This window comes from Larus michahellis, chromosome 2 (genome assembly GCF_964199755.1).
Source record: "Larus michahellis chromosome 2, bLarMic1.1, whole genome shotgun sequence".
NCBI classification, from domain to species: Eukaryota; Metazoa; Chordata; class Aves; order Charadriiformes; family Laridae; genus Larus; species Larus michahellis.
In genome coordinates, this window is record NC_133897.1 from 78,157,540 (window position 1) to 78,228,838 (window position 71,299).

General features: G+C 43.5%; 1 protein-coding gene and 1 long non-coding RNA gene across 3 annotated transcripts; both read left to right on the forward strand.

Moving 5' to 3' along the window:
* Positions 1-2,998: 2,998 nt before the first annotated feature.
* On the forward strand, positions 2,999-7,880 carry LOC141738309 (uncharacterized). Its single transcript, XR_012585368.1, has 3 exons — positions 2,999-4,453; positions 4,568-4,782; positions 7,633-7,880. It is a non-coding gene; the product is annotated as an uncharacterized LOC141738309 (long non-coding RNA).
* A 2,797-nt stretch (positions 7,881-10,677) lies between these two features.
* DUSP22 (dual specificity phosphatase 22) lies at positions 10,678-55,807 on the forward strand. Of its 2 annotated transcripts, none has more exons than XM_074576064.1 (7): positions 10,678-11,011; positions 17,062-17,095; positions 25,194-25,276; positions 41,776-41,825; positions 47,444-47,518; positions 48,949-49,120; positions 51,979-55,807. In XM_074576064.1, exons 1-7 carry the CDS (start codon positions 10,991-10,993, stop codon positions 52,162-52,164), a joined length of 621 nt encoding a protein of 206 aa, XP_074432165.1. In that variant the 5' UTR covers positions 10,678-10,990; the 3' UTR covers positions 52,165-55,807. The 2 variants fall into 2 exon arrangements, with proteins under 2 accessions (XP_074432165.1, XP_074432166.1); XM_074576065.1 differs by lacking the exon at positions 10,678-11,011 and adding an exon at positions 14,575-14,662.
* The last annotated feature ends 15,492 nt before the right edge of the window (positions 55,808-71,299 follow it).

Here is a 71,299-nt window from a genome sequence, read left to right on the forward strand (position 1 = left end):
TGCTGAAGACTCTTCTTTCAGAAAAGACAATATACAAAGTGACGCATGGAAATGTTAATTTGCTCATCTCTTTACGTTGGTTCTCTGTTTCCTGTATTGAAGAGGCCAACTTATTTGATTAATGTAGATGCTAGCCTTTTGCAAATACATCTGTCATAATCCTGTTGGCCCCAAGATGTGGAATGTAGGTGAATCTGGTGAAGGTGTTTAGATTCATGCATCAGGTTCATGAAGTTCTTCAGGTCTGGCAAATCTGTGGTTACTTTTAGCTCTGGCTTTTCAGGCATGATTTCTGGGCACTGAATCTCTGGAACCGCTTCCAGGAAAAGGGATCTTGTGGTCCAACTGCCCCAGCTCATTTTTGAAAGCAGTTTTGTTCTAGTACCTTTTGTCTTTGTTATTTCATTCCTACTGTGATATTTTATGTTCATCCCTGCAGACAACCTGGTGCCATTAAGCCACAGCCATCCTATTGTTCTGTGTTGCTTCCAATTTGCATGGAAAATTATTCATGTTAATAACTCTCCATTGTTCATGTCTTATCTTCCTAAGTCACGTCAGAGAGCTACACAATACAAGCCCTGCTGTCAAAAGGCTTGAAGTGATTTGCTTTTAGTGAATTCAAATGAATTCAAGGCTTTTAGGGACTTAGGTAAAATCAGGTAGAATTCTTAAGATTTTCTTAATTTCCCCTCAGGTCACGTGGTCCACCTTTGCCTCTGCTAGCAGTCTTTGACCCAAATACTTCTGCCTCTGCTACTGCTGAGCCTTGCCGTGTTTCAGAGGGAGACCGCTTGTCGCTCTGCCTGGCGATGGAAGGTGTTCGGCTCGCAGTGCAAAGGCAGAGGATGTTCTCAGCTGAGGTTGAGTTAAGATACTGATTACAGATATCACTCGAATTCAGCAAACACCATTTGGCCTACCCTTGCATTCTCTGCAAAGGGGTTTGCCTGTTCCTACAAACTGAGAGGGTAATTGCTAGTCATGTGAAGATACTGAGGCTTTTAGGTTCCCTGCCATTTTTCACCATTTGTATACATAAGACAATGCTCTGGAAAAACAACGAAAAAAAGGTTTTTAGCAGTTAGGTTCATTAACATGTTTTCCTAATCCTCAAAAACTGTTGACATGCTCATAGTACCAGAAAAAAATTAATGTTTGATGGGTATAAGCCAGACTACAGAAATAACACCAATATGAGATGCAATGTCTTGTACATAATTGCAGAAAACTGTAACATGTTTTTAGAGTGTAAGGGAGTGCTTAAAAAAACACCAAAGCATCTTTTCAGTTGCTGTTTAAAACCACTCTTGTTTCTCAGTTTTTAAGCACTATCACTCAGCACTGGTTTTGCTTCCTAATGTTGATTTGCTTTCAGATGAGCTTTTGTTTCACAAACTTTGTGAAACACACCTGCCTAAACACTTTGGCAATATGGAGCAAATCTGAAAATGGCTCAGTATCTATTATTTCATAACTGAAACCTAGTCAGGTTTCTTTTGTATTTTAGTATGATATTGTAAGCCACACAGGAAACCTACCTTCATTTCTATAGTGACTTATTCTAGAATATTTGGTCAGATATTATCAACTATATAATGTATTAAAATTACTCAGTGTTGGCACCACTCTGAAATACAAGCCCATCTACATGCATTATAGCTCTATTCGTATATTAAAAGAGTATAAAATGAGTTTCATTTTCTGCCAGACGACAAATAAAGTAACCATCAAAGCAGGTGAAATAATCATCAAATGAAAAAAGACACTGTGAAATTTCCTGAAATGTCTTATTTCTTTATTTAGAAAAGGATTAGGTCAAGTGAATCTTTTATGACAAATGGTGTTCCTGTTCCTACTGAAATCAATGACAAAGCTTCATTGACTTCACTGGCAGCATAAGCTGTTCCTCTTAGTAAAAATACAAACCCTGACGGTGCCTTCGTGGACTTCAGCGTAAATTTGCATTAACCCTACCCAAGTGTAACTAGAATTTGTCTGCTGCATTCCCTCCCGATGGATTTGATTCTGAACAAAGTACAGTTGTTCATAATGAAGAGACAAAAGTATTTTTGCTTACAGAACCAGGCTGAAAAACATGAGTTAATGAAACAAAACTTAGTAAGGCTACTGATAAGCAGAACTTTCAGCCTGTGTCATCAGCATTGCCAGAAGGAATTCAGTGGAAATATACTGTTTTTTCACAAGTAGTGCTCTGGCAGAGTACACGATTTTCTCAGGTTAAGGGGAAGCTTAGATATAAGGAAGACTAAAAACCTTCTGGTTTCAGAGACAAATACATCTCCTTGCTCCCCACCCTTCTCCCCATTCCAATTTCCCCCAGCGTTTGTATGATGGTATTTTTCAGAAATCTTTTCACAGGACTCCCCAAACCCCAGAAGGCTCATAAAAAGCCTTAGTTTGAAGGAAGGTCCTTTTGTGGATTAGTAACTGGTTAGAGGATGAAAAGCAAAGGTGGGAGCTACTGATCATTTTTCACAATTAAAGGAAGTTGCAAGAGGAAGGCAGGGGAAGGAGAGCGTGCCAGGTCCTGCATTGTCCAACACACTCACAAATGGGCTGGAAGAGATGGTGGATAGCCAAAGTGGCTGATGATACACAGTTGTTTTCCAACAGTCAAAAACAAAAGCTGCCTAAGAAAGTAGCGCAGGGATCTCACATTATTACTTGACTGGGTTGTAAAATGGCAGAGGAAATACAATGCTGATAAATACGAAACAATGCATATGGGAAACATACAGCCCTGATAAATGCAAACAGTTCTGAATGCACAGTTGCCACTCAAGAATGGGATCTTGGAGTCACTGTAAATGTTAACATAAAAACAGCAGCTTAACTTTCAGACCAGGCACTGGGTGTGCCCTTGGCTCACAGACCTGACCTGCTCGTTGCCAAAAACTGGAAGATATAAAAGGGGAAGGAACCCTCTGTACTCACCGTTTCTCATAGGTGTTCACTACTTGCCATTGAGAGAAGATGTGGAGCTATATGGATCTTTGCTGTGACCTAGAACAGCTGCTCTTATATCCTCATGTAAGATGAACCTTTCAAGAGAGTAGATGTAACCTGGAGTCACAAAGGAAAGTGAAACTATAGAGCAGTATACAACCTGAGAGCCAATGTCTCAAGTCTTGCATGTAATCAAGTTCCAGACAAAGGACCAAAGGATCAGAACAAACAAAAAAGCCTCAGAAGAGACCACAAGGAGACCCTGAATTAACCCTTGACAGGTTAGAAGCTTGCTGGGTGTTGCTGGTGCTTTAGCACAGGGGATGACCAAGGCTCCAAAATACCACAATAAAACATCACAGAAACACTTGAAGAGCTTAGAGACAGATGTGAGCAACGTGTCCTGCAACTGCAAGGTGTCCAGTAGGTGCAGAAAGAGACAGATATCAGCTTAGTTAACAGTGTATACAAGGAAGACAGTATCAGCAGTTCCAGTAGTTCTTCCCTTGGAAAAAGACACTGGTTGGAAAAGGATCAATGAGCTGTCAACCCAAAAGCAAACAGGAGCCATCCCAGACTAGTAATTCTTATCTTCTGTGACATAACTTTACTGATGACTGTGCCTGCTGTGCTGGAGAAGGCATACAGGATATCATGACTGAAAATGACTTTAGTGACCCTGAATTTACACCATGTGCAGTGGAGTACAGGTTTGTGTACTTAACTGGGCCACAACAGTGGAATAATTTGTCGGCAGTTGATACTTTGCTCAGCAGACACAGTGCACAGCAGGAGGTGATGTTAGAAGAATGTGGATTTGCAGAAGTATGGGGAGACAGATATAGAGGCAAACAGTAGAATTTGAAGTCCTGGCATTGTTACTGCTTCCTGAGCTTGACATGATTCACATCCCCAAAGATACTAACGAGTTGCTGAGAACAGTTGCAGTCATACTGACCCAGGGTCTCAGGTGACCATATACTTAGAGAGAAAACAGCTTTTTATTATAACTTGCAGAAGGCAGGCAGGCAAGGGGCACTCAGTCTGCTGCCTGACCTGAGAACACCTTAGCGGTTTACAGCTATACACCCAGAGAGGCATGTTTCTTGGCTGTAAGCGTGCTCTGTGTGCTGCTTCCCCCTCACCTCCCGTTCTCAGCTGCCCCACAGACGGCTCACAGACGTCCCACTGAAGTGTCCTGGACAGGCAGAATCCCAGATGCACTGCAGACACACTGCCAGACTTTCTAGGTAACCAGGTAGCTTGGAGGCAACTTTGGAGGGACTCTGTTGCCACGGTCAAATAGATAACTGCAACAGGTCAAAATAACCAAAGCAAGCGACAACTCTGCAAGAATAATCAAATAACTAACTCTGGATGATAACATTATTCTATCAAGAACAAGCCACCAGTACAAGCAACAGTGCAAAGGCCACAATAGTAATTGAACGTTCTTGGAGAATGTCGTGAATATATTAGAAATGTATTTGGATTGTGTTTTTCATAAGCAGTATTTAAGGGCTACTATCTTTGATTTTGGCTGAGAAAACAAAATAGAGAACTGTAGCTTTAACTGTTTTCAATTTTCCAAACACAGGAAATCTCTAAGACATATCCCATTGAGCAGAAGCTATACGGAAAATGTCATCAAAATAAAGATCTCTGCCCAGTGTTTTGGCTGGAGGCAGGCCGCGATTACTGAATACCACAGTCTACGCTGAGTCTCATGTGATGGTGGAGGGCTGGGGAACTACTTCCTGGCACTGACCACAGCTGCTTCTGTGGCTGGTTCAAAGATATCTGCTGACTTTGGTGAGTCACAACCCTAATGGCTCTCAACTGATGGCTGAACACCTCAATGATGTTCACCAAGTTCCAATGGGAACTTCAACACTGACTTCTTTCTACTTTGAAGAGTTTTCATGGACTCTATAAGAGAAGTCCAATAGATATTATGGTCTACTGGCTTCCTGCAGAGAGGTGTTGTGAAGGCTGTGTTCCCCTAGGATTACATGTATATGAACTAGAAGCAGAGGTTAGCTTATTATAACACTATTTTTCCATTTGAGGACACTTTGACATGCGCCCAGAGAAACAAATTCATACCTAGCTTATCAAGGGAACGCATTTGGATATTTTCACTCACACTCAGCAATGGGCTATTCTTAGTAACTAGTAACATACATGTGCCTTGCAGCACGCTTTTTGATAGCCTTGTTTCTATCCTTTAGGGATCTAATATTTTACCATATTTCCAAAGAATCCTGGATTAAAAGAAAATGTCTTACTCCTTTTATAACATGTCAGTTTCTCACAGTGAAAAATAAATGGAGCTGCTGCTAGGACCAATTTCTTTCTTATATACGCATTGGAGGTAAAAGTGTCAGGTTGACCTGGTAAATATGTGCAAGTCAAAGCAGTATAAATTACGGGTTAGAACTGGCCGCTATAAATGTTAAAGAAATTATGTATTTTTTTAATCACTTAGTGAAATCAGAATTTTCAAGGCCTATCATTTTTCTATCTGTATTTTCTAAACGTTTAAACGCAGCACCCAACAGCAATCCCAGTATCTGCACTTCACTTGCAATCCACCATAAATTTTAAGGTGGGTTTATTTTTTTTTAAAAGCCTGAAGTACATACAAACAAAAGTAGGTGCTGCCAGGTTTAGAGACACAGAAGTGCAGTAATTTGGTACACGGTTGTCATGGCAGCTAACCTACATCTAAATTATCCTATACGCTTTTCTCAGCCATTCTCTAGCATTGTTCCTCCTGCCTGAATTGTCAGTTCCTTTTTTCGGGGACCTGCCTTCCGCAAAGCCCTCCTTTGTGCTACTTGGGCCTCATCTGCTGGCTCAGCCCTTTCATTCTGGCGTACTCCATATTCTGTTGATATTATCCATTAATGGAAGGGGAAGCGAGAGGAGTACAAGGCAGGAGGAGACGATGGTCTTCCAGCTACTCTGCCTGTTGAGAGCAGCTTCTTGAAAGCTGATTTTTGCTGAAGTAAACCGCAGTGGTAACTCCCTTCAGTTTCAGGACTTAAAGCTTGCTGCAACGTCACGGATTTTGATGAAGTTACTGCAGATTCACAGTGACATAGTAAAAGCCAAATTTGGCCTTAAGACAGTGAATTTATCAAATGATGAATTAATTCTGCTCTGTGGATACATGGCAGTAAATCAGGGTGCTATCTCTTCTATCCAGAAAACAGGCTTTGAAATTCTTTAGCAGTGTTTATTACCAAGTAGAAACATTAAAAGAAAGGGTGGTAAGTGTCCAAGCTCTTTCCTTTCCATTGACCTCCCTCTCAGCACTGTTAGAAAACAAGCCCAGTGCTATTTACAAGTTTTAACGTTTTTGTTTTTATTTCTGGTGAAACAGTTCCTTTCTGTCAAATCACTCTATTTCAGCGGAAAACCACTCCACTGGCTATTTCTGACCAATCGCCCTTTTTATCTCCCTTCTTGCCACCTCTGAGAACTAAGTTGTGATGCCGCTTCAGGGGAACCCAGCCCAGGTCTTATCAGTTCCTGACAGATCATGGATAGCCGACATGCCTTCTGCCTATGGCTGAACGTGAGCTCGGGGCTTACAGAAAGTGAGATCAGAAGATAAGAAATAGAGAGTATTTACTTATTTATTTTTACCATAGTAAGCTCAATGTACTGTCAAAGCAGAAGTTTTGTCTAATTTTTTTAAGAAGGTTCAGTTTCGATATCAGTTTGCTTCAGGCAATTGCCTAGAAGACGATCGCTGCTGCTGAAGACTTGGCATTGCCAAATACATTTGCATGCAAAGTCAAGAAGTGGGGATTACTCCATTTATCATCCTCGTATCATAAAGAAGTAGAAAAATCCCTGGATTTGTAGGATTACAGGCTGTGCTAAAGTGATCTCTCTTTTCAGGGATACTGAAAGCTATGAGATTCAGCAAGAGATTTTTGCTCTTATTTTCTGAGTTAATTTATTCAGCCCAATCATCTCAGGATAGCTTGTTCTTTAAAATGGACTTTCAAAATATTAAAAACACTGCAGATACCAAGCACAAGGAATAAAATTTTGAGAAGTGACAATGAATAAACACTTTACGATGATTTAGGCTTGCTGAAGACCTGACCCCATAAATGCATTATGTTGTAGTTTATTAAAAAACAGATGAAGAACTAAAACAATCAGGTTTTGGAATAGGTGGCAGGAGAGACAGGTCTGGCAACAGTATCAGGATTCCCTCTCTACACTTCTGGGGAGGAAAAGGAGATACTATACATCACGGTAAATGTTCAAGAAGTGGATTTCCTCCCGCTGCTTTTTAATCTTGGTATGTTACTCTCTCCCACTCTAATTTTTTCTCTTTCGCTGTAAAAAGCTGCATGCAAGCGGTAAAATTCTAATAAGGGAAAACACTGCAGGCTGAAGGAGGCATCCCGAAGGGAGTCACGAAACTTGAAAATAAAACAGAGAACCACACTTCCCATTCAGAAGAATGGGAATGCGTGACACTTCCTATTCAAAAAAATGTCAGATGACTAAGTTATGTACATACTTGTATTCCATCTGTATTGTCTAAAATAACATAACAATTTCATGTGAATTGCTCATGCACTGTACTTTTCAGGGCTCTTTGCAAAGATCAGAAATATTATTTGCATTTTACAGATGGAGAAACCAAGTTATGGGGAACTGAGCTGACCAGCCCAGACTTGCAGCATATTGATAGCAAGGCCTTACAGTTACCATGGACTTCTTAGCGCAACACAGATCCCTGCAGTAATCAGCGATATTATTTATTGTTTATCCTTTTGTCTCACAAAAAGAAACTACTTGCCAGAGTTGCTGACAAGGAATTCTTTCATTTTGGGGGCAGAATGTGTTTAGCAGTTATTATGGCAAGCTATGATTCATACCTTTTGGACCTCAGTCGTATTTTGTACGGCATGAGAATAAAGTACATTACATTCTGGAGAGCTTTGCCAATGAAATATTAAAGCCAATATCTGTGATAAAGCTCACTGCTATGCTTTTCAGCAGTATTGAGGGGGAAGGGAGGGGAGAAGTGCAGTACATTAAGTCGGATGGCTGTCCTTCCTGGCCTTACAGAGAGACCGCCCTGATGTTTTTGTCGCCACTGATGACACGATACACACCCCAAACTCTGTCGAGCCTCAGGGAGGAGGAGGTTCAGGAATGGTTCAAAAAGCAAAAGCAGTGTCTCCCTCGTGTTCCCCTGTGAGCTGAGGCACGGCCAGCCGTACTGCTAAGTCCAAGAGGCTGGTGGGGGGTGTCGTGTGCTGAAGCCAAGGTCCTTATCCCAAACGATCCAGGTTGAAGCATGTGTTGGCTTCCTACTACCCCGCTGGCACGGTTCCATGGGGGAGACTCAGGTATGCAGAAGGCAGCAGGGACTGGCTTGCACGGAGCCTCCCCTAACATGGGTTGAGGTGTAGCAAAGCAGTGCTGCCAGGGCCACCCAATTCAAATGGAGCAGAGGTGGTCTAGCCTCAGTAGTTCATCCTCTTACAACCCCAGGGTAAGATGACTCGGGAAACCTCTTGCTAGCACCCTGCCTCCTCGCTGGTCATTCGTTGCACCATTGTCATGGAAGCTGGTGCTAAACCGCCTGCTGGCTGCAGACCGCTCGGGAGCCCGCCTGGCCTCAGCCGCCCTGGGGTGCGCTCCTGCAGCAGTGCTGCGCTCGGGCCTGCTCCCTTCCCCTGGAATTTAAGCATCTGTGGTGATGACATGGCTCTTTCAAGGCAAGAGCCTTCCAGCTTTTTAGGTAGTTAAACAGATGGCTTAACTTCTGTTGGCTTTCAAGCATGTCGTTGACTTCTGGGGGAACAGCACTGTTTTTTGAAGAGGTGGCAATCCAATGACAAGGCACTGCAGAGGCAGGCAGTCCTGCTCCCCGTCTTTGTGTGCGCTGGTCTGACCCCCCAGGGAGCGGGCTGTTCGGTGTTGGGCCAGACAAGTGTCGGGGTTGCTGAAGGAAAGGGTCACAGTTGTATTGTTGAGGGTAGTGTGGAAAACATGCGACTGCCTCTTTGGCAACAGCCGGCATTTGATTGCAACTGGAGGCTGGGAAATTGTTCCTATCGAGTTTGCTTGTACTGGCAACCACGGCCTCCACGTAACAGCCCCCATCACTCATCTGGCCATCATTTCAGAGTTCATCCATCAGTTATGTGATACCTGGCTGTGCTGCCTGTTGGCTTTACCCTGGTCTCCAATCTTTCACCTTTCCACTGCCTACCTTGGGCTGCAGATGCCCCTGACCTGCCCAGTCCTACCAAAGTATGCTCAAAAAATGACATCTTGGTATGACAGAGCTTCGAGTCACAGGTGACACATGAATACCTGTGTAGTTCTGTTTTGTTGATTTTTGAGGGTTTTTTTTCAGTATAGTATTTGTTTATATAACAACAACAGCTGAGAATAAAGATGCAGTTGTCTACAGTAGGATATTTTAAGTATTTCCATAAAATATTATACACGTTTCTCACTGATTCATGTATAAATGCATAGGGAACCTGAAGGTGGCTACAGAGCAGCATCTTGTCTTTGTTTTGCATTTGAGCCACTAAAGATTTCACTTTTTTGGGGGGTGTCATTGGGCTGGTTAATGGGAGAGATTTTATGTAGTAATGTCCTGTTCCCACATATTTAAACTGTGTGTGTCCCGTAAGTCCTTCCCTGCACTGCCTATTATGTTAACTCTTTGGAGTACATTTCCTTCAATAACCATCAAATCCCCAATCACCGCATTTCCCAAAACACATCCTTGAGGCTAGCAGGATATGGCTGTATCACGTCACGTTTAACTGCACATTAGGGAGCAAAAGCATGCCTTTGGAAAGACCGAGCGTGGCTTTGACGCCACGCCTGCCAAGACTCTGCTGTGAGCATCTTTCCCTGCCTGAAGAGGGGGAGTTGGACCAGATGGCCTCCGGAAGCCGCTTATCACCTCAGCCAGCCTGATTCTGCAAGGTTGGCCTCAAACCGTTTGCTTTCTCCTCTCCGTTCATCTCCGTGAAGGACATCAATGTCCTTCGGGTACCTGCTAGCCCGCTGTGGGCACAGATGGCTGAGCGAGGCCCAGCTCCCCGTTCAGCCCAGGCCTCATGCCTGCGGCCAAGCGCCTCTCCTCGGCCCAGCACCTGGTCACCGGCACGACGGAGGGGAACAGGCTGGTAGCCGGGAGGCTGCGGCGGCAGCCCTGGCGCCCGAGGCCCGATGCCCCCCGCCAAGCGAGCCACTGCGCCCGCCGCGGCCCGGCTCGGGCCGGAACCAAAGCGGCGTCGGCGCCGCAGAGGCCGGCAGGCAGCACCTGTGCCCGCAGCCCTGCCCTGCCCGCGCACCGGGGAGGGTCCTGCCGGGCAGCCACAGCACGGCTCTGCGGGGCGGCGCCCGCGGGAGACGATCCCGATCCCGATCCCGATCCCGGTCCTGATCCCGGTCCCGATCGCGATCCCGTTCCTGCCGGCGGCGACGCTTACTCATCCCCTCAGGAACGCGGCGAGGCCGGGCCGCGCCGGGTGCCGCCGGCCGCTACAGGTGGGGCAGGTCGGCGGCGCGGGGGCCGCCGGGAGCTGTAGTTCCGTGGGGCGGGCGGCGGGCGGGGCGAGGCGGCCGGGCGGACTACAAGCCCCAGGGGCGTCCCGCGGGCCGGCGCGGTCGGGGCTTTAATCGCACGTGGGGGGCGGTGGCGGCAGCGGGAGGCAGTTCCTGGTGGTGCGGCCCCGCGTCTCGCCGCTCCCGGGGGCGGCGGAGCGGAAACCCGCCTCCAGCCCGGAGAGAGCCCCGTCCAGGGCGGGGGGAGATGCGCCTCGCCCTTCCCGACAACGCCAAGCCGCGGCCGTCCTTAACTAGCAATTAGCTCGTCCCCAAGTCACTCACCACCCCCCCTCCCCGCACCGGCAAGCACTGTCCCATGCACGCTGACCCGCCACCGGCAGCAGCTCGCTAGCCGGCAGCCCACGGCTCCTCCCGCGGTGCTGGCGTGCGGGTCACTTAAGCCATGGGGAATGGGATGAACAAGGTAAACGCTGCTCGTCGTTGTTCCTGTGCGTGAGTGCATGTGGGCGGGCGAGGCGCAGCGGCGGCGGCCGGGGGTGGCGGTCGGTCCGTCCCTCGCTCCCCTTCTCTCTCCCTTCCTCCCTCCCCGCGGGCGGCCGCGGCACCCCCGCCTTTGTCTCGCCCTCGGGGCGGCGGGGCCCCGGTTGAAGAACAAAGGCCAGGGCAGGAGGGGCTTTTTCCCTTCAGCGTCGGGGGTCCTCCGCCCCGGGGCGAGGGGAGGGACGGAGACCGTGGCGGCGCCGCTCCCTCGGGGCGCGCCTCCTTCCCCGCCGCAGCGCGGGCAGGGAGGAGGAGGCGGCGGGCGGGGGGGTGGGGGGGGCTGGTTTCGGTGATGCTCGCCCGGGCTTCCCCTCCCCGGGCGAAGCACAGCCCGCGGGGCTGGGGGCGGCCCCGCGCCCCCAACGGCTCCCAACCGTCGCCAACGGTCGCTGGGGTCAGCCGCAGCGCCGGGCCCTGGCGGGCCGGAGCCGGCCCCCTCCGCGCCGGTGTCCCCCTGTATGGCGGCAGGGCCTGGGGCGTTGTGCTGCCAGCCCGGCCAAGCCAGCAGGATCGAAGGGTTTAACTTCTCCGTCGCTTGCCTCCTCCTCGTCCCCTTCCTCAGCCGGAATCCCTGGGGGTCTGCCAGCCCCGGGGGCGCAGAGCGGCCGTCGGGTAGGGGCTGCCCCCTGTGCCGGTGGGACAGGAAAGCGCTTGGCCCCGGTGGAGGTGGCAGCGAGGAAGGAAGATGGATCTGTTGTGCAGAGGGTGTTGGCTTTTTGGCAGTGGGGGCTTATTGTAAGCGCCGATTCCCCGGGCATGTCATGGTGGTTATCAAGGGACAACTGTGATTTTTCTCAATATCCCCACCTCTGTTTTAAACCCAGGTTTGAAAGTGCGGTGGTAACTAGCCTTTTATATATAGCTTACTATGAGGAACAGAAGTTGAGTCATCTCTTCTATCTAACATCCTGCTTTGAGTACTTTGGGAGTAGCTTTGCTGTGAGCGTGGCTTTCTACAAAGCGGAGAAGAAAAGCTAGAGATAGTTGTCCAAGTCTGGCATCCTTGCCCTTGGAAGTCAGATTGGTGAACATCCAGAGTGCTACCTGGGAGGTGAAGCCTTTTCATCCTATGGTTAGAGGCCCTGAAATAGCAACTTCAGGCAGGGGAAAGATCTGTCTGGTTAGCCCAACTGAGTTAGTGGGTAGGAAGTAGAGCCTCCCTTGGTCCTTCTTTCCATTTTTTTGATTTCAAAGTTTGGGGATAACGTGATACATACCTGCTCCTTGGAGGCACCTTTTAGGAGTAGCCACTTAGGAAGAAACACAGCTGGAGAGATTTATTTTATACTTCTGGTATGTTTGTAGTATTTTTCTGGGAATGTTTGGAATTATCAAAACACTTAGAGTGACAGGATATGGGATGCTAAAGTTGAGGCGGGGGGCAGGGAAGGAAAAGGACAATTTTCAGCCCTTTGAAGCTTAGTGTTCTGTTTGCATTACATCTTGCTATAGTACTGTGTGGGCAGGAATTAGCAGTCTGCGACTCCGGGCAATTTGGTCATTTGAATTCTGTTAAGTGTTGCCCTGATGTGTACCAACCAGTGCTTTTGGGACAAGCATAGCACTACTGTGCTTTTTCTTCTTCCCTTCTTATGGCTGTGAAATGTTCAGCCATGATCAGGAGGAACTGGCTCCTTTAAGGAGGCTACAACCATGTTGGGTACTGGCCATCAGGATTTATTTTTATAGGGGTCCTGCATGTAGGTCTGGTACTTGCCACCTTCAGAATGTGCCCCTGGATCATCTGTTCCTTTTGATCTTGTGAGTCAGTGAACGCCAGAGGGGCAAGGGGTGGCATGGAGTCACCAATGCTCACGTTAGGGGATATTTGCTTGACTCAGTGTAGTCTATCAATACAAATTGCCTTAGTTTCCAACTGAAGTGTGGTGGGCTTTTTTGTGGTAGAGCTATATACGGACAGTAGGACAAAACAAGCAGCTTATCCAATGGTGGATTATTTCATTTAGGGAATCTCTTTGTACTGATGCCAGGGGAAGAGGATTAGTGGTGACCTGTAATGGGTATGGTGAGAAAAAGCTCCAGAGATTGCTACAGCTGCTGTTGCTGCTCTTGGATGCTGAGCCTTTCTCAGTGGTATGGTCCCCTCCTATTTTTCTGTCACATGATATTGATGTATTTCATAGCAAATAGCAATTGCACCTGACGTGATGTAGCCATTAGTGCTGATCAAGGGCGGGAGGCCTGGCATTCTTTTTAGGTGGGGTTTGTCTTTTGTTGTTAGTTTTCTCTGTAAAATTAGCTGTGCTTAGTTCTTATTCCTTAAGTCCACCCAAGCCTCCTGACTTTTCCCAAATTAAACTGAAAGCATTGGTTCATAAATATCCTTCTTACTCTGCTCAGAGAAGGGAAATTGGCTAGTGAGTGTGCATTGACTTAGCTACTATTAATTTTCAGTGCTTTACTTTTTTTTTTTTAATGTCTTTTAAGTACAGAATGAGTAATGGGGTCTGACTTAGGAAATTGTCTGTGTGGCCTGAGTTGTCTTTACGCTTAATGTTTAACTTTGACTTGTATTCAAAGTTCAAGTTGAAGTCTGTGGTTGAAAATTACAAAGACGTTTTCCAGGAGCTGCAGTCTAGGGGCTGAGATGGTGACAAGAGATTGTAGTACTTAGATTTGATTATCTATGAACAGGATATGCTTAGTGAAGAGTTTTTCCTGGGTTTTAGTTTTTGTTTGTCCTGTTACAGTTAACTGCCTGTTATTCATGCAGACTCTTCTGAAGGGGCGAGTTGAGTGTTATCTCTACAAAAAGGGCAGATAAGCCGTGTTCGTTGTAGGAGTTGATTCATAAGAAATGTAAATCAGTGTGGATAGTTACAGCTGATGCAACCAGTTCTACGGAAGCCAGTGAAGCTGCACCAGTTGACATCAGAGGCAAATCCCTCTCCCTGACTCATGACGCTGTCCTGTACTGCTGGCCAAGATGGGCTCATCTGCTCCTACAGCATCTGGCTGCCTCCGCAGAAAGTGCCGTGAACTTGGCCAGAGCACCCATCAGTGCTAGTGCATATAGAAACGGTGTCAGGCAAGGAGTTAGATGCTTTATTATAAGCATGTGTCTATATAGGAAGAGGCAGCAAAGTAGCCCTTTAAGCTGTTTTCCAGAGAGGTGTATTTTCAGGGAGGACCAACGAGAAGACTTGGCTGTCCATTGCAGGACTCTGTGTGAGGTGGAGAACATGAGCTGTTCTCATGCAAGATAGGAACGAAGACAGGCGTTGCTGTCCTTATTGCTTGGTTGTGCACTCTTCTACATCTGTTATTTAGTCTGTGGTCATTTTCTCAATGTTTCGGATGATATAAGGAGGCTACTGTTTTTATTCATAAAGCAGTGGTTGAAAAGTTCACAAAAACAACCACCTTATTTTTCTTCTCTTCTGACTCCCACCCCTTCTCTCTCACACGCCCCTAGCAGCCATCGGCCTTCATTTTGCCCGTCCCGGAGTTGCAGTTACTGAAGGCAGTGTGAGATGACACAGCTGAAAGTTCCCAGCCGTAGTCTAGTGCCGAAGTATTAGTCAGCACAGCATGAAGATTCACTTCTTTCCAGGTAGCTTTCACCCATAGTAATGTTTCTTGCTTCTAGAATGACTAGGACAACAGGGGTAACATCTGTCCTTGGTTGCACGGTGTCCTAATTTCCTATCTAGCATACAACGTTGCTTCATGATGCATAAATGCAAACTTCTGGATTTTTCCTTCTTTGCTGACAACAATCTAACAAGCCTCATTTTTGCAAGCCCCAGTGTTTCTTGGTATCTTTAATTTATAATGTCTAATCTTAATGACCGTGACTGGAATTTAAGCTTTTATCCTCTCTTGAGAACATGTATTTGATGCAGAAATAATGTCCTGGAGTCTAAAACGCTGTAGCCTACGATAGTGATGGTGTGATTTGACGTTTGTGCTGCAGATAGGAAAACCCAGACAGCCATTTAAAAATATCAGAAAGGCTTTTTTAATTTTTTAAGCTTAAATTGAGGGAGCTGGCTGGGGTGATCTGGTTGGTGAAATTAGTTCATAACTTGACTCTATTTTGCTTTAGAGCATGTTTTTTATTTGCAGAATTTAGCCCTTAGCAATGGCCCTCAGGTGCTCTGCTCTCTGGAGCAGCTATGGGATTCTTATTCCTAGCCTGGGATGGTGGCTTTTGGGCTGCACTTCTAGCAAAGTCATCAAGTGTGCTTAAAATAATGAATCAGTCCATGAAACCATGAGTCTTGTGCATGCGGAAAGGGACAGCAGAATGTTGTAAGGGTTTTTTTCCTTACTTGATATCCTGGCTTTGGAAACTGCCCTGCTGATTTTTGCTGTCTTTGTAGGGATGTCGAATTTGTACAAATGAAGAGGGAAGGAAAGGGGAGAAAGCTTATCTGTGCAAAGCTTACAGGTGCCTGTTTGTACAAGACTAAAGGACCATCTTGTTTAGCTGGTGTTGTCAAGCAGCCCTTAATTTGTAAGCAGCTCAGGGTACAGCAAGGGTCCCAGCGAAGCCGTCTTTCAGTATCGGTGGCAGAATTGAGCCCCGTGGTTGGAGCTGATATGACACGGCAGGGAGAGAGGGATCCCCCAGCAAAGCTGAGAGGGAGGAATGTTTGCACAAACCAAAGCTGCGGGGAGAGTGAGAAGTGCTGCAGCCTTTCTGTTTTCTGTAAGGCTAGATCAATAACAGCGAACATGACGTTTTTATTGGATGAAAGCCCTGGAGTTAAGGCAGATCAGAAGCTATTTTGCAGGCCCTTCTGCCGGCCTTCTAACCTTTGCGTGGTAAGCTGGGTCGCCTTTCAACAGGAAGGCTGCAGTGAAGCAGAGGCTGGGGTGATAATCCCCGATGAAAAGTCCTTCATGACTTTCGGAACTTCGCGGCTGCCGGGCTGAGTGAAATGGGTGGAGTTTTCCCTTTAAATAGCTGCGCCCGAGAGACTGTTGCTGCTGTTGTGGTGACACTTGGGTGTTGCTAAGGCTTTAGGAAGTCAGCGCTGACATATCTGTATTGGTGGTATGCTCTGCATGCACCAAAGAAAAATGGATCGTATGGTCTCACTGCCACAGTTCTGGCCTCTTCAAAGGATGTGGGCGTGGGTCAGAGACTTCAGGTGGCAGAGAATGAAATTCTTGGCCGGAAAGTGTGTGTTCAGTTTGCCGGGGGTTTTTTCATGTCCTTATTGCTGTTCCCAAGTTGGGAGGGTTATGAGCGGGTGGGAGGGGTAGCACTGCAGTGTCACCCGCCTCTGTGTGTGTGTGTGCGCGCACGTGTCCTCAGACTGCACAGGCTGGTCCTCAGGCTGACCTTGAAACTCCCCCATTAAAGAAAGTCCTGTAACTGAGACCTGTGCAGGCTTCTGGGAGTGCTGGGGTGAGTGGGTGGATCTGGGAGAGAAACATGCAACTCGAGGACTTGCCTCAGTTCTCTTTCTATGTGAATACATCACTGGTTGTTTGCAGTGATTTCCTCTATCGAAGAAACCCACAGTGCTGCAGCCCTGACTTGCATGGCTTTGCACTTCAAAAAGACTTGAAGGATGTCATTTTTCAGTGCTTTGTCCAGCTTGCTTAGCAACTTTAGGCAAATTGCCTGTATGAAGTTTCATCAGTAGTTAAATGAGGGTAACTCTTATCCTGCTGCGGGGAGGCAGGGGGAGGGGCATGTTGCAAGGCCCACTTCATACGTGTGAACCACTTTTGCTATCCTTGGAGAGCATCCATGATGTGAGAGTCTGCATGATTAACAACCCTGGGCTGTCAATGAATGCTCTCAAAGCATGGCACACCTAGAATTATGTAGTTTGAGAAAGTTGCAAAGAGGCACAAAATATTGTCAGCGCTTTTTAGATTGCATTTGACAATAGTCTGCTAAAGTAGTATGTTCCATCCTGTATGCAAATTGAACTTTGTCAAATTGTCTTACCACAAGATATCTATATTTGATACTATATTTCTTTCTCACAGATTCTGCCTGGCTTGTTCATTGGCAACTTTAAAGGTAAGTTTAGTTTTATCATTACCTCTAGGATTACTTAGCAGGGGTCTTAAGGTGGTGTTTTGCAGGACAATGGAATTCTCTTTAACCCCATCTAGCTTCATTTCTGGATCACCTGGTAGCACTTAAAGAAGAATTTGTTTGCTCTCATCCATGTGCTGTGCTGCAAGTACTCTAAGAAAAATGAAAGCCATCTCCTCGGAGCATGCTGCGGCTGGAATTCCTAAACATTGGCCTGCCTTAAATGATTCCTGTGCTTGGCAGGCAAGCCTGTGAGCCAGGCAGATTCTTTGTAAGGCTTATTTCAAGTCCTCCTTATAAGTAAAGGCTTAGTATGCCTCCCTCTCATTGCTTTCATTATTTCTGTTATTTATAACAACTGCTAAAGAGTTCTGTTATCACTGCTTGCGAGACTGATAGGTCTGCAGATAGCTGTCTGACCACTGGTACTCGCGCTGTCCGTGTTGCGGATGTAAGATTGTCTGCATTTATTTTCCTTTTTGCATGAGGCTTATTTTTTGTGTACAGAAAGACAGAACCATATTTAGAAAACAGAGGAAACTTTCTGTAGACAGCCAAATAAATGACCTGTTCTCAAAGCACTCTGTTAGCAGCAGCTGACTGTCCCTACTCAGAATTAAACCTGTTGTGCCTGTACAGTCATTTTGATACATGTAGACCCTGTATTTCCTATGCTTGGGTACAACAGCAAAACTGGACTCATAGGGGCTATTGCAATATCCTTTCCTTCCTGGTCTAATATCACAGCTGGTCTATTAAGATTGGACAACGTCTGCATTGGATTTAGCTGGTGCTGTACCTCCTCTCTGCCTCATGCCCACCCTTCCTTCCCACCCCTCCCCCCACCCCAAAAACTGCAAGTTCAGTGGGTTTTGCCCAATTTACCTGCCTGTAGACCTGCAGACCTATGGTGCTGGTCCAGTGCCTGCTGCCCTGTGGGAAGTGGAGCTGATCACTTGAGAGGCAGCCTGGAGGTACGTGTGAAGTTAAAAGCTGCCTTTTGCCACACTGGGGATTCAAACACAAGAGGGAGTTAATCATGCCATTGTAAGGAAAATGAGAGAATGGAAGTGAGTTTATACTGATGGAAGTAGGTAATGAAAGGAGCAAAAAAGGAAAATAAGGGGAAGAGGATAGTTTTGAAAACACTTTGGACGGACCGCTGCACAGGCCAGTGACAAAACTAACTTGGTCGCAGCCATGTTGCTTCCTCTTTTTTTTTTTTTATCTTTTTTCTTTCCTGTCAAGTAATTTAGGAGAGGGGTGGGATGGGAGGATGTGTGATAGTGGAGTCCTTTAGGTTTCAAGCTGTCTGGCAGGGTGGGCAGGATGGGCCCAGGGAACCTGGCTCTCAATCTGTCCCTCTCGCTCCAGCCATGCTGCTGGTGAGCCCTTGACGGTCCACCCAGGGGAGCGAAACTCAGCCAGAGCATCTGTTTCGTGGTGCAGTTCTGTTTTCAGCTGATGAACAGTTTGACCAGCTGAGGGGAGTTGGCGAAGGTTGTGGAGTGAGTCAGCGTCTCTGCCGATGCCAGCGCCTGCGACCCTCTCGCTCCCTCGTGCTGCTCTGGCCACTCAGCTGTGCGCCTTGCAAATGGTCCTTAAATGGCGTGTCAGGTCACTCCTATGCGCAGAGTCGAGGTGTGCACGCCAAGGTGGTGTGAAAGGGCAGAGTTTCTGGGAGTCTGGTTGAAAAAAAGGAGAGGCTGAAATGCTTCAGCTACCTCCACAAGAGAGAGTAAGGATCGGTTGGCTTTAACCTCAGTATTTGTGTTACAGAGTCTGTTTTTTTAAATTGATTAAAAACACAAATTAAATGTTTGTTTATTTATTGCTACGACCTTTGCTCACATTGCATTTAATCATTATGTTCTACCACCATGAGTGTCTGTTGTTATAATCTCAAATTAGCTACCATACCTGGAGAAGAAGAGAGAAGATCGGTGTTACAGTACTACAGTAATACAAAAGCAAACTTTTACAATTTTATCTCTTTCTGCGTTCCCTGTCCCTCAACACCCCCCCCCCCTTTCACTGCTTAAGAGCAATTGCAACAAGCTGTGCAGTGAAGTCATCCCATTAAAGAACAGGCTGTTGGTTAATCACCAGTATTTTTCTGGAGGAGTTCGATTGCCGTGTTCCTGGGGCATGTTCTGACTTGTGGCACTTTTTCAAAAAGTGACTAATGAATTTTGAGACTGCCATAAAGGGGATCATCGACTGAGAAATACTCAGCAACATATACAGTTGGGATTGGTTAGAGTGTCCTGATTTGGGCAGCTGAAATGTCTACATACTTTTAAAGGCACGGGTTTACAAAATTATTTCCTGTAATGCATTTTTGAGCAGTCTCCTATTTCCTCAGCTTGAGACTGATAGCTCGAATTGAATCTTGTCAGTAAGAGGAGTAACACTGAATCCCTGGTGTTATGCATCTCACCTGGATACAGAGCTGAGACATCGGGGCACCCTCCGTGTCTCTGTGCAGAGGGTGGAGTGGAAGGAGCTTCTCCAGACAGTGAGCCAGGAGAATCTCTCTGCATCGCTCTGATCTGCCCTCTGGAGGTTAGCATCCCCTCCTTTCTCCAGTGGCTCTTCAGAGAGCCTGGGCAAGCAGCATTTCCGTAGCTAGGTTGAAATACCTTTCTATGTACACTGCTCTCTCCCTGCTGCATGGGAGACTCCTGAGGACACTGACAGACTGGGCAGAGGCACAGTTATTGCAGCTGGGTGCCTTCCTGGTGAGTGAAAGCAGGACGTTAAAGATGTTAAACGCTATAATCCTGGAGGGCCGTTGTCTGGAGGCGTTCAGCAGTTGTTCTGACTGGGAAATTATTCAATATTTCTACTTTATGTATAGGGTTTCTTACTGTCTTTTTATGCCTAATCAACTTAAAACCAATCCGTGACAGAGGAAGTGCAAGCTCCTCCACATTTGGGAGATAAACTGAGGCCCAAGAAAAACTTGTGAAATAAAGGAGTGGCAAAAATGGGAGTTGAACTTGCTGCTTCTGGTTTGTCCGCTGCTGCTGCGCAAACCTTTAGGTACATAGAATGAGAGGAGCTTTTGCAACCACATTAAAGTCTTTAAGGTAGAAAGTTATGTGTAGTCCTGATTATGGAAAGCACTGAAGTACATGCTGAAATCCCCCTCAGTCTACAGGACTTGAGTATGTCTCTGGAAAACTTTCCTGAAAAAGCAGAGATCTTGGCATGTGCTTAAGTGTTTGTTATCTTACAAATCTATAAGCACGATTCTGCTTATCAATAGCACATTAAAATTGTGATAGGTTCCTGAGAGAGTGTATGTGAGATTGCACAGCTAGAGGGCAGAAAAATTCAAGAAGAACCACAGATGTCCATACGAAATACCGAGACTGAGTTTGGTCTGAAAGCCCAGAAGGAAACAGAGCTCTCGGGCTTCTTCCATGAAAATTAAGGAGGACCTATTTCTCTGTAAATGAGAGTGTGGGAGGCTAAGAGAGAAAAATGAGGGAAGAGAAAGAGGAGGTAAACTCTTCTTCCCGCCCCTAGTTTGGGGAGAGTTTTGATTTGTTCAGTTGTACCTTACAGATGAAATTCAATCCTCTCAAGAGACAAAGAAATTTTTGTGGGATTGCATGCCCACGTGTCTTCTGCGTTGGAAACCTGATGTCCCTTGAAAGGCGCCTGTGCTCACAATGAAAATAGCTGCTTTGTTCCTTAAGAGACTGATACGACAGGGCTTTTTAGCCTGTTTTTCTTTACAAATAGAAAAAATACCATTTCTTCTGATAGGAGGTTCTACATGGCTGCTTGTTTGGTTTCAAACCAAAAGGTGTAGCAGTAGCAAGTACCAGAGACTCAAGAGTGTTTCTGCCTTGAATATTAAAGAGCTTGTGTCTTTCCTTGCTTGTAATCATACTTGTAAGATTCAAGTTTTTCCAATGGAATATTTGGGGGCTTTTTGATTTGAAGGGGAAAGCCACAGTATGAGGTTTAATTCCCCCCAAAGAGTCCAGTGTTGCTGTGGATGAAGCTGGAGAGTCTTGGGAAAGTTTCTGCCATTCTTCCTGTTACTAAGTGTATAAAAAGGCAGTGCCCGCCAAGTGGTTCTGCTGTGTTTCTAGATCAAATTAATTCCTGTTACCAGCTGCTTAATTTTCTTTGGGAAAAGTTCTGTTTTCTAAGGCTTCATTTCATGTTCTGAAAATAGGAGAGATACCATTCAGTTTTTCAGCTTCATCTTTTGAAGGAAGATATTTTATAGGTACTCTCATTAAACCAAGTACTGGACCCTTTTCCCCACCTTTCTCACTCTCCAAAAAGGTCCTTCTGAGAGCCTGGGACAAACTATGTGTTGGAGCATAGTGTGAAGTGGGGACAGGAGATGCGGAGATTTTGTTTGCGTGCGTAGTTTTCTGTGTGTGTCCCCCCCTGTAAGTGCAGATCTGGAACAAAGCTCTCCTGGTGGGAAACTGTTCTCAGTAATAGCTCTCAGTGCTCTGAACTACTGGAGAGGAGGTTCTCCTTTAGGTGTCTATCTCTAGTTCTCTACAAAGCAGAAAATGAAGTATAGACAAAAAGTTTGCTTTATTTAAAGAAAAAACCCACAAAACAACAAACATCTGGTGATGACGAAACTGTAATCTCTCTACATCTGCAGATTGAGACTTAATACTGCTGTATGTACTGGGCTGACTTACCTTATTTTTGTATACATAACCTAAAATTTTATACTGAAGACTTAGTACTTATTAGTTTACTGTGTTGTAGGAGCATGTCTGTTTTATCAGACTAACAACAAAGTCAGAAATGGGGTCTTTGGAGGAGGAGGAAGGGAGGATGTCTTTAGTTTGGGTTAGTTGGCTAATGGGAGGAAAGGTGACAAAATGAAAATAAACTAATGTCACTTATTTTGTGGAGACATTTAATCTTCTAATTTCACAAGTGAATTGCAGTTAAATGTTGATCAGGCCCATATCACTGTAATGCTTCCCCCCCACCCCTCCCCCCACCCCATTCCTGGGAGGATTTTTTTTTTTTATTTTGTTGTTAGCAGTAGAGGTGGAAAAGACTCTACAGCTGTTTCTTCCCATCTAACTCTAGAAAGAGAGAAATCTTTATTCCTCACGTTGCATCTCTGTGGAGGTACTAAAGTAAGGAGAATGGTTGTATGTACAGTTGAGACTTCATCACCCTAGTATTGGAGTCCTTCAGTCATTGATGTCTCTTAATTGGAGTTGTTGGAGCAGTATTGTCCCCCGTTTGCATACAGGGGGGTTGGGAGCACAATATGGTAGGTGATTTGCTCCCCAGCCACACAGTAAGGCTTCCCAGAGCTGCAGGGAAACAAATTCTGAAACCCTCTTGGTCCGAATTTGGTGACTTTGCCATTGCTTTTGCAATTAAGTGTTCACAGCTCTCTGCACATGAGTAGAAGTTAAGTTAGGAGTCATAGAATTAAACTGAGGGAAAAGAAGCTAAATATGGGTGTTGGCGGGAGAGAGGAAGGCTTCCCCAGTGTGAATTGTGTCCTTTTGTGTGAGGAGGGAGTTTTCTGAAGGCTTTACTCAAAAGTCCGTATCAGTGTATGAACCAGAATATTAGGTAACCTACTGTGAAGAATCATACCACATTTGAGGGACCCTTCAGGGGTGCACAAGACGGACTCTGATAGGTTTCTTTCATCTTTACATTTGGAAATGGGGTGTTTCACGCTGTGATTTTAAAATGTGAGCCTGCACGTGGTTGTACAGCACTGTGGTACAGTAAAGAAGCTGGAGTTGCTGTGGTAATTGTGATGCTTTTGGTGGTCTTTTACATAACCCCTTAATTTTATTTTGTAATTTATGGTGTGAGACCGTAAGTGGCAGAATATCTCATTTGTACTGCTGTTTAAAGAGCTTTGTCGCTAGTATCTGTAGACACTTACAGCTGGTGGCAGGGGGACCAGCGGAATTTCCCCTTTGTAAACTGTTTGAAGTTTAGATCCAGATAATACAGTCATAGGCTGGGACGTTTTTTCTCCTCTATTTTTGTGATTTGAATGGTTGTTTCCTAAATATATTGAGGACCCGCTGGTTACCCTGGGATGTAGGTCTGAGATAACCATTTCCACCTTGTTTCTAGGAATACCTGAAATCTCACTGTCATACTGTATAGTTTTGATTTGTTGAAATTCCTTTAGCCTAGGTCCTTCGTTAACTGAAGAACTAAAATCTTTCAGTCCTTTTGAGTTGTACTGTATCCATTACAGTAGGCCTTTTGGACTGGTTCAAAGCACTCAACTTTTAATTTTGATTATATCTCCTTTTAAAGCTGTTTGCCTTGTGTGGCAAGCCGCTCTTACCATGCGGGTCATACTGATAATTAGAGATTGGGGTCTGGTTGTGCTAGGTAAGTATTAGCACTGTGAGTTCCAGCCAGCAGGGTCTGAAATCTGCCCTTAGCCTTTGAAGAACAGAAAGCAGTGAATTTTAGGGACGCAGGCTGGCTTCAGGGCTTCCAAACCCTTACCTGCTGAGGAGTTCTCTGGGGAATCAAGACTGTCTATAAACTTAAAAAATCTGAAGGTCAGGTGGATTAGAAGACCTCTGCTGGCAAAAATTAGTGTTTCTTGTCTGAAATGCTCACTCCAAGATTTTTAGGAAATTTTATTTGTTCTGTGAAGCTAAACCTTAATTCTGTTTCAGATGGAATTTCTACTAATTCTCTCCTGAAGGATTAGGCATCTGTGTTGATCATGCAGGCTTGACCAGTAGCAAGTGAAATCAATGCAGTTTTGACTCTTCTCTCCATTTTATTAAACTTAGAGAAGCTTTCATAATTGGATTAAGTTTAAATTTTATTGCCTGTTATTGTGCTCACATGGATCTTGTCTATGGGGCAGTATAATTAAGTGCCCAATTCCTCTTTGTGATGTAGAAAAGGCATTGAAACTTTATAGTAGGGTGGAATAAGACGAAACAAGAGATGCTAATTGAACTCTTGCACGTACATAAAGAACGTACAGGTGATGGTATTGTTATTTTTGTACCTAGAGAGAGCCGGTTTGAAACCTTTGTGGTCAGTGCTCTTTTTTTGTGTGCAACCAGGCTAATGTGAACAGATTGTATGGGCAGATTTGGAAGGCAGGTGTTCACATCACAAAACCACTGCTGTAATTGCCACAGTGTGTTGTGCCATTCTCAAGCAAAAAGGTCAAAAGTAAATGGACACAAACTAACTTTTACCTGTATTAGTGGTTCTTTGAGGTCATTTTCTGGCATGCTAATGGTTTAGTATGGGGAAAGTTGCTCACTGATGACAGATAATCTATCTTACCTTCTTTCTCATAGAAACAAACCTATGCTTTCGCAATATCTAGCATCAAATTTTCAGTCGCCCCAGTTTGCTTTCCAGTTTTGAATGTTTGAAACCCCTTGGTTACAGGTCTAGGAACCACCTTTTCACAACTGCACTTCCTTGCTGCAGCATTTTGCCTTTTCATGTGTTCAATATCTTTACCATCTCAGTCTCTCTTTGGACTTAAAATTATGGTATGTATTGGCTAAATGCATAATTTTCCCTACTAGTCCACAGGAAGTAAGAATGTGGTTATCATTTTGGCTTACCCATTAATACCTGAATTCAAGTGATAGGGTTCACTTCACTTCTCAGACTTGGATATCACAAGGTCTGTCTCCCAAGTGAAAATACATCTTCTGAAGGGGGATTTGTGGGTAAAGAGGAGGGAAGCTATTTCTTGTACAGCTCTGACTGCTTGTTCAGATGGCCATCACCTGCACACAGGCATACACAGACTTATATTTCAGATGCAAAATACATGAAACTTCTGACTTAAGAACACATTCCTGAGCCACTTAAGCTTGTTCTTTATATAGCATATAATTTGTTTTGGAGTTAGAAGTGCGTCTTCCCGTTACCCACTCTGATGATGGTGTTCTAGAACAGCTGCATTTGGGGTTTTGCTTTACTTTATTAAGCTTCAAAAAGAAACGTACCAGGCATAAGTGATTTTCAACGTGCACAATGGAAAGGGGAGTGGGCTATTTCAAGAGATTAAAGAAATTTTCTTCCTTTTTTCTCTTTATTGCAGATGCCCGAGATGTAGAGCAATTGAGTAAAAATAACATTACGCACATTCTTTCAATCCATGACAGTGCCCGCCCTATGCTCGAGGTAAGAGGTGTGGGGGACTCCATGGTAAATCCTTACTTTGCAATTGACTGTTATAGACATCTTGGGGTTAATTACTTGTTCTGTACAATTGGCATTTGAGACTGATTTTCTTGTGGAAATGTTTGACAGCTGTAGTTTTGGGATCTAGTCACAGATTTTGTTGTTGCTGCTGTTATAACAACAAGCAATCTTAACTGACAAAGGAAGAGACAATTACAGTGTCAATCGATATAACGCAATAATGGGATTGTGTTATTAATTTAATAGTGAAGGTAAGTTTCCTTCTGTATGGAGTTCAAGCATCGCATAAATAATAACATTCCTTCTCCCCCTTCCGCATGACCAACTCTCCTTTGTACTTGGGCCGCTTTCTTGAATCTTCATAGCAGATGGTTGTGTAAGAGTTTTGCAGTCCTTTTCTGTGTGAAATATCCTTATTTAGGCTTGGGGTGTGGGAGGAACCAGTGCTCCCTCATATAATTCATGTAACATAGTAGAGCGTCTGTAGGTCTCCCAACGCTTTAACATAAAGTATTATTCCCTATTTTACTGAAGGGAAGCTGAAACGACTGGATTTGTTGTGTCATCTTGAGCGGCGAAAGAGCTGGGACCAGGCTGCAGGTCTTCTATGTTGGACTGATGTGCTTTCTTCTTTACACCAGCTTACCTTTGAAGGAGGGGAGTTTGGCTGGGCTTTGCTACACCTTAAAATCCTCCTATTTGATTTATGTTGGGAACTGTGGTCCCCTTAACTTTGTTCATTCCCTGCATTCCACTTTTCATGAAATATGGCAAAATAGTGGGTAAGGCTGTTGCTGGGAATCTCTGCTTTTCATTCTCTTAATGTAAAAAGGATCTCGTGAATCCAGTCCTTAAACTACAGAATTTCCACCTCTCCCAGGCAAGTCAATAGGTAAGCTGATCAAAAAGCGTCCCTAGTATGTCATGATTAAAACCAAAATCAAGTTAATGGTGAATTCAGGTTTTACCTTGAACTTAGAAGCATGCTGAAACAAAGCTTTAACTGTTGACTTTATTATACTGTCCATTTGACTTCTGTTGTTCCTGATGCTTTTTAAGTCTGAAACATACTGAATTTCAAGAGTGCTCTTAGTTGAAGAGGTAAACAGTTGTACTGAGTAAGGGGAAGGTAGTGTTTCCTCTAGGGTGTTCATTAAAATGAATAGAAGCTTGCTGTGTTTTATTATCATGATCAAAAAAGTAGGAAGACTAATTATGGCACAGATCAGCTGCAGCCTCAGGCTGCTGTTTCTTGTGGTGGTAGTTTGGCAGCCCACATGCCACCACCTCGCTTGTGGTGGTGCATCTGTTTTGAAGGCTGCGTGGTAAATAGATATGGGAACTTTTGTGGGTTAAACATAACCAACTCACCGTTTATTTCTCTAGCTACCCCCACAAAAGACATAAAGTATTATATTTACCCAGATCTGTTCCCAGTCTGGTTCACAACAGTGTCTCAAAACTTAGTGGCACTGGAACAAGTAGTGCCTAGTTGAGGATGGACTTGCTTTGTTCACCCCTGCTTCTAAAAACTGTTTCTCCAACTGTGCCTTCTATACTATTCTATAACTGTAATATACTACTTTATGTGCTGGTGGCCTGGAAAACATCTGTTAAAACTTTTACCCAGTTCTCTAAAGTAGTGGAAGGATTGCAAGTTCCGTTTGTTTGGGAGCTGAGCTGATTATTAATTGCTTTATCATACATGGTCTTACTGTGGTGCTTGTTTGTAACTAAATGCTTCTGTTTAGGAACAAGGGCCTAGAAAACATCTGTTACATTGTGTTATGTCCTTTGTTATTTACATCTTTGCCAGGTTCTAGGTAGGTTTGTTTACAACTTGTGTATCCACATTGTGCTTGGGGCTTGTTCTCAAGTCCACTGAAGTCAAATAGTGGATGAAAAGCTGGACATGAGACAAAAATGTGCACTTGCAGCCCAGAAGGCCAATTACATCCTGGGCTGCATCAAAAGAACCATGGCCAGCAGATCCAGAGAGGTGATTCTGCCCCTCTACTCTGCTCTCATGAGACCCCACCTGGAGTACTGTGTCCAGCTCTGGAGCCCTCAGCACAAGAAGGACATGAACCTGTTGGAGCGGCTCCAGAGGAGGGCCATGATGATGGTCAGAGGGCTGGAGCACCTCTCCTGTGAGGACAGGGTGAGAGAGTTGGGGTTGTTCAGCCTGGAGGAGATAAGGCTCTGGGGAGGCCTTGTAGTGGCCTTCCAGCACCTGAAGGGGGCCTACAAGAAAGCTGGGGAGGGGCTGTTTGCAAGGGAATGTAGTGATAAGATGAGGGGCAATGGTTTTAAACTAGAGCAGGGTAGGTTTAGATTAGACATTAGGAAGAAGCTCTTTACAATGAGGGTGGTGAGACACTGGAACAGGTTGCCCAGAGGGGTGGTGGAAGCCCCATCCCTGGAGACATTCAAGGCCAGGCTTGATGAGGCTCTGAGCAACCTGATCTAGTGGGAGATGTCCCTGCTTACTGCAGGGGGGTTGGACTAGATGACCTTTAGAGGTCCCTTCCAACCCAACACATTCTATGATTCTAAATGTGAATGCTTTCCCTATGTGTCTCCCTCTTCTCCTTCCCCCTGGATTTCACTTATGACATTTCCCCTCTCTGTGATGTTACAGACTGCTTTTAGTTGATTTTTTTTAAAACACTCACAGTACCTTTTAAAAAGTGTGCTTTCCTCTGGACTTTATATACTGTAGTATTTGGATATCTGTTGCTTTGGTTCCTCATAAGTTGGTAAGCTATTAGAAAATGGTTGGAGAGTTTCACGAGACAGTATTATATTGACTTAAGTTACGTCGTGTGTGCCTATTGAGAAATAACTTAAGACACAAGACTTTTTTACTGAAATCTTGTTTTAGACATTATCTCAATGATCATTTACAAACCCTCATGGATGTATCATTTGTGGGTGACTCATAATCAAGGTTTGGCCTTAGGAAGTTATTGCATGCTTTCAAGCTGGAATAACAGGAAAAAGTAGGTTTAAAAATCAATTGGATTCTAAGACTTTTTATACCTTTGGACATTGGCAGGCTGCATTAAGTACAAGATGCAGAATCATTTCGTAAGGCGAGTGATTTAGACTGGAAGGAACTTGCCAAAATCTGGCCTGAACTATCTTGCAATATTGCCCCCTAGTTCTTTTTGTATAAACTGTTTTAAGGAAATTTGTCCTCTAATCAAGCCAATCCTGAAATTAATTTATATTTAGAGAGCATCCTAAGGCTATTGTTCCAATAATGTACACCATTGTTATACAGAATCTTAATCACTTAGATAAGCATTTTGTAGTTTAAAGATGCAGGTTTATAACTCCATCACAAAAACCTATAGGTAACTGTTGACATGTCCAAGCGAAAGGACTGCATGCTGTATGGAACAAAGTTTGTTATTTCAGATGCACAGCAGTCACCCCCTGAATAAAAGCAATGTCCAACAGTATCATTTGTGTTCCCACGGAGGCAATAGCCTTGGTGAACCAAGTTTGCTTCTCCACAGCACTTTGGATGGCTGCCTATGGAACACTCACAGATGTTTTATAAATCCACACAAAAGCCATCTACAGAGGAGAATAATTAGGTTTCTTGCCACCTGCTTTCTAATCTATTTCTCAGCTAGTTCAGATTTTAAAATCTCTGTTCAGAATGTAAGAGGCACTGAAAGGTGGATGGGGTAACATGTCTCAGAGTGTGCTTTAAATAATAGTGTGTCTGGCAGTGACCTGTTGGATCTCTCCAACAGGTTGTCATCTATCAGCGTTTCTGTAAGACCTTTGACATGGTCCTCCATAACATCCTTCTCTCTAAATTGGAGAGATATGGATTTGATGGATGGACTGTTTGGTGGAAGAGGAGTTGGTTGGCTGGTCACATCCAGAGGGTAGTGGTCAACGGCTCAATGTCCAGATGGAGATCAGTGATCAGAGGTATCCCTCAGGGGTCCATATTGGGACCAGTACTGTTTAATATCTTCATCAATGACGTAGTGGGATTAAGTGCACCCACAGCAAGTTTACAGATGACACCAAGCTGAGTGGTGAGATTTACATGCCTGAGGGATGGGATGCTATCCAGAGGGACCTGGACAGGCTCAAGATGTGGGCCCATGCGAACCTCGTGAGGTTCAACAAAGCCAGTTGCAAGGTTATGCACCTTGGTTGGGGCAACCCACAGTATCAATACAGGCTGGGGGATGGAAGGGATTGAGAGCAGCTCTGCTGAGAAGGACTTGGGAGTATTGGTGGATGAAAAGCTGGACACAAGACAGCAATCATAGAATCATTTAGGTTGGAAAATACCTTTAAGATCATTGAGTCCAACTGTAAAGCAACATTTGTCTTGAAACAAAAAGGACTGTGCCAGTGTGTGCTTACAGGCCAGAATGCCATCTGTATCCTGGGCTGCATTAAAAACAGTTGGCCAGCAGGTTGAGGGAGGTGATTCTGCCCCCCTACTCTGCTCTGGTGAGACCACACCTGGAGTACTGTGTCCAGCTCTGGCGTCCTCAGTACAGGAAAGACATGGATCTGATGAAGTGGGTCCAGAGGAGGCCTGCAAAAAGGATCAGAGGGCTGGTGCACCTCTCCTGTGAGGACAGGCTGAGAGAGTTGGGGTTGTTCAGCCTGGAGAAGAGAAAGCTCCGAGGGAGACCTTGTTGCAGCCTTTCAGTATTTAAAGGGGGCTTATAAGAATGATGGGGACTGACTTTTTAGTAGGGCCTGTTGTGACAGGACAAGGAGTAATGACTTTACATTAAAAGAGGGTAGATTTAGTCTAGCTATAAGGAAGATATTTTTTACAATGAGGGTGGTGAAACACTGGAACAGTTGCCCAGAGAGGTGGTAGATGCCTCATCCTTGGAAACCTTCCAGGTCAGGTTGCTCAGAGTCCGGTCCATTGCGGGGGAGATTGGACTATATGACCTTTAAAGGTCCCTTCCAAGCCAAACTATTCTATGTTTCTTTTTAAAGCTAGGACGAATAGCTGTTGGGGTTGGAGACCAAAAGGCCAAAGGTCTGACTGTTGTGATATCATATATCCTAAGCACGCTCGTGGGGTCGGTCAGAACCCACCGAGAATGTGGAAGCACTCTTAACGAATCCTGAGCAGTTCTTTCCCCTGTTGCCTCAAAGGATGCCAGCTAGGTGTTACTCTACTATATTAGATCTGGAGTCTAACAAATTTTGTGCCGGTTGTTCTAAGTAAAGTAAGTAAAGGCAGATCTTGTTAATCTTGATAGAAGAATCTGGTTGCAGGTCCATTTTAGCTAAGAGTGTTTCTCTGGGGTTTTTCCAGGTGTTTAACCCTGTTCTGGAGGATGTTACATGGAGATGAATGTAGGCCCAAACCAAACAGGATGTTGATATGGATGGTGCAGCTACTTGAAAACAGCTGCATCCCATTCTAAAAGTGTGTGCTGTGGTGGACAGTCGTGTCCAAGCAGCTGGACTTGCAGCATCCTTAATCCTCTCTTACCATTCCTCCCACTTTCCCCCCAACGACACACACTTAAATACTGGCAAAAGCAAGAATGCTTCCTCTGCTGCATTGGGCAGTGATTGCTGTGTGTAATTCAGGAAGAAGTACAGCATGAGTCCTGGGGAAGGGATGCTAGAAGTTCTTCTGGTCAGACAGTCGCTCAGGCCCTGCCCCAGAGAGGTATTATCCACAAAGAGAGGCAGGGATGGATAGACATTCTGTGGGTCCCCGTGTGGAGAGCCCACCTCAGAGAACAGTGTGATATGTGTGGCTGGCAAATGACATTGCACAGATTCAGACTGGAAGTAAGCAAGACTTAAACTGTGAGAGTAAGCAATTGTGGAAATACATTGCCAGAGGCAATGGTGGATTTTCTCACGTGCTCCTTTTTTGTGTAGAAGTTGATCCAGGTAAGGCTGGGTTACGGAGGTTTATGAGCTTTGTACTTTATAGCCAGAGCGTTTCACCATTCTTGGTCTGTCTGAGGTGCCAGTTGTGGGTGACTGTTGTGTGCATTGTAGACACCTGTCCATCAATCTGGAAATGGACTGAAACTACCAGCTTCTTTCACACTGTCCACCACGCATTTGTCAGTTACTAGTAATTTTGCTGTTGCTCTTGACCTGCACCAGAGGTCTGATCTAGTAAATGTATGAATCCTGTTACCAGTCGCCTGTGGTTGTGGAGTCCTTTGGCATTCATTTATTTATAGCATTATGCTTGTCAGACTGACCAGTGCTGCATCGCAGGAAGTTCTATATGCTGTACTCATCTTGGAGACATCTTAACGATCACACTAATGTAGATCTTAAATCAACAGGAGTTTACCTGGGCATTCCTGTACTGTCCTCTGCCACAAAAGCTTTCAATTGTTCACTGTGTTTATGACAACTTGCATTAAGAGTAGGCTTTTGCATGTCTGTTGCTTCTATATGCATGTCAGCTTGCTTTCTTTGTTTTCAGGTGCTACAGAATATTTGTTTTGTTTTTATTTTTAGTGCATTGATTTTTTTCAGATGAGGAAAGAGTATATCAGTATATGTGATAGTTTCAATTAAAGTCATTTGGATGAAGCAGAAGTAAATGAAATACCAACAAAACGTGGACAGTTTCTTGGGTTGGGGGTATTATCTCTCGCTGCTCAGTATCAAAGCTGTCATAAGTTTTAGGCATCTCTATTTCATGTGAACAGCCGATCTGTGTTCCTATGGTACTCATGTACCGGATGGTTCTGTTTCAAGTCTTATCGTTTGTGGGATTTCTTCTCCAAACAAAAAGAGTGATCTTAAAGCACTGTATGGAGTTTTTTGAATGTTGCAATAATGTCTTCTGGGTGCTGAGAAAATACTCTGTGATGCCTGTGAAACATTTCCTCTTATTTTCTTCAACTTTCTTCAAATATTAGCTTTATAGGTTATGGGGTTTTGTCCTCATTCTGCTTAGTTAACCAGGGCACCCACAGAGGACAGTCATTTTTTCTTTTTTTCTTTGTATTCTGATGCCATTAACAATATCATCTTAATCTGGTACATGCTATCTCCAGAACAGTGGTTTTCCTCCCCTTTTTCCTAAATTGATGACTACCTAAATAAGTGTTGATATGGTAGGTGGGTGGAGGGGTGGGGGAGGTAGAGAAGAGCTAATTGCTGACTGAACTAAGCATCTTTCTTGTCCAGTCTGTTGTGCAGCAAGCACAACTTAAATGAACTGTATTTTTGAAAATAAAAAACTTCACAGGCCAGGTCATCTTATAAAGAATTTTAATTTTTTTTTCCTTGCAAATTTTAAAATTTTAATCAAAGTAGAAATAGGGGTTCAAATGTGCAATATCTAAGAAGCTGAACTGAAAGGGAAGAGTTAAAAAAACCTGTGCTGGTGTCTTATAACAATCTTTCATACTCCCTGAGTAAACAGTCAAATGCATTAATAGAATACAGGCAATAAAAAGATTTTGTAACTGGAACAGAACCAGTAAGTGTGAGGAATAGAAGTTGCAGAAAAATAAGCAAGCTGTGGAGAAGCTGTATAACTTCTCTGCACCAGTTTTATCTCTGCTGAATGCTGTGATATACCTGTTTTATAAGTTGTTAAGGATGAGAAAGTTGCAGCAGGGGAAATCACAAGAGGAAGTGCTGGATCAAGTTTATGAATTGAAAAAAAAAAAGTGTATGACTGGCCGGTAAATGGAGAAAAGTGAAGAGCTAAATGACTGAACACGTATCAAAAATTAAGAAATGTTTCTAAGATCATATGGTCATAGTCTGCAGTATAGATAATGCATTCATATCAGCTTGCATTAAGATCTAGAATCTTGTTTCATATTTTTTAAGCCTGGCTGGATGCTGTAAATCTTAATGAGGTTTTAGCTGGGCATGATAGTCTTGCATGTTTACAGATGATCTTTAGACTATGCACGTGCAGTTTTTTAGAAAAGGAAAGCAAACTAAGCTATAGAGGAACTGAACTGCCAGCTCTGGCACAGTGCTTAGCATGGTTTGTGGATAGTATTTTTGTAGCTATTTTGGTGTTTTGCTCTAGAAACCTATCATATCTGCTGTTAGCACTTAATATGATGAGGTTTACTATGGGGGAGCTTTTACTGAAGCTTCGAAAGGGAATAGCCTCATCTCCTTTTAGTTTTCTAATTCTTTCTTTCCATCAGCGGTTTGTGGAAACTTCTTTCTTTCTCTTATGGTTGTGCATTCTGGACTGACTTCATTTTTTGTGTATGTGTATAATAGCGATTACCTTGTGCTAAGGCAAAAGAAAAAATTCCTGTGTTGTGCCCCTAGCTGATAATTGTGGAAGTGCTGAAAGCTGCCTTAGTGCTTTCTTCTTTAGTTCTGTATTCCGAAGGAATATCCTTACACAGACCACCAGTCCAGGAAGCATTTGCTGGCACTCGAAATCATATCACTGCTCAGCACAAAATAACTAAATAGGGGAATATTGGGAAACCAATCAGCCCTGGTGTGTTTGGGTTTTTTTTGTTTTTTGTTTAAAAAAAGTATATACTAATTCTGGACAGATGCTGCTCAGCAAGTGAGAACCACCAGTCTATTAAAACCATGTTGTGATGTTGGACAGCATACAGAAGTCTTGAGCTGTAGGAGGCCGTTCATATATGAAAATTGCATCGTGATGACATGATGAGAGAAGTCCCTGCTGGGCATGGCTGGGCAACATATTCACTGCACAGACTCTGCTGTCTTTGGTGTCCAGCCCAAAGACTTATGGGAATTATTAAAGAGGGAGATGGCAAGAAGGCCTTCAAAATCAGGGCTGGTAATGTCATATCACAGGATCGTTGCTGTTGTATAAAGATCAGCTCTGCAAATTAATAATACAGTCAAGTCAGACTTGCATTTCCTTCTAAAGCACTAAGCTTTTATATCACTAGTGCTGGAAGCTGTCAACTTTCAGCCTTTATGCTACCATCAAAAGGCAGTGTACAAGCACTTCTTCTAATAAAAAACTTAACTTTCTTCTATGATGTTTCACTGCCTTTTCATGGTAAGGGTTTCCCCTCATGAGATGTTTCAGAAGACCATGCTGAGCAAAATAGCTACCATTTTTCTTTCAGGTGTAGCGGCACCAGAAGATTCTCTCTTGTTTGAAGTAATGCCCTGTCTGGCATTGGCTCTGCTTGTGAAGTTAGGAGCTCTGACCAACATTTCAAAAATGACATTGGTAACCCACTAAGAAACCTCCAAGAGACTTCCACAAAGCGGCTTTTAAAGTGTGTCAGGCCGGGCCTTCATCACGAGGTACCTTGGCAGAGGCTGCTGTGGTGATGCACTAAATTAGTTCACTGTTTGAATTGCTCAGCACGCACTAGCTGTGTCAGGGGAAGCACGTTCCTGTAGTGGCAGATGGCAGGGAGGAGAGGATGAGGACTGTTAGAAGCTTTCAGTGGCCAGCTGTTTGCACGAGAGATGTTTAGACCAGTAAATGCCTGGTGTTTCTCATTGCTTGGATACAGCGTTGACCAGAACAGAGCACATACTCTGACCCACTCAGTGCAGAGGAGATGATGTGGAGAGTGTGTTAATCCATGCTTGTAATGTCAGCATATTCCAGAGGTGTAGCAATCATTTCCCAGCATTTCATGTTAGAAAAAGGCAGGTGGGATATATTGTTTTATTGTAGTACTCAGAGATCCCCTTGAGGGTTCAGGTACTAAGTGTGATAGGTAGTGCTCAGATGTTAGGTATGCCCTGACATATCTGGGGGCTTAAATACATCGTCTGGTAAAGGCAGACTAACGGCGTCTTTCCTCTCAGCTGAAGTAGGCAGTCTTTTGTGTCCTAAAGGACATAAACCACAATTTAGGATAAACTCATTAGTGTTTTCTCCCACACTGCGTTTCTTCAGATGAGCCAGGGTAGAATTGGAATTCAGGGTTAGAATTAGAAATAATACATGCAGCTCTTTGTGCAAGTAAAGTAAAATCCTGAACTCGTCAACATTTCTCGCCTTACAATTTTAGAAAGGGTGATAGAAAGAAGAGATGGGGAAGGAGGGCTTTAACAGGACACTTTGTGTTTGGCACATTCCAGCCTTAATGATATGGACTTCTAAAAAGTGTCACTGAGACTACTTCCTAAGAAAACCATGAACAAACATTGCAAAAAACCCCATGACTCGTAAAAACTGTTGTGTTAGTCAAAGATCACACAAACCAAATGTATAAATTCTATTGCAGGAGCATCCGGCTTTCTGTTGTTCATAATCTTCATGTGATTTCAATTTCATTTATAATACTTTTCAAAACCAAACCTGAGTGTGTTCACTAAAGTCAATTAGTGGTTGTTTTTTGCTGAAACACAAATGTATTTTCTATGAGTCATTAATAAAATCAGCACCAATGGTGATTGCTACAGAAAGTAACTGAAAGGACAAACAAACGGTTGAACGGTTTTCAGTTTAGCAGGTTCAGTTTGGTGCATTACTGGACAAAACCCTTGATAAACTCTTGTTGGTTTGGCTTGAGGAAGCTTTGTGCCGGCTGTTTCCCACTTTAGCTTTTTTGCTGAAATGCCCCTAAACAAAAATAAGTTGTCCTGCCCTCATCTGTTGATGTGACGACTCAAATTAACACATGGTTTTTGACTAACCTGAAAGAACTTGCCAGGTGCTGGAGGTTTTCTATTTGCATCTGGGTTCACAAATTTAAGTTTAGGGGTTTAGGTTTAAAAAAAATTTCTTGGAAGTCGTTGATGGCATCTTTACATAAATTTAAATAGAGAGGTTTAATACCAAAAATACAATCCAGCTCTTTTTAACTTTTTATTCTTTTACAACCCCCTTCCTGCACCCCCTGCTCTTGGAGAACAGAAATTTTGTAGTTTGGGGTTCTTTCCCCCTCTCCTCACCTTCTAACATCTGAAGCTCTAGATTCATATTTCCAGTGCTAATTAGAACCTTAGAAATGTTGTATGTACTGCAGCGGCAGGGACCATGTTCTGAAGAACATCTCTAGAAAAGATTACCTGGAAAACCCGCTAAACATGAAAAAATGAGTAGCATTTTTTAGTCCTTCCTCTTATTCTCATGCATACTGTTGTGCTAGAGTACTCAGTTTTATATAAAAATCACTGGACAGTTTTCTTTCACAGATAAACTGTATCTTAGTATGATTTAGGATGTAATCAAACTGAGCATCATTCTTAATGACTTCAGAACATCTTTGATCATTACATAGGAACCAATATCCGTATAGGTGTTGCTTTTGTCTCTCAGTACTTTTTGTGCCTTATCCTGTTCGGAGTCGAAAGTATTCTTGGTATTGTGCAATTAAATTTGTGTGTGCGCTTTAGAGATCCTATTCTCAGTCACTGACACATTATCTGACATGTAGCACTTATAGATGTGTAATTTTGCTACTGCAAAATTCTACATGTTCTGCTAGAAAAACCCAAATGCCAGTTTTTACAAGTTTAGTTAAAACGAAACTGGTGTTTTTTAAAATGGATTATAGGTAAGTCGAATAGAAAGAGTGTTCCTTCAACTGGACTGTTAGGTTTCCTGAGCGCTTTATTAAATACTAGATTTATTAACAAAGATTTAATTCTCTTTTTTTAAAAGCTGATGATATTATGAAGGTGGTGTTCTATAGTCTTACTGACTCTTCCAAATGTGAAATAACTGTTCAGTTTCTAATCTTAGTAGATTGACCTCCAATTTTGAAAATTACTGCAGTTCCATGAATACCTTATTAACTGTAGTGTAAAACTTCTGGATATATGTGTGTGCACCTAAACCTTCTTGGTTTTAATATCTTGATATTCACTGAAGCAGAACTGACTTAGTTCCAGAATCTGAGATGAAGTTGTGCAAGTGTTGTCATTGTTTCTCAAATAACAGTGAATTTTAGAAATTTTACTTAACTCTCGCTTGTTTCAACTTTGACAATCTTGAAATCGGAATACTTGCTCTAGTTTTGTTAGCTCTCACTGTATCGGTTTAACTGTAGCATTTAGTTTCAGGGCCTAAGAGAGACAGAAATCTAGTTTTGGTGGTTACTGTGTCTGCTGAAACAGAAAACAGAAAAGTAAATTATATTTTATTTTACTGATTTTTTGAGGTAATCTTAACAGGTTAGATACACCAAAAGAAACGGGAGTGCTGCTTTTATTTGATGAGGAGGGCATCGGTTAGGATCATCATGTGAATAATAAGGAAAAAGTTTAAAGAAATGTGTGTGTTTGAGGGTGGAGGGTCTTTGGTGGTAAAGGTGATTGATGAAGGAAAGGAAAGTGAGCAATGATTTAAGAGTAACAAGCGGAAAGTAGCAGTGAATTGAGATGGGCAGAAGAAAGCTGTGTTCAGTATCTCATTGACCTAGGAGCTTGGTATTGAACATGTTCCATGTGTATGGCATGTTTTGTTTACCTGAGAATGTACATAACTTCTGTTTAATTAAAAAGGTTGGATTGATTTTTTTTTAAATGGGTAATCTGTGAAAAAGCTTGTTTGGAAAGATAAGACATGACTGACAGCTGTCAGATGAAGACATTTTTGAATAATACATTAGCGGCAGTATTCAATAAATTGGATTTAATACTTCATGTAGCATTTAAAATAATCTTTCTCTCTTCATCGGTTTTCATAATTGCAAGCTTTTCTCTTTGCTTTGAACAAATACCATGTTTTGGATGAGTTAGCTATTCTGTGGCACCCAATTTAGTGTGTGTTGGTGAAATGGCACGATACCTGTTTTGAGTTGTTCTGTCCTTCCTCCACTGAATAAGTTTTAGAGAATTGTCATTCGTAGGGAACAAAACAGAGTTAATTTAAAAGTAAATTAATAAATAAAATAGACATCTATATGGCTGACATCAAATTTGTATTTTGTCTTCCCATCTCTATTAACGTGCAATTGTGGTTCAATTTTGTATATTGCATTTGCAATCAGACTCAAGTTTATTTAATGAAACTGCAGACTAGGTACTGATGGGGAGCTCGTTGAAATTTTCAGTAGGGGGAGATGGTCTGCTTGACTCTTCAACAGTCTTTTGATTTATTTTATTCTGTTTTAGTCACTGTTTCAGTGATTGTTACCTTCTTACATCCTATGCTTTGCAGTTTCAGAATGGCAAACTAACTCCTAGGTAATAAAATAGTAATGTCTCTATCTTTCTTGCATGCTAGTATTGTATCTAAAATGTTATAGGTATTTAGTTGTTCGGTTGGCTTAAACTGTTCTGCTTTGAAAGGTCCCTTTGGGACAGTTCTTAGATATTATCTGCAGGGTATGTGCACAGGAAGGACAGCAGTGTCTTGGGGCACAAATATACAAATAATATTATCATCCTGGATATTTTTTTTTTTAAAAAACAGTTACAGACAGCAGGGTTCAGTAATTAAATATTGCCTATATGACAATTCCTGTTGCCAATATGTTTTAAAAAAAAAGTCTGTCCTGCATATGTGAGGAAAAGCTAATTACAGCAATCAATATATGAATATCTACACAGAAAATCCCCTGAGTCTCATTTATGAATACCTGCCCCATACATTCTTGTATCGTTGTTGTATTTCAGGTATCCAGTTACGATGAATGATATTTGATCCTGTTATTATGATTATTATTTCAACCAAGAGATGCAAAACTTGATGGTAGGGTGGGATCCTCAGGAGTTACCAACTCTGGCCAAACTGTGTTTGGGCCGAAGTGACTGAGAGTTTCACTGTTGATTTTTGTGGGACTCAGGTTAGGTCACTGCACAGTACTTTTGAAATCCCACCTGTAACTATTTCTGAGTTGAGTGTGTGATTATTTCCTCACAGGGAGGAGTCCATCACCACAGCCTTCCAAAAACACCATACAAGTGACATACATCCGTCAAAATGCGAAATTCCAGTAATTTTAGCCATCTGCTGTCTAAGCAGCCGTATTAATAAGGCTAATAGGCTGATGCTGAGCCCTTGCAAGCACAGTAGTGAAGAGAGTGCTGTGGGCTTCACTGGAAGTTGTAAGTGCTGAAGACCTCCAGGATCACGCTCTGGATGAGCCATTCAGTACCATGTGCGGTCTCTCATAGGCGAGTTTCATGCTTGCTTGTGGTAGTGGGAACTAGCCAGCCATGACAAAAAAAGAACATTGTGGGTCTTAAACTTGTGCTGGTGCTACTTCTGCTTTTCAAGTGAACATGATCTGAAAGCCCCTCTGCACTCAGCCTGTGAAAAGCACTCAGCATGTGCCAGAGCTTCTGAAATCTGCAGAACAACTTGCATCAGTGCGTGGTGGAGCAGTGAACCTTCTGGCATATATAGTGCACTCCAGAGTTAACCCATCTCCTACCTTCAGTTTTCCTTCCTGTTTTTTCCCTTGGTGGTGTGGAGTAGTGGCATGGAGTTGTTTAGAGGTGTGGGGGAAAGAATAGCATGTAAATTTACTTTCAGGTCACAGGCCCTCATTCTACTGGAGTGACTCACTTGAAGTGATACTAGTGTCCGAGATAAACCTCTCAGATGCGTCACACAAGATGCTTATCGTAATTAATCTGTCACAATAGTTATCATCCTTGGCTCAGCAACCTATCAATATATGTATTACTGCTACATTGTCTTTCTAAATGAACCTGTCTGTGCAGACTGTAGTGGATGGGCTTATGGCTGTGGAACCATCCTAGTTTCCCACAGCAGGCATCTCTTCTCCTGATATAAGGAAGGAGGGACTGTTAATTGTTGTTGCCGTTGGCTCCAGCAGCAAGCTGCTTTGGTTTGCAAACTGACTTCATTCTTATTCTCTCTCCACTCAGCTGCATTTTGCCATGCAGCTCTCACGCAAAATGCACGTGCTGTCATGGGCTTGGTGTTGTCTTGGTGGTGCCTTCTCCCTCATCAGGCACTGCCGTGTCTCCATCTCCGTGCTTAGCACTGTCTGCAGAGCCTTCTATGCCCTGACTCGGCCTTCCTCAAACCACAAGGCCATAGACAGAGGCAACTCTCCTCCGCTTGTGGCATGCTGGGGATGGCCTGTCAAAGGGAGGAAGTCTGGTAAAGCATGGTGGGGACAGGGCAGGCTCTAGAATCTGTGTGGCTGTGAAGAAGACACTGGCTGAAGGGGTTCTGCTGAGTTGAGAAAATGGCTGGTGCCATGTGTAAGTGGTGGTGAAGAAATGCGGGTGAAGTATCACCACGTCCTTTCTGGCATAGTGGTGAAGTTCGTGCCTTTTGCAGAGGATTAGCGTGCTGGTGTATCCTGGTGCCAGGGGTCAGGACCTCTTATAAAAGGGATTGTTCTTTGGTGCGAGATGGCAAGTGAAGTAACAAAGTGTGTGTAGGGGAAATAAAGAGAGGTTTCTGAGTCAGCAAAGCGACGATGGTGTTGGAGAAGAGGCTCCCTCAGGTAGCCGTCACAGTTGAGCAATGAAAATCCCCTCCCCGTCCCAGATGGCAAATGAAATGCTGTTAGATACATGTTGTGTTCCACCTTGTTGGCAAAGGATCTCTTATAGATAAATGTGTGAATTCCCATGTATGATGTTGAACATGCAGGATTATTACAGGGATTTGCATTGTTACAGAAAGATAAACTAAGGTGCCTTTTATGGTGGACCTTTTGCTGTGAATCCTTATCTTTACAAGTACATCTGAAAAATTCATAACTCTGCATCTGAGATAAGTCAAAAGACTTCCAGTGAATGATTTAGTTTTTGTGTGTCTGAACTGCAACCTATATTCTTGGAAGTCCTATTTGAGAAGTTAGCTAAATATGCTTTCAGAAGTGTTCTTTTTCTTAACAGTCATAGGAGGAACACAAGCTTTGAAAATAAAATGACAGTTAAAATGAGCGTTGGCAATGCAAAGCAGTAGCGTATGATTATAGTGTTGTTTTAAATACACCCAGTAACATTTTTAATGCATCAGAAATGGTTATCTAACTTCCCTAATTGATCTTGTAACTTCTTATGATAGCTGACTAAGAAAACGTGGCTAACTTTGTGGAAGAAAAGCGTGCTTTTTACAGTTGTCCTTCTTGAAGTTTGCCAATAATAAAACCCAAAACCCATACCACAAACATGTTTTTTCTCTGAAATGCGTTCTGTTTGGTTTATCAACTAGGTAAAGAAAAATGATTGCATGGCATCAAAAGAAACTTTATCACAATTTTAGGTGGTAGCATCTGTTGAGAGAAAGGGAAGGGCAGGAGAAGGTGCGACTTAGTTTTAGTAGACATGTAGGAAGAATGAGATTTTTAGTAAAGATGCTTCTATTTTAAAAAGCTTGCTATTGGGCCTTGGGAGAAGCATGACTAAGCTATATGCTGGTGTCTTAGCAACAAAGCAGATGTGAAAACAGCGTTCTAAAATCTGGCTGCAAGATGATCTCTGCTTGTCTGAATAATGACGTGCCTTCCTCAAAGTCAATAAAACTGCACCGGTCTAGAGCAGTGTAGTGCGCGGTGGTAGATAAATGTCTTTAAGTTGGATATTTTCTTCTCATTCATTTTTGCTTCTTTACACAGGGAGTGAAGTATCTGTGCATTCCTGCTGCTGACTCACCCTCGCAGAACTTGTAAGTTTTCTTTAAAAATAAATCACAAAACCCCAGAAATCCCTCAGTACTGTGATGCCTGTTTACAATGAGCTGAAAGATTTGATTCTGGTCTCTTGCAAGTATTACACAGATGTGGTTTATAATCCGTTAAGAAAACACAGTAACACTTGATTCCAGCCACTCTGGTTCAAACTCTGCTTCTTGTGTGTAAGGGTTTGTAGGAGAGTCAGTATGTAAACACTCTTCATTTGTGGCCTTAAACTTCAGGAATTCAGTAGTGATTCTGCTCCTAATTTAGCCCCAGTTTATTCTAGCCATTGTGTTTTGTAAATCTTTTTGCTTGGCACTTCTTTTTTTTTTTTGTTAGCGCTATCTCCAGCCATTAACAAAAAGAAAATATTTGGAAAAGGTGTGAAGCCTGGTGCTTCAAGGGTTGAAATAAATTCCTCACAGTGTGAGGATAAAGTCCCAGTGGGCAAACTACCGCTGCCAGCTATGTGCTCTTGAACCTGCCTTAGAAGGCCCTACTGCTCTTAGTAGTTGGCTGGCATGGCAGGGAGATTCTCCCCTGCGGTGACTCTTGCCTTGAGGATATATGTACTGAAACTACGGTGTCTCAGCCTCGCTCTTTCTCATCTCTGCTAACGTTCACGAAATATGAATTGACTTGCCCTTGGTTTTAATGTTTTGAACCATTCAGCATAGCACGTCTGGATTCCAAAGAGAAATCAAAACAGGTTTTGTAAGAGAACTTGGATGGCGACCAACTCTTTCTTCTAGAGCTCACTGTTTATGTTGGGGAGAGGTGAGGGGGGTTTCAGCCACATCCTGCTACCAAGTTTTGTAGAGAAACAAGAATTTGAAAGAGGCCTGGTAGGTACGGAAGGAAATGCAGCACTGCTTTTCTCTCGCATCACAGCAATATTCCGGCTCATGCTTTCGGGGTATATTTTTAGAGTATGTGTTTCTCATACCCTAAAAAGATTCCAGCATGGCATTTGATGTGTGGTGATTTGCCTTTTCATTCTGTATTTCTGTCGTGATTTAAGGGGAAGGCAAAAAAAAAACGCAAAACCCACCACACACATCCTCAACCCATAACCCATGACAAAAAACACCCCCAAACCCTAAATTTCAAGACAGGTCTGTTATGAGAAAGCAGACAACTAATTGCCTTTGTCATGGGCAACTTTTGTGGACTTAATACTTAAATAAAAATAAATAAATGTAAAAAAATCCTTTTGGGAAGGAAATAAATATGAGATTAGAGGGAAACACTGACATATATTAATTGTTTGATGGTATTCTGAGATCTGTAGCATTTCTGAAAACATTTTGCAAATCTGCTTCCTTTGTTCATAGAGATCTGGATCAATTGGGAATGGAAATAGAAAGGATGGCATTTGTGATGAACGTTAATCAATGTACAGTTCAGCCTCTCCCTTGTACTTAAGTATCAAGGAGTTATATTGAAAAAACCCCTCTGTTTGAGCTGTCTGGCACAGTACCAAAGCTCTCAAAGCGTCAATAAGGAGATACAATATTTGCATGAGTATTGTTTCTGTTATGCTGCAGGCATCTAAAATACTTGCTTTGGTATCAGGTGGTTGCAAGCAAACGTCATTACTTCTAATACTGATACATTTTATCACTTAAAATAAAACTTGATGAGTAACTGACTTTTTTGCTTTATACAGTCCAGATCTTCAAGTAAAATCAAATCATGATGCTTGCAAATTGCAACGTTGCTTGCTTTGCGCATACAATCTTCTGAAAGCAAGAGGAAGCTGTCTTTGTTCAGTCTGAGGATTTGACAGAATCCTATCTAGGAGCAGTTAACCGTACTGCCTGCGCCCTCTGCGGAGGAAGGGATAGCTGGGGAACAGGAAAGAGAATGTGTCACTCTGCAACATCTTTGTATGTCTACCCTCGTCTTTCAAAAGAGGGATTCTGGTGGTGTCAGGAAAAAAAAAAAGGCAAGCGGCATCCTGTATTTCAGGTCCTTGTGTTTTCTTTGCAATGGTTGACAGGCACAACTGACCAGATAAACACTGCTGTCTTGTCTGTCTCTCCCAACAGCAGGGCTGTTAGCAGCTTTGCTGCTACTTTGCAATGGCTGGCAGGTGGGTAAGGTCCAACTGAAAGCCTTTACCCACTGAATTTTGTGACACTGAGCTTTGAATTCACTTCAGCTCAGTTTTTCTGAGGGGAAGCTTCTGATTTCTTATGTGTGTAATGCATATTTACTCCTAGTAAGCTTGTTTAGTGGAGCTCTCTTCCTCAGAGGAATGAATTTCCAGGGAAATACAGCAGGGATTCCCCTGTTAACATGTGCGTGTTCACTAAAGTGGCTCAAATCTTGCTTCTACTCCTGTTCTGCCCCTACCAAGCATAGGAATCAAGCAGTTGTTTTTGAGACTCAAGGTGCTTCCTAGCCATTAAATGAGTGTTTTCCCTGGACTGTGAGAATTTTACCTTAGGCCATTGACTTCTCCAGAAGTGTCATCTCATATAGAACCTGTTGCTAAAAAGGTAATTCTATAAAAATCAAGTCTTCCCTTCTTGTCCTGTTCCAGATAATTGTCTTAGGCTACGTGTTTCTAAGGAACTAATCTCCAACAGTCAGGCTGTTAGTGGTGGTGATACAGAAGCCAGATAACCTATTAAGAAATTTAGGTGGATTTTTGTTGTGTTTACATTGCCAAAGGAAAGAAACATTAAGATGCTTCTTCCTATGTGATTGGATGCTTTCTTTTTAACCTTTATAATATTTGTAGAGGTCTGACTAGCAACAAATGAATACATAGATCTGGTATCATAATTCTGCCCTCAGCCTAGTTTTGGATTATCCAGCTTGCTAATGTGTAAGTTTAGGTAACTTTTACAACATGCTGGTACGGGCAGTGTACTGGTTCTTCTTCCTGTGGTGTTTTCCCACTGTGAAGATGATGCAGTTCAGGACCCAGCTTTAAGCTGGGAGATGTAAAAGCCAGATAACATGTAATAAATTGTCTTGAAGTAACTGTTCAGTCCAACAAATAGGCTGCAAATCAACACATTTGTCAAGTGCTTTCCTGTTACAGATGGTAATCAACTGTTTTGCGGTTTATGTAAGACTTGCCATACTTCTTTGTGTCTGGCCCTTGCCACACAGCTAACTGGTCCTCAATCTTAGTTTTCATGAGAGACTCTGATACCATAGGGTTGTGGAGGAGTAGTACATTTCTCCTTCTCTCTGACTCAAGGCGAGGAGGGGCTATGGTTCTAGAGAGCAGCACGAAGTCTGGACTTGGCTATTTCTCTTCTTGTTTTCATGAGTGCCTGTAAACACTTACACTTGACAGTGTTTCAGCAGACCAAGTGTCAGCAATAAGGAAGGGCGAATAAAACTGAGTGAATGGAGTTCACTGCTAGCTATATTTAGTACCTTGCAAAGGTGTTATGCTCATTCGCAGATATTTTTCAAACCAAAGCATTGAAGTGTTTAACCAAACCTTGTGCTACACCACTGAAGTGAATTCACTGGTGCTTGGAGCTGTGCTGTTGGCCAGACTTTCTAGAGAGAAAGAGGAAAAAATGGGTGTATGAGAAGATTGGGATGTTGTCAGTCCAGCCCTAACCAAGTTTCATTTGCCTGAATCCATTCAATCTTGGATAAGTGCTCCTTCATTTAACCCTATCCCCGCCAGAACCAGGACAGGTAGCATTCCAAAGCCTTTGCTTCGGGCCAGTTTCTGATCACTTCTGCAATTCCTGGATCACTTCTGTGACCCTGCTCTGGCAGGGGGGTTGGACCAGATGATCTCCAGAGGTCCCTTCCAACACCTACCATTCTGTGATTCTGTGTGATTCATTGTGCAATAGCAACGCTTCTTGCACACACAGCCCAATGTCTCATTTGTCCTCTGAGCTCACTTATGTGGAGCTGCTTACGTCCTCCAGGCAGGTCTGAGCACCATGGTTTGTTAGAACTCAGACAGTGGAAATGTTTTGGAATGGAAATGTTTTGGAGTGGCAATCTGAGTAGAAATACATTTATAAGGCGTCCTCCTGCTTCTTCACTCATCCCATGTACTTGATTGGTTTCTTGAGAAACATAAAATCCTGGGTTGACGTGCTGTCCTAAAGCTTGGGGTTGCATCATGCCTTGAGATTTTTCCAAATAAGTCACTCAACTCTTCTCCAGTTGTATTCTCCATGCCGTATCCAGTGATGCAAGAACTGCCTTGGAGAGGGATTCCTGGGCTTTGGGATTCCTCTTTATGGGTATTTCAGCTTAGACATCATTGCCTTTGCGAGTTCCACAGGCACTGCCACTCTGTTGCATCACTGCTGTCCTCCTCTGGGTCTGAGTGTTTATAGTATCAGCAGCTGCACTGTTGGGCAGGAAGGAAAGCTTCCTTTTATGTGGGTATTCCTGATTTTTGTGTGGCTGCTGGTGCTGGGCTGAGGTTTTTTTCTTTTACTCTTGTGGTATAATATTCACCCTGAGAGGGGAAACATCTTGAATACAGGACGTTGTGTTTCATGGGTGTTGAGCGCAGTGTGCTTTCAGGTCCGTCTTTGCCAATAAGCCTGGTGCTGACCGCCCTTTAAGAAGCTCTCTCCTCTGTGTTGTGCACATTGCTGCTGCTTGGGAGCTTAAATTGCAAGAACACTCCAAGGCCACAGTGAACACCAGCTGTGTAGAACTAAGAGGTGCTGCTTGCATCCGTGATAAGTTGCAGGCAGCCCCAAAGGCTTTGCAGTCTGAAAGGCAGAGGCAGGGTGAGCAACTTGGGGATGGGAGGTAAAGAGGTGACACTGCAGATTTGCTGAGATGATGACAGCTGCCCACTACTTTCCTTCAGGCTTGCCCCACTTACAGCAAAGAGGCATGTGTAAAGGATAATGAGAGTACAAACCTTAAAGTTTGTAAACTGAGTCTTTATCTTCTCCACATTTTCTCCTACGCTGCTATAAAAAGAGGTGGGCTGTAGACGGGGTTGGCTAAGACCCTGAATAAGGGCAGCTAGCAAAAGTACTGCAGTCTGAGGGGAGGAGAGTGGAAGGAGCTGAAGAAGCCAGGGCTTGAACTGAGATTTTTTTTTTTTTTTATAGCAGGGGCAAAAGGGAAAGACTTCATATTGAAGGAAGAAAGTTGTAACGTTTAGATGTGTCCTAGTACATGGTTTGAAGGAGGAGGTGAAGTCAAAATTAAGCTTAAGTTTGAATAGTGGGTAGCGGATGCCTCTTTGTGAGAGTCGATGTAGCTTAAGAACTGTTTGTGTAGCTGTGCTGAGTTCCATTTGACATCTGAGCATATGCAAGAACATATGAGGCCAAGTTGCTAGTTTAAAGAGAAATAAAACACAAAGTGAAATACAGATTTGACAGTCATCAGAATAAAATGTTAGTGTTTATCACATTGTAGTACCTAAGATACCAATTTCCTCTTCGGGTAGAGTGGAGAATAACTACGCCAGTGAGTATTGTGTTTCATTGGCAGACACTAACTTTTACCTTGTATGACCTGTCTTCAGTTCAAAATTCTAGAAACAGCGTTAAATGAGCTTTCGGGTATGTTTCTCTCTTTCTAAGTAGCGATTTTACTAAATAGAGCACTTTCTTTATTCCCCTTCTGCTTCTGTTTTCAGGGCAAGGCATTTCAGAGAGAGCATCAAATTTATCCATGAGTGCCGACTTACAGGTGAAGGCTGCCTAGTTCATTGGTACGTATACCACTGGCTAAAAAAAATTCTTAAAGGTTTCTCTACCTTGAGTGGATGTTCATCATTTTAATGATAAGTTAGTGTTCATCTCCATATTACAGTCTTCTTGGACTGAAATGGCCCCTTTATTTGAAGAGCCCCAGAAGATTTGCAAATGCTATTAAAGCTTCATTCTAGGCCTTTTGAGTCACTAGTGTAGTTGACTAGAGATGCATTGACTAGAGACATATTATTTATTTCCCATTATTTTAATCCCTGTATTTTGAAAGATGATTTCCATCCAAGTTCCTATAACAGCTTTTTTGGTGACTTCAGAGTTGCTAAAAAAGAATTTTCTTCTGAACAGAAATTGATTTTTTTTTTTTTTCTTTAGACTGCTGAAGCATTCAGATGTTGCATTTGTTAATAGCGAGTCTCTGATTGGAGAGATGCTTCTGGGACTGTAGAGAATAGAAAAGGAAATCCCACCCTGGGTTTTTTCTTGCGCTGCTATCGGTTGTAGTCTTTGTGCTGTATGTCCAAGTGACATATCTGAGTCTATATCTGTAATCAGAGTCATCTCGTGGTTTGAACACTGGACTTGTATGCAGGCCCTGAGCATAAATCCTCAGTTTGCTCCTGACTCATGATAGGGCTGTGCAAAAGTCATTTGGTCAGTCTCCATGTATGTAAAACAGGGATAATTTGTCTGAATTCTGATAGAATTTTAAAAAGCACAAATATTTAAGTTTCTGAAGCATTTCAAAAGCACAAAATGTTCTCGATATGCTAAGTGAAAGTCTGGCACAAATGTAACTCAAACACATTCTTTATACTCACAATAGTAGTGGTTGTGAGGGTTTTTTTCTCCAGCGCTGTCAAACCAGTAATAGTGAACGATTCTTACTTTATCCCAGTGTTTCCCGTTGGGGAAACTGGAGTATTGAGAGTTGAAGTTGCACAGTGCATCGATAGCAGAAAGAGAAAAGAGCTCAAGCAACCAGAGACACGTACTTTAACAGTTCAGTTAAAGTTCATTTCAGCCCCATGAAATTGAAGTCTTGATTCACGGTGGAGAGGGAACGGTCTTATTTCACTGCTCTGATCTATACAGGCAGAAGAAAGTGGGTGACATTTCCAGCTTGTTAAAAACCAAATCTAACTTAAAATGTGTACACTGTCCCCTGGTTTTGTGCAGACTTAACACTTATTTCTTTCTTTGCAGTCTCTTATGAATTACTACTCAGAACCCACTTTCTCGACATTGTCATAGGTTTGTTCTGATGCATTTGAAAAAGCAGCACCACAACCTTTTAATTCAAATAGTGTAATATTTCTTCCTGGTGGCAAGTAACGCAGCAGTCTGCTGTGATGCTGGGAAGGGATGCTTTCAACTGTGATAGATAAAGTACAGCACTACTTCAATTTGTTGCACCTCCTTTTTCATGCAGCCTTGCAGGTGTCTCCAGGAGTGTAACGTTGGTGGTTGCCTACATCATGACCATCACAGACTTTGGTTGGGAAGATGCACTGTCTGTTGTCCGCGCAGCAAGATCCTGTGCCAATCCTAACATGGGCTTTCAGAGGCAGCTACAGGACTTTGAAAAACATGATGTTGATCAGGTAAATGCACTACAGACAAATGAGCTGCGAAACACAACACAAGCCTAAATTTCAGATCATGGGCTATTTCTCATTATTTTGAGGCCTGGGTGGTTTATCTGACTCCCTGTTTTTCTTTGAGGGAATGGCTTCTTTGCGAAGCCCTCTCCACATGGGAGGTGCGAATAGAACTGAAGGTATCAGGGAATGCTGGATGGGAGAAGAGACAATGCACAACATCTAAATACACCTCCTGCCCAGCTGTGCTTTCAATCCAGGGATTGCTTCATGTATGCTAAGACATAATACAAGACTGACACCTTTAGAGGGGTAAAAACTAAAGACTGAGTTCCTCAGAATGCAGCAGAAAGACCAACCTATAAGTACCAGTTGCATAAAAATAGTGTGGTTTCCCCCCAGTACCTTTATTTGGAATAGTGAGCAGGAAAGGAAATCATAATCAGAAATCTTTGCTATCCAGGAGTTAAGTCGTAATGAGAACCTAGTTTGTGTTGTGTTTTCCCCCACCTTCTGTGGCTGAGACTTAATAAATTTTCTGATGTGTAGAACAGTCTCAAATCTGACCCTTTTTTTCTTCTTAGCCTTTGAAGGCTTTGTAGGACTAAGAGAATTGAGGGAACAGTAAGACTGCAAGGTGGTTTTCATAAAGCAAAAATTAGTTTCTTACTCCAAAAAAGAACCATCCCACGCAAAAGACCTGCTCTCCGTGGGTGATCGGTGACTTCCACTTATGACAACCTGCTCTGGCTGTCCCCTCTGTTTTCCATTGCTCAGCATGTTGCTGTTCTCTGGGCTTTTGCGCCTATTGTGCTTATTAAAAACCAACGACAACAAAGGCAAACCAAAATCGGAAAGCAAAATACATAAGGCAAAGGATGTTGGTTTGTTTTTTTTTGTTGTGTGTTTTTTTTTTTTTTATTCCATTCCTGTCATTCTGCTGCAGAAAGCTCAGAGTTTAGAAATTACCATTTGTTTTGCATGATGCAGTTTGCAACTGTAAATATTTGTGTTTTTTTTAATATTTAACTGAATGTTTCCTGGATCGTTTGGAACTGGCGTAAATGGTAGAGTAACCGATTTTTAAGAGACAAAAGTTAGAGGGGGACTTTCCAGACTTGTCTCCTTCCTCCCTTACAGTCATTTCTACTCTAATTGGTCTGGGCTAACAGCAGTGACAATTAAGGCTATATGCAAATAGCCTGATAAAGACAGTAACGTCTCTTTTTTTCATCCACCATGGACGGCACATTCTGCCTTTTTTCACTGAGGGGGAGGCAGTAGGTTGCAAAAAAGAAATATCCACCTGTAGTCACTGGTTGCGCTGTAGTTTCCTACTGTCTCTTAACAGCAACCACATCCTTAGCAGGTGTCTGTTTACACACCTGATTTCAGTGGAATAATGCCATCTGCCAAGGGCGTGAACTTTTTTCTGATTTCAGCAGCACGGGTGTTTTGCTGTGCCACTGTAGGGTGGTATCCTGTGGGGTTTCTGGAATGGGCTCTTTTAGATCTTGATCTTACAGGAAGGGGTCCCTAAGGTCGTAACATGGTTTGCACCGATTCCAAACTTCTAAGTGGTAGCCTGAGGCTTCAGATTTGACTCGGAACTTTATGATCTTTTAGGAATGGGAGGGAGTAACTGTGGTGAGGTCTTGTCTCCCAATGTCCTAGTAAATGGTCTTACGGATAAAGCTGTCCATGAGCCCCGAACAGGACAAAGCTATGAAAGTTAAGGCTTGAAAAATGACCACAGGAATATTATCCCCACTGGGACAGAACAGTTGGGCTCTGTGTGCAGAGCGGAGCAACAAGATTGTCAAGAATGACTAAGTGGACTCAAATTCTTCAACTGGCAAAGAAATGACAGAAGGGTATGATAAAGGTCTATAAAGTTGAGTGGAATAGAGAAAGTGAACAGGCATGATTTCCGCTCTTCCCTGTTGTGTGAGAGAGCTGTCAATTGACAGGTCCCAGTCAAGGAAAAGGAGGGAGTTTTATACAATATGTGCTTATAGAGCTTGTTGGCATCCAGATATCTTGTGGCAAAAATTTGGTGATTCAGAAAGTGATCTCATGTCAGACAAATTCATTATTTGTTATCAAACACAAAGATACTGCCTCAGCCTCTGAAAGTGCCTGAGCTGAAAATTGCTAGAAGCTTAAGAAATGAGCAGGGGAGAGGTCGCAGCATTATTGCCTTGCCATTGCCTGGCTACTCTCATGCGAGGATACAGAGACTGACCTTCAGCTGGACCTGGTACATCTGTTACCGTGTACCATATTCAGTTATTTGTATCAATAACATACAGGGTCCTATTGTATAGCTTTTAAAGCTCCTGGTCTTTTTCTTTCTAAAAGATACCTTTCCTGATTATCTACAGTATGCTTTTTTACTACTTCATAGTTTGTGGGCTCAGGTTGAAAGACCCCAGATGAGTGCTTCACTTTCTGATCTTCATCCTTTTTGTGGCCTGTTGTGACTTGGGCGAGTTGGCTGATCAATATTAGCTCCCATGCTTATTCATCTCATTGTATATGCAACAGGAAGAGGGTGCTTTTAAGTCCAGGACTTGCCTGGTGGGTGTTTCTTACTCCGTTTTACTCCAGTCAGCCAAGCTGTTGAGCAAGTGTGTCATTTTAGGGGATATAAGGGATCTCTGTGATTTCAAATGTGTGTTCCTGTGCTTATGTATTCTGTGCCGGTATTGAAGGGCATGTAATATTTGGAGCACTCTTCTTTAAACTACTTGTGTTCTTAAAGGCTCTTGAAATTTTGTAGGACGGGAGGGAGTATTACTTCTGCATCAGTCTCATGTTATTGTTTCATCATATTGTATATGTGTGTTCAATTTCTGCAGTTCAGGCAGTGGCTGAAAGAAGAATACGGGGAAAACTCTTCTCAGGATCTGCAAGAAGCCAAAAATCTTCTGAGCAAATATAAAGAGCAGGCAGAGTTGCAGCAGAATACTGGAGGAAGACAGTGGAATAACAACTTCTCATCTGTGCCGTCTCTCTCATACAGTAACTACACAACAGAGACCTAATCGTAGGAGGTTGATTTTTCTTCTTTCTACCTTTGAAAAACATCTTGCCATAATTTCCATCCCATCTTCAAGACTCAGCAGTAATCATGCAAACAGTTGATTTGTAGAAAGCTTCTTGATGAAAATACTACATTACGTGTGTGTGTGTGTGAGTGTGTTTCACACAGTTTTATAATTTGGGCAGGATCAAGCTCTCTGTGTGTCCAGAGACGATCCAGTTACTGTAGCTGAGCCAGTTTGTCAGCCGGCCACAGCTATTATCCCCTTATGCCCACATTGCCTGGCATTTGCTGTGAGGTTAGCTCAACTCCTTTCATTGTAGGCTAGCAAAGGGCTCTGAGAGATGAAGTCTGGTGATTCAAGCTGTGGCAGTTTGACGTCTCTGCACTATTAACGTGGCAAAAATGTTATTGCACCTGAAGAAGGGAACTCAAGTCCGTGTCTCTGCTGCTCCTGTTCGCAGTCCATTGGCAGGTAATACTGTGGGGGTGGGCTTGAACTTGAATGCTAGGCTGCAAACTGGAGCAGGCGAGATATGGGTACGCGTACCTTTCTACCAACAGTAGCATCTAGGAGAGAAGTGGGACAGACAGCTCTGAGTAATAACATCTTCAACTGCCACAGCTGTACTTGCTTCAGTGCACGTGAGACAGAGCTGTCGGTAGAACTGCCACAGTCCAAGAGCACTGAGACTGTTACACAGCTCAGCTGATGTGCAGTGATTTAAGCCGTGGTCCCTTGATTGTGCATCTGGTCTCCCAACATAAGCTTCTCTGGAGAATAGTTTATCAGGTCTCCAGTGCCGCTGAACTTCATTCCCCGTGGAACACGTGCCTCTTCAACACACGCCCCTGCGCACATGATAACGTGTCTCCAAAGAGTGGGCTCGGTGTGAGTGCGAGCACCTGTTTCTTTGCTTGTGCTGTGGTTTGCTCTTTGACTTCAGCTACCTCAAAAATGCTGTTCTTGTCATTGTGGTTGTAAATGCAACCTTGAAAATTGCCTTGTGTAATCTTAATCTGACACTGAGTGAAGTAAGTGGGAGGGGGTGTGTGTGTGCGAGAGTGTGTGTGCGCATGTATATTTCACAAATGTCTGTACTTGAGAGTTCTATTGTTTTCTTTTAAAATTGCCCATATTTCTCACTGGTTTAAAAATTGAGTTGTTTGACTTCAACTTTCTGCCATTTTAAAACCACTATATATTTTGCGGTGATCAGATTTGTAGGAATGTCTTTGTAAAATATATTTTAAACTAGGTTAAAACTAGGGTCTGTATTCTGCTCTTGGTAACATTGTGTGTTTCTGGAATGGAGCCATTGCCTGACTCAAGTGTATTCGAAGAGTGTAACTTCAAATATGTCACCAGGGATGCTGGGCAGCGTATTGATTTCCGATCGTGTAATGGGGGGGTGGCACTGATGCCAAGATCATGGTTTCTTATCTTTGACTCAGAGGATGAAAGGCCTGTTTTTCTTGAAGATTCCAGAAAATAAAAAACACCTCCCAATCAGCCAGGATATTTAAAAAAGAGAAACAAAAAACCCCCCTCACTTGTTTAAGTGTGGTGTGTATATCATGCTAAAAGCTGAGGACTGAGCGAGAAGCAGTCAGCATACTAAATAGGCTGTTGTCTCTTTCAATTTCTCTGGTACTCTGACCTCCCATCCCTTCATGAAATTCTTCTTCAGGTGATTTCCTGCTTGCTTTGGGTGGCAGTGAATTCTTTGGATGGGAGCAAGGCTTTTGGGGTCAAGTAAGCTCTGGCTGTTTAATATCTGTTGTTAAGTATCTTTAAAAAAATATACGTTATGGCTTGTGAAATATGGATCTTGCATATCAGTAATTGCCAAAAAGGAAAAAAAGGGAATGGGGTGGAACCGGCTTGACCGTTTCATCTGAGTCCAGGCCTTCATCAGGGTTCTCATTGCACTAAGGGCTTTAAGTGTACTGAACACAGCGAGAGCAGGATAATCATGTCTGTATTGCAGTAAGGGATGCTGCTGGATTTGGGAAAAGTGCTGGAATTGACTTTGTTTTCAAGCTTGTAGCTAAATTAACCACTACCTATTTGGGACACCCAGCAAGTGCTCTGTGTTTGCCTGGTAACAGAAGTATTTGGCTTTTCTCAAAGACGTTGATCTGCAAATAATTGTCTGTTTAGGAATTCCAGCAGAGCAGTGCCCGCGCTGACAGTCCCCTCTGTGCTCTGAGGGCAGATGCGGTAATTGGGAAAACACTTTCCTCTGTAACAGGGTCTGACACATGTTCAGGATACTGGCCCGTTTCTTCAACCCTCTACTCCTGATAGGATGTGTAGTGCAGCTTCAGAAGCGCTCTGCCTATGCTCTTGCAGGTCTCCAGTCAGTCCATCCTGTAGCTGACTTGCCAGCACTTATGTATCCCGTAACACTTTTGGCACTCTCGTCCTTGTGGTAGTAACCTTATGAGTGCTGGTAAGTTGACTATTTTTTCCGTTCTGACAAATACAAGGCAGAACGGGAGACGTCTGTTAATGATCGTGTGTCCAAGATTATTCTGTGCTGGATATTTTTTAATAGCTTGGTTATCCCTAAAGAGTCAGTCCCACAAACAGCATTTTTTAATATTTTTTTTTTCTAGAACTGAATTTGTCTTTAGGGCCATATAGCCACGTCAGTGTGCGTTATGCTGCAGCTCAAAAGCAGATACAGGGTAAAGCAGGAGGATGGAGAGAGTGCCATATTCTCAGCAAGTGGAAGTGCTTCTCGCTTCTAAAAAGTCAGAAGAGGTACTGTCTGTAGTCTCTGGCTTCTACATCTTGTTCGGTGGTCTGTATGTACTGCATACCGCATTTAAAAGCCGTAAAAGAGCAACAGCAGTCTAAGAAAACGTGGTTCTCGTTTGTCCATGTAGGGAGCAGAATGATAGTTCACAAGGTGTGGAAGAGAGAGTAGCTACAGGTCTCACCTTTGGCCTTTTAGAAAGCGAGAGAAGCTAACACAGACTGAGGACGTGACATGATTTGTCTTCCAACCAGCCTTTCAGTGGCAGTTTGTAGGACTTCCCAGGTATCTGGAACATGACTAGACCCCAGTCCACCTCTTAGTAGCTGGTCTTTGTAGTGTAGATGATGCATTCAGTTATTTTGTTCCTGTGCTTCAAAACATTGTCCTCATTTTGATGTTCACTGGAAAATGTATAAAGTTTATAACACCCTATTGGATATCCAGATTTGAAATGTAAATTGATTTTTGGGGGGCTAAACTTGATATCCATGTGTGATTATAAACAAACGTTTAGTGTTACACAATGTAGGTAATGGGTAAATGCATTAGTATTTATTACCTTGATTTTTAACCTGGAAAGAGTTGCTTCCTTACATTTTGTGGTTGAGTGGGAAGATATGGCAAATCATATCTCTGTTTTTTAAAGAGGACAGTAATAACATTGGTTGCTATAATGGCCACTGCCTATAAAGAAGTCAGTGAAAAATTATAGTAATTACTTCAGCTAGTTTAAAAACTCTAAACCTGGTAAGCTTCTTGATTCTCTGTCTTCCTCTTCCTGGGCATCTTAGCGAAGCCTTGATTGCTTTTTCCAAATGTTTGTATTTAATACGTTCTACAATTTTTTTATAAATAAAAGTAAATGTTAACACCTGATCTGCTTGTGTATTTCTTGAAATAAATAATAGTCTCTGGAAGATTTCTACTCACTGTTTGCATCCTTGTAAGTACAGTAAGAGCACAAGGCAAACTCATTTTGGTATTTAGAGTACTTTTTTCTCCTGCACACAGACTTCTTGATTTCCCCTCTCTTCACCAAGTTCTTTCAGGTGAGTTCAAGAATCTGCAGCACAAGCATCTCTTGATAGTAGTCCCACAAGAGGATGTTGCATGTTGCTCTCTTATTGCTGCTGGCCCATCATCATTGCAACAGGGTAAGTGGTGAATCCAAATTTTTGTATTCTTCTGAAATACATTCTTTTCCCATAGCACAGTGGTTTGGGGCTTAGTTAACTGTAAAACTCGGCTGGTTTACAGACAGCCAAGTCTCAAGGCTCTCAGTAGTAGTTTGTCAGAGGAAGCTGATGTAAGTGGCAGATGATGACTCCTGCGGAGGGAAAAAAATAAAACTTACAGTGTAAGGGGGGCAAAAAGCCCCATTTAAATTCCCACAGATAACACACTGAATTTCTGGTTTGACACTACCTTTGCTAAGAGGGTAATTCTGGCATTTGAACAATCAACAAAAAAAAAAAAACCCCTACCAACCTGAAAGTATGATCAGTCATGCCTAAGTAGCCAGGTCTCATGGCCACTCTAGTTGTTGGTGAAGGCTGAACTTTGTTCTTGCAGTGGGACTCCCATCATGAAGGCAAAGTTAGATGGTCAGGCCCAATGGGGTTTTGGGTCTCTTCTTTTTGCCCTCTCCTCCCCCTCCCACCTCTTGTTAGTTTATAGACTGCTGGGAATGTGTGGAAGCTTCCAAAGGGATAACCCAGGGATTCAACTAATTAATAATATCCTCCGCTAGAATAAAGTTAATGGGTCTGTAGACAACTTTGTGCCAAATGCACCTTGTTCATAATGTATTTCAGTTCGACTTCGGTGTAAGTCGGGTGGCTCTCATTTTATCACTGCGTGGTTCAGTCCCTTTCCTATTTTTCTATGAAAAGACTTTAAATTCAGTGCAGCCTGCTGTGTGAGGCTTGAATTAGTAGTGTAATTACCTCCGTTCTCCTGTTAGCTGTAGCAGTGTCTTAGGTGTATGTGCTAGAGCATTGATGCGACAGAAAACGTGTTTAAAATATAAACCCTTGTGAACTAGGAAAATCTCTTTAAGTTTTAGAGGAGGCTCCCCCGCTACCCCCAGAGGAAAACAGCAGTTTCCAAATGAAAAATGCACTGCTGCTTTGTCTTCCTTTTGACTGCTTGGCACCTCTCAAGGGCAATTTTTATCCAAATCACATGTAAAAATTGTGCTGCAACCGTGGTGCCATACACTGTTCCCAACTGTACATCTCATTTCATTCTATGTTATATGTAACACTCATGAGTTGTAGAAAATGGCAGTTCTGATTTGATTCATGTAGCCCTGTCCCACCCTGCAATAAGCTGAGGGAACCAGAGAGCAAACCTGCGTGTCCTTTGCTGTGCTCATAACCTGATGAGGAGTTTGGGCTTTACCAGCAAATTATGAGAGTCCTTCCACCTCCTCAAGAAGATTGTACTGGAAAATGATGATGATCTCTAGAAAATATTAGACAGCATGAGGAAGATGATCTTGTACTGTACAGGGTTTCTGTAGAAACCCCTGGAGACACAAAGCATGCGACAGAAACAGCTATTTTCACACTGTGTTCTCGCAGAGCTTTCAATGTGGCTCTTGTTCTCCACGTGCCCCAGCTCCTGTGTGCTTAACCGTTTCATAGCTACGTTTAGCCGCTGTCCAGTAGTAGTATTCCTCCCGCACCCAGGGAACAAATTCTTCTTTATGCACGTTTGAATGCGTGCTTTGCTCTAGTGAATTATGCAAACTGCAGTTTACCAAAACTGAGTGGCTTGTGAGTAGCAAGATGACTTCCTGTAATTTCCATGTACTTTCTAGTGTAATTATGAGGAGCAGGCATCTAATGAAGTGCCTTTTTGCCATTTGAACTACTGCATAGCTCAGTCCTTGTAGGAGACTTAATTCTGCTTGCGTGAGCTGAACACGCTGATTAAAATTAATTTGCAAGCAGTCTCAAAAAATGGGATTTTTCAACCAGACCTGCACCTAGTTTCCATTTTAGTTGAGACAATTATGAATGTGCAGGTTTGTACCCTTAATTATTCATTGAACTATGAACAGAGAGATCAGAACCAAGACATCCAAGCTACTTGAAGTGCAAAGTGGTTTTAAGTTATTTGCTCGCTTGGTCATCTATTCACAAAGGCATTAGCCAAGAACGACTTTAGATCTGGGCAGATGCGTTTACAAGTGGACCCTTTGAAAGTCTGAGTTCTGATTCTCCTTCCTTCCCTTCTTTCTCTGAAGGCAAGTGAGTTTTTATTTAATTTGCCAGGTGCAGGGGATGGGATTTTTGTTACCATTTCTTGAATCTCTTCCCTTCTTTCTCTCCTTTTCCCTTTTTATTTTCTGTGTGATTTTTTTTTTTTAAATAACTGCTATTTATCCCAGAGCTCTTGAGTCAGGATAAGTGAGTGCCAATGTGTGGCTTGCAAACAATGTATTTCCTGTAAATGTGTTATAATGAAAAAAGCTTATGTTACAAGCTTGCTGATTTAATTGGTTATATTAACAAATACAACTCTGTGCGTGTGTCCCGTTCTGGTGGCGGTGGTTGTTTGCCAAGCCTGCCGTGACTTCTGTGGATGTTGCCATCTTCAGTGGCAGTCTGGTTCCTGTACAGCACTGGATGTTTTGAAAAAGTAACACTGATCCATGGCAGCGTTGAACCTGACATTTGAAAAATTAAAAAGGGATATTTAACTCTTATTTGTATGCCAAAAAGCAACATTCATTGGTGGACCAGCATCCTATGCAGGTTACTGATTGCAAACAGCGTTTTGCTTGATTCTCTCTATTCCTCACTTTTTGAGGCGAGGTGGGACTTCGTTGAAAGCTTGGAAGTAGGGGAAAACTCTGCCCTGTGTTTAGAGAAAGTATGTGTTGAAGATGTCAGAATTATGTCTGTGTTTATGCATGCTCACTGCATGTTTTCCCAAGGATTGCATTTTGGAAGTCTTTGCAAGTAAGTCTGCAGCGTGTAACTCTCCCAGCAAAACTACTTAGGTAATCCCTGGATGTCTCAAAAGAAAAGGCAAAAAAAGCAACCCAAAACAAAAAAAAAACCCCAACCTGAGTGCTATGCAAGCTTTGGTCAAATCCTCAGATTTTAGAAATGAGATTCTTCTGTTCTTAGGTAGCTTATTTACTTGATAACGTCTGTTTTGTAGTGAGGTTCTTATCAGAGCTGATGAAGATCCCCATTCCTCTGCTGGAAGGTAGGGTATGTCATGCAACAGCTTGTGTCCTCTGAGTAAAGCCTCATTTTTGCACAAGTCTGCAGCCTGAGCCCGTTTGCAAGATGCGGAAGGTGCCCCTGTTGCACACAAGTGAACTGGGTGGGCTTTTACTGACCTCTGCTACCATTTACCCCAGAAAAAAATGGCTCTTCTGTTTGAGAATACTGAAAACCATTTGCATTTCTGCAGATCTTGATGGCTGTGCAAGTATACCTCTCGTGTTCCCCAGCTGGGGAAGGCTGTATGACTCTAAAGTTAACCACCAGTAGTCAGTTTGGGGGAGGAATGGGAAAAGGTTTGTCGCAATACTATAATACACCCTGGTGGGTTTTGTAATGTACTAATTCACTGCGAGTGCACTCTGGACTTTGCTGTCACTGGAGTGGTCTTAAATACTCCTCTTCTTCCTTAACCGTACTTTCTTTTCAAGGGACTGAGGTGGGGCTTCTCACATGTTTAGAGTTGGCCTTCATTTTCCCAGGGTGGTCACCTTACATCAAATTGATTACACTGGAGGAAATGTTTGTCTTGTGAGACCTCACATCTTTCTAGCTGAGCTTTTCTCCCTTACGACTGTACATCACTAATATGCACGTAAATTTCCAAAACAGCGTAGAAAGGTTTATAAGAGCACCTGCGATGCAGTGAGACAGGCTATAGGGAGTTCAACAGTCCTTTTTCATGCAAAAGTCTTGTGGTTTTGGCTTATCAAGAAGGCATGTTGAGTCAGCCGCCTTTGCCCAATCCATAAAATGCTGCACTGAGAAGCATTTGGGATTCTCTTCCCAAATCTCCTACAACTTGCTCTATGACTAGGCAAGTTGCTTCAGTTCTGGTTTGCTTCACTTTCCTGATAAAATGGGGAAGAAGTGTTATGACTTTCCCTGGTATAGCTCTGCGAAGCCCCGGATGAAAAGCACTGCATCAGCATTGGCTGTGTATTGTTAAATGTCTCTGCCCTTCATCGGAGTGGTGTTAAAATACCTTTGTGACAGAGAGATTCTGAACCAGAGCAAGAAGCTGTGGTGGCTTCTTGCTTCTTCTCAATGCCTCAGTCCCACCTGCATAGGAAGTACTGTGCTGCACAGGATGGTGGTTGGGAGTTGGTGGGAATAGGGAAAAATCAAGGTCTGATTCCCCAGGTACCAGCCGCTGTATTTCAGCGTGAATTACACAAAATGCAGGTGTCATCATTTCTATGTGGGAAAAGATGGAGTGAAGCAGAAGAGGTCCAGAGCAATTCTGGTCATGACTGCCCTAGACAAAATTCATCCCATGGGTTGAACATAAAATCTCAGGTAAAAATTAAATGGTAGGGATGTGTGACTGTGATGTCAAGAATGATGGGGGGCGGGGGAGGGCAAGTGGAGGAGGAATAGCATATGGAAAAATTTAAAGCATTGGCATACCTAAAGGGAACGTGGTAAGGGCTGGTGATACATGTGCTGAGATACATTCCATGCACTCCAGGAAAATGTCTGCAGGCGGAAAAAAAAAAAAAAACCAAACCAAAAAAAAAAACGAAAGGGAAACTCCGCTGTTTCCTATACTTGGGATATATGGTTACGATGACAGAAAAAAGTGATGTCCTGATTTTCCCCTAGGCTTGTTCTGGAAAGAAAGTGCATATGGCGAATACATCTAGTAGAAGCTGTTCTGGCAGAACGGGAGGAGGAACAAAATTAGTGCCTCCTTGGCCAAGCTGCTGCTGCTACTTTTGGACTGTTTCATGGAAGACATGAATTTGATTCATTTCCAAAGACAGCTTGGAAACTCCAGGCAGCAGAGGAAGGGACTCCCCCTTGACTTAGCTTTTCTTCTCTGAACACATTGCACTTGTGTGAAATGCAGTCAGCGCGGCTTCTCAGGTCATTTCTGGGGGAAGGTCAGTACGTGGGGACTGACCCTCCCTTCCTCAGTTTGAGTGATTTGGGAGCCTCGGTGCCTTGAAACACATTGAACTTCGAGCAGTGTTGGGGAACTTGCAGTGCCTGCTGCGAGCACCTCAGTTAAAAAGGAAAACTCCCTTTAAATTCCAACCAGAGTAGATGCAAACTGTGTGTTGGAGAAGCCTCTGTCTTTCTACTGATGGCCAAGGTCTCCTTGATCTCTCCATGGTTGCCTCCAGCACTAAGCTGGGTGATTCAGACTGGTTTAGCCCCTCCAGGCCTCCCTCCCTCTCTTCAAGACTGAATGAAGACGGTCGCTGGACTCTGTGCTGTTCATTCGTTCAACAAAGTCGAACAGTTTTATCCACTTTTAATCTGCAGCACATATATTAGAGTGGTTAGAAACTAATAGATGATTTACCTAGCTGAAAATAACCCATGTGAGGGCCGGGCTGCGGAAATAGCCAAGGTAAGAGTAGGGAGAGTATGGTTTGGTGAGTGCTCTGAGAGTAATTTGCCGGCTCTGATGGGAAACAATAATGGGGAGGAAGAGACAGTAATCAGTGAATCAATCCGCACGGCTCATTTAAAAATACCTCCTTTTTTGTGGCTTTGGTTACAAGAATGCTTTGTGGGCCACAGAAGAAAGGCACTAGTAGTTGTTTCAAACAAGCCATATTCTAATTTCACGTTTCATGAAGTCCCGTGAACCTCTGAGCAAGAGAATTTCCACCCATGTGTGTGTCAGGGGGAGATGGAGGGCAAATGGGCAGTGGGTATTTTAAGCAACCGGTTGCAATTAAAGCAAGCAAGAGCTTCTGCAAGTAGCACTAGATTGCGGTTAAGGAGCACATTTGTTTGAGAAGGGACAGGATGAGACACTAGAAACCCCATTTCAATAGAAGCTACCAAGATGGTGCCTGAAGGGAATATTTGACAACGAAGTTGCACGTAACGGCCATCTTCTCCTGGGAAATGGTAATAAATAGGGTTGTGTGTCCACCACTGAGAGTAAAACCTGCACGGTGATGAGCATTGCCCGCCTGTGCACCCCGGCCGGCTCTCTGCTTCAACACACAGCTTGCCCTGGCTTCCCTGACAGCTCGTGATCTCGGGCGCAGTCGGGTCTCAATGCAGAGGGCCGGGCCAGGGCGAAGCTGGTGACCTTGCCCAGCTCAGGCTGGGCTGAGCACAGACCCATGGCGTGGTTTACTGGCAAACTGGATAAGCCGTACCCCAGGCAACCGGGAGCTGATTGTGCATCGGTAATATCGAGCGTGTTCTGTTCGGGAGAGGATTAGCCTGAAGACCCGGAGGGGAAGCTTTAAACATGGAGTGCAATCCTAAGATAAGCCTTTAATGCACATTTTCAGAAGTCAACGATGCTTTGGGCAGTTTTGCTTTTTAGCCACCCTTCAAAGCGGGGGTGATCGGTATTATTCATCTGTCATATGTTGTTGCGGCTTTAGGAAACAGGAGCTTCACGTTTCAGGGATGATTTTTATTAGGCCCTGCAGATGCAAAGTCATTCCTGGAAGGAAGTCGTAGGAGTCAGAAAAAGGAAGACCTCTACGATGATATACCTTCCCTTCCACCTGTCAACAATAGTTAGGTGTGGGAAGATTTTATGAAGGATACATTCTAGAGAGGGGTAATTTAATTTATTTAAACAAGACTACTGGTGGTCTATAGCCTAATCTTAAGCTTTCAAAAAAACTTCCAGCAAGGCGGTGTGTTTAAAATCCTCCTGGCACCTGACGGCTTGAAAGATAAACATGACAGTTGTTTGACTTATGCAAATGTCCGCTGTGATTGCCTTTGAAAGTAACACATAAAATGTAATGGAAAAGAAAAGCTGGCAGTCATTGTATGACTCTGGGGTATCATCAGATTTCTCTTTTTCCTGCAGTCTTCTAGAGCTTTGCACCAACGATTCTCAGTTGCTGTCACTGTTGGTGTGTTGGGCAGTCACGGTGCATGCTTGTTAAGACCCTGAAGGTGAAGAGACAGAACAGATAACCTGAGCTTAATGGGGTTAGTAGTGGCCTGGGTTAGTGAAGGTAAGAGAAAAGCGTAATGCTGTTTTTAGAGGAAAGCCAGCAAGGCTTTGATTTTGGTCTGTTGGTTTCCTGTTGCTTTATCACAAGGGGAAAGCTCTACAAGCAAATAGCGGCACCTGTGGGAGTTGGAAGGAAAATTTGGAGGAACTTGCAGGAACTGCGTAAGTTTCCTGAAAAAGATACAGTGAGGTAGAGTTAAAGTTCTGTTCTGGATTTTCTGAGAGGACAGAAAAGATGGCTAATATTGCATATAAACAGAAAGATGAAAGGAAAAAGGCTCTCCTTCAAAATTTACATTGACTGTTGCATCTCAATGCAACGAAAAAAACCCCAATAATGAAAACGCGATGACTAACCAAACTGATGGTTTTAGTCCATAGGCAAACTGGCTGCTCATGAACTGTACCTGGCAGTGCAATGGTTACGGCACAGTTGTAATATGTCCAGTGAGGAGTGGGAATATGAGGAGAGAGCATGAATGCGCTGGTGGGGAAGGTGTAGGACTTGCAGCCTTAGACTACGTGAGCCCATGCTGACATCTGATGTTCTCCTGTTCAGTGGGAAGCCAGCCCCAGCTTTCCACTCTTTGTACTGATATTTTCTACCTTAAAATCCTGCCTACACGGAGGGGTGAAAGGAAGCCAAAGATGCATCTGGAAGATGATGTTGCAGGTGGATGACCTCTGCTCCCTTCAGCTCTGAGGAGCTTGATTAAAGTGTTCACTAAGTTAAATAATTTTTTCTGAGTTCAGCGGGTATAACATGGTTCTTTTTTTGTGTGCTGTTTAGTGGTACCAACATTCGTCCTCATCCCAAAGTACTGGAGGCAGTTAACCTCGTCGTTGCCCCTGTGCGCTGTAGCTGCTTTGTGCGTTCATAAACTGACGATGGAGGGGACTCTCTGCTTCTTCTGTGCCACTCTGTTTCACTTCTCCGTGCTGGAACAACCCTGTTCTGCCTCACAGACCTTCCTTGGATGGTTTCTGTGCTCTGGAAATGTGAGTTAATATTTTTAAATGTAAATTTATAGATTGGGAGTTTCCAAAAGGGATCCTTTCGACCTCTGGCAAGCATCAAAATTAAGGGAGCTTGGTTCAAGGGGACCTTTGAGGGAAGAGGAAAGAATTGGTGCCAAGCAGAACTGGAGCAGTCCTTTTAATATGGGTTCCCAAATGAGCCTTGGGCAGCAATAATGTGAAGTTCTTGAGTTCCCTGTCAGACATCTCTTTTTTTTTTTTTTTTTTTTTTCTTCCTAATGAGGACAGCTTGTCCTGCTGCTTTTCCAACAATATGGTATGATCCTCATTTGCCTTACAAAAGCCTTTGGAGCTCTCCTAGTCCTTAGTAGAGAGGACTCGATCTGACTGTCCGATGTGGAAACACACGCCTATCCCAAACATAGGATTACTGGCGTATCTGGACGCCGCTCTCTCTAACACACTGAGGTATGGTGGCACGTAAAATGGATATTGGTCTAGGTTTCAGGCTGGAGTTTAGGTGGACAGGGAACAACATCACTGAAACTGTGTCCTGGGACTGCCGTTAGTAATATGGCACTGCCAGTGCTGTGGAGGCTTGGAAGTGACTGTGCCAGTAAAGCAGAAAACCCGAGAGATGCCTCAGGAGCCCCCATACTTGTGCCATTTTATGTGGAGCATTTCCCATTACTCAAGAAGCACTGTGCCAGCAGGGGATTTTGTCCGCATCACTTTAAATGCTGCTGTCTGTCCTTTTCAAAAAGTCTTTTAAAAAGTCATTGCCTTGTAGCTGGGGAGGGAAACCTCATAATTCACAGCAGCTGGGGCAGTATAGCAGCAGGCAGCCCCTTGCCTTGGCAGGACCGGGGCCATCTGTCTCTCTGCAACAGGCGGCTCCTGGCCCGGACACTTTGCTCCCAGTGAAATCAGTGGGGAAACTCCTCCCGAGCTCACTGACAGCAAGATTTGGCTTTCGGTGCTTTGAGTAGCAGTTTGTTAAGGCCACCAAGTGGCCATTTCTTTCCTTTTTTTTTTTTTTTTTCCTTTTTTCCTCTTTTTTTTTTTTTTTTTTTCCTTCCCCCCTTCTCAAGGCAGCCAGCTGCAGCACCAGAGCGGTGGAAAGGCTCACGTAGCAATAAAGAGATGCAACAGGGTTTTGCCTTTCGTGAGATGAAATTGCATTGCTTCTCTTCTTCTCGTGCCGTTGCACTATGACAAATAAATTCATCCATCTGCAAGGAGAAAACGCCTGTGAAAGAAAAGGGTTAGAGAAGCTTTAAAACACATAGCAGGTTTGATAATATGCTCTTTACAGCAATCACTGGAAGCAATTTGCCTGCTTCTCAAGCAATAATAGCTGGGGAGCACTGCAAGGGGATTTTGGAGGTCTTTGAAAGTCTGGTGGGCCTGAATATCCAGAGGTGATAATAAGGAGGAATGAACTGTCCCACGATGGACCTGAGGTGCTGTAGAAAAACCAGGGGCAAGTTACCCATGCCAGCCTCTTGCTCTGGCCAGTCGCCCACGGTGCCTTCCCGCCCAGTCGCAGCCAGAATTGCATTTGCTATAAACAAGCACAACAGACAGATTTATTTTTTTTTTAACAGGCACTGTATTTGCTGATCCATTCCACAGCAAAAATTAAAAAAAAAAAACCAAAACCCAAATGCAAACCAACAGAATTATGTAACAAAATGAGTAATGCTAAGTGGGTGAGGGAATTTCTTGGTGTTTTCTAGCATGCAACGCCTTCAGTAGAAGTGTGCATGGCTAAGCTTGCATCACTGTCTATGTGAAAACCTTAATTTTGCTTCAAAAGGGAAGCATTCGCCCATGCTAGTAAGTCACCCTTCAGAGTATCCTTCCTGTTCATGCTAACTGAGGGTAGCCATGCATGCAGAGAACTTTTTTCTTTTTTTTTTTTTTTTCACCATTAGAAAAGAGCAACCTGGTACAAAAGTTAATGCCATGGGCCATGCAGGCTGTATCAGCTGTTAACAGTCGCTGCAGCTGTTAACTCCTCAGAAGGTAGTGTGGGCCAGCATCAACCGTCAGGCGAAATTCAGAGAATATTCAGAATTTTCCTGCGATAAAGTGAAACAAAGCGAGGGTGGACAATGCGTTTCCAAAGGGGAGTTTTTCCCATGTCACTGAAAGGAACGCAGCACCCCACTGCCACTGAAAATTTCCCGCCCTACCTTTGCAAATCTCCCCTTGGTGGTCAGGGCTTTGCTTCAGCCGCCGTGAAGCAACTTGGTATAAAACCAAACGCTGCCCATAGGAAACTCTGGATGTGCAGGGCTTTTCCAGTTCTCCCTGCCAGCAACCTATGCAGACTAGCACCTGGTGTAAGGTTTTCTCCTACCTAAACTTCACTGTGTCCCAAATGTTCTTCTCCTGACAAAGACCATCGTGGATGCAGCGCTACAATTGCCATGGCCCTTCCTTATGCGGCGATATCAAAAGCTGCTGTGATCTGGAGTGGAGAAAAATGGGAGGAGATGCGATAAGGTATTGTTGCTATGATTTCATATATTCACTGTTCAGGGAGACATTTCCAAGAGCAGCCAAGTCTCTTTTTCCAAAGCGGCCACAGCATTGTGAAGTTTCCTCCTCACTTCTGACAACATTTCAGCTCTTGTGTATTTTCCCTCACATTTAGTAGTTTTGTCCTCCATTATTGAGGTGTTTACTCGCTCTTTGCAGATTATGGTATGCTCTCAGCATCTTTGGAAATGAGGCTTTATGAGCACTGTGCCGCCAGGCCCTCCAAGGAAGGAGAAGCATCTCTGAGCCTCCTTCCACCAGGCTTTACCGGCCATGGGGGAGAAGAGTGCCTGGTACCCAGCTGCGGAGTGTTGCAGCCATCGCTCTCCTCCTGGCCCCTGGTGGTAGCCTGCTGTTTAGAGGTCACCTGCCCCTCCAGCTTTCTCCTCTACCCTGGCAGGTTTGCATGTGGCCGGCTCCTGCATGAGGCACGATGCAAGGAGAGCCCTGGGGAGCCCCGCTCCATCCTCCGTGTTCTACCCGGCCCTGTGCCCAGAGGATCGAGCATCCTCGAGTGAGGAGAAGCCTGGTTACGCTGCCCCTGCCACCTTGCTCCACAGCATGGAAAACCCACGCCAAAGCCCCTCTAGGCAGAAAGACGCTGACATCCCAGAAGGGACAGGTTGCTTTGAGCAATTTATTAAAACTTTGTAGTGTCGGGCACTCTCCACACTCCCATTCCCTCTCATTTATCAAGGCACCTGGCAAGGAGGACTGTAACACAAATGGCCTGATTATCACGGGACTGTAGAAGGACCATTTCCCTCATGCGAGAGCTTGCACCAAAGCCCCTGCCGAGGGCAGGTGGCCTGTTGAGCCGTTTGTGCTGCCCCATGATCCGAGCGCTGGAGCTGAAACTGCTGAGGATGCAGTGGTTCACCTGGCGCCGTGCTGTAAAGTGACGTTTGTGTTTGGTGTTGCAGCTAATGAAGGTGTTTCATGTTTTTGAAAACTTTCAGAAAGCGTTCACTGATTCCTGTACGTGCGAGACTGATCACTGATAGCAGGAGAAATTCTGAGTGGACCTACTCACTCTCCCCTGTTCTCGTCCTCCACCGAAATCCTTGTTTACAAAGACTTGTTTCCTTTTAAATCATCCTTCTGCACATCTAATAGGGCTGACATGCCTCTTTTCAGAGTGAAATACCACTGTACATTCATTTAGCGCTCGCATTCGCTCCCTCTAGATTACAGCCAAACTGGTATTGTGCTGCTGTGAATGACGAGCCAGGTCTCTCCTCAACAGAAAAACACACGCGGGTTATTTGTGTTGCTGCCTAAGGAAGAACAATATATAACTGGATTTTTTTTCTTTAAATAATTTAGATTATAACGCCCCCCTTGCTCACTAAATATTTTTCCTTTGGGGCTGCGAGTTCCTCTTTTGTCTATCGAAAAGAAGAAGGTAACGCAAACTGCTAGACCATTGCCACCACCTCCTTCTCACAACCATCTGCATCTCGTCACCATCTGCTCAGTAAGTCCAGGCTGAGGATTTACCCCTCACTAATCAAGATAGGATGAAACCAAATCATGTTTGAAATTGTACAGGGTATGCTATACCTCTGGTCTCCTCCCAAAGGGATGTACGTGCCACCAGTGATTTCCACCCTACAATGGTCACAGACAAGAGGAAAACCTTCCAGTTTCTTTAAAGTAGGGAAATCTCAGTGGCAGTGACATCTACGGTTTCTGTGAAACTTCACGATGCTCCCTCCCTCCTGAGTTCTTTTCTCTATCATTTAAATTCCTGCTTTGCATTGCTTTTCACAGTGATGCTCCAACTCAAAAGGACAGAAAACCCAGACAGTTTTATATTTAGTGGAGAACTGTAGTAGGTAGTGGGAGCATAATGGGCAATACATATGCAGTATAGATCTTGTGGGATTTTTTTAATGTTCAGTGTTTAGTTTTCAGTGATTTTTCCTGTAGTGTCGGCCTAGTCCCTTCCCTCTCCAAGTCATTTTCTGATTTAACTGGGCTCCTTGCAGCTCAGTTTCTTTGAAGCAAAACCTCAACCCCAAAATATACCAAACCAAGTTGATCTTTTGAACCCAGGAAATTATGCGGGTTTGAACTTTGATACAAATGAACCCAAGTACAATACTTACCTTATGCTGGTATGAAAGCCAACAGACTCGTTATTAGAGCAGTCACATCAGCATCCTCCCTTCCCCCAGGCTCGGGGCTCTCACGATGTGATGGGAAGTCCAACAGTTGGGGTGTCATCCACCCACGCACCCATGAGAAGCCCAAAGACATGCCAGGAATCAACCAACGTGACAGCCAGTGCTCAGTGCTCTCCAAAGCCCTGGAAATTCACTGCTGCTTTGCTGGAGGAAAGGACCTGAGAGCGCGACGTCGGGGGGGGTCCCACTACCCCCCTGGCAGCCCCCCCATCACTGGCCGCATCCTTTTCCCACTCCTGCAACAGCCACCCAGCCCTCTCCCTGCATGTCCCTCAGTCCGGAAACGCACTCCAAAAAGGGAGTTTTTCCAAGGGCATGAATTCAGCCTTTTCCTTGTTCTTCACTGTAATAAATCATGTTTAGAGCAGGCACCACCCCTGGAGCGGTCCTTCTTCTCCACGCCAGCGAGGTACCAGCCCCAGCCTGGTTTAACTTCAGCGATCAAGATGCAATAAGTGGTTTTTGTCAGCGTTAGTCGCGTTTGGGATGTCTTCAGCCGAGTGCAGTGCGTAAACTACATTTCTGGGCGATGCTGTGAGGAGTCAACGTAGCTGAAGAAATTTGGCCAGGCGAGTTGACGTCCTGAAATCCAGCCGCCTGTCCACCCCGCCTTTTCACTCCAAACAAAGCAGGTTGGATAGGGGGTGGGGAAGGTACTCCTACATTTTGGATTTAGGAAGGTACCAGGTTGTAGCGGGATAGACACGTTACTCCAGGGAGCAGGGGACACGTGGCCGTGCTGTGCCCCACATTGCTGGCAAAGGGCCATTTTTCCTTGGCTCAATAGCAACAGCCCTGGGCAGTTCTTGATAGCCGCCTGGCAGAGATGCGAGTCACAAGTTACTTAACTCATTGGAGAGGTTGTTCTCAGCATCTCCTGGCCAACACCAGAACATGAGGGAGAGATGGCCCATTTGTTTACTGGAGGTCATTACAAGATGAATATTTTTCCACTTAAAACCAAGCAGACCAGAAAGCACCAAAATAAAAGGTGATAAAATATTCTGTCTATGGTAAGCAAATAAAAGCATACACATTTTTAAAGCCTTGAAAAGAGAATTCAAACAGATTTCTTTTTTTCTTTTTTTCTCTTTTGTCAGACATGAAGCACATAAGGTTTTGAGATTTCATATGAAAACTGAACAAATTTTAAACAGTGTTTTTTCCAAAAAAAGTTCTCTATCCTTTTAAAAAAGTAGTCAGGAAAAAGATTTGGCTTTTTTCTCAATCTGCTCTTCATGGTTGAGAGTTTTTTCTTTGCTGTAAATTTTAAATTCTTGCAGCAATACATCACGGTCAGCTACATGTTTTTATTTTAAGGGCCAGAACCCTCCCCAGACTTCCTCAGGATAGGTTTTTCTCTCCAAAGTTTTGTGTTGGGAGTGATCCTTCAAAAAAAATAACAAACCAAAACCAGGGACAGGTACTGGTACTTACTATTATTTAATACAATACGTTTTAAAGAACGGAAATGGTCGCACCAGGTGAGTGACCATGTTCACTGGACACGGTCAGCGTGATGCTGCTCTCCCCACGGAGACGGCTCCCTCCCTCAGCTGAACTCATCAGGGAGAGCTGGAAGAGAGGTGAAGGTCATCAACACATCAGCTGCCAAGACGACGACAGTAAATAACAAATATGCAATGACTGCTTGAGAATTAAAGGCGTTATTTCAAGGCATTAAATGCATTATTGCAAGACAAACATATTCTTTACAAATACATTTATGTATCTGTTCAGAAATTTTCAGAAATTCACTTTGTTAAGTGATGGCAACCATGCTTTCCTTATTTTTTTGATTTGAAAACTACTTCTGGGTTTTTTCTTCTTTTTTTTTTTCCCAATTTAAAAATTTTTTTTTTTTAGATGACTAACTGTTGCTTGCTGATGAAAGTGGCTGGACTAGCATAGGTCAAACTGCTTTGGGGAGATGGGGAGAGAGGACGACTCCGTATTGAGAAACAAAGCTAACGTAAAATAAGAGCATGGGAAAAAGATGCCACTCTGGCATAAGCCGCTGCACTTAAAATCCAGCCTTGGCACGCAAGAAGTCCCATTTCTTGCTCATTCAGCAACAAACTCTCAATATTGGTTTTATTCATAATGTTGATGATTTGATTTGCAACGCTACTCACTCACATGTTTTCATTTCCTCAGCTTGGTGGAATCATCAGATCTGCATGTCCAGCACAAATGCGACTGAAGAGTTTTTTTGAAGTTTTGGGAACCTTCACCTTGTTTTGCTTGAACTGATGATGATTCAGAGCTGCCTTGTCAAGGAGGGCAGAGTAAGCTTTAAAAATACTTTGTAGCAGAAGTGGAATTGTTACCAGCATCCTGCAAAATGCAGATGCATGAGGATGTGTGCAGACACACCAAATCCAAGGTTTTTCTCCCTTACGAAAGTAATAAAACCTAGAGCACCTCAAGAGTAAAGCCTGCTCCTCCCATTAGTTTTAGA

What these genes read in the sequence shown, in the direction of transcription:
- DUSP22 (XM_074576064.1), top strand. Translation starts at nt 10,991, where the DNA reads ATGGGGAATGGGATGAACAAG. An exon ending in GTGCCCGCCCTATGCTCGAG is followed by an intron (nt 25,277 to 41,775) that starts GTAAGAGGTGTG and finishes TTCTTTACACAG; the next exon opens with GGAGTGAAGTATCTGTGCAT. An exon ending in GACTCACCCTCGCAGAACTT is followed by an intron (nt 41,826 to 47,443) that starts GTAAGTTTTCTT and finishes TTCTGTTTTCAG; the next exon opens with GGCAAGGCATTTCAGAGAGA.